Source organism: Malus domestica, chromosome 14, assembly GCF_042453785.1.
Source record: "Malus domestica chromosome 14, GDT2T_hap1".
In the NCBI taxonomy this organism is placed as follows: Eukaryota; Viridiplantae; Streptophyta; class Magnoliopsida; order Rosales; family Rosaceae; genus Malus; species Malus domestica.
The window spans coordinates 30611890-30681405 of record NC_091674.1 but is presented as its reverse complement, the minus strand read 5'-3'; the positions used below and the strand labels follow the sequence as shown (position 1 = coordinate 30681405).

Here is a 69516-nt window from a genome sequence, read left to right as displayed (position 1 = left end):
ACCGGTTTCTGGACTAATCACAAACTTAGATGGACAAGGAATCTCTCCAAGAAAGAAATCAAACAAATCATATCCCCTTAAAACTGACTGAAATTGATATCCCCACTTAACAAAATTATCATCTTGAAGTTTCACAGTCAACATTCCCAACAATGCTTCAATTTTGACACTTGAATCGGCCATTATATCAACTTTAACAACAAATCAAATCTTCGGAAGAACTCGTCAACAACTCCTGGCTATCGGCCTTTTGAAGAACACAACAAGAATTGTACACACACACTTCTGGCTATCGGCCTTTCTGAAGTGACACAAAACTTCGACACACACACTTCTGGCTATCGGCCTTTCTGAAGTGAAACATAAAAGGAAAATGGCTATTGGCCTTTCTATCCCAACAAATACCTCATTGATCTATCCATTCCATGATTCCAAGACTAATGACTATCGGCCTCGAACAATTATGCAACTTGAAGCAGAATTTGTGACTTCGACATTTCATCAAACATATAGAGTGCAAGAAATCAGAAAGAACCTGAAAGGACTGCGTTCTTGAATCTGTACCCAAACCAGAAACGATATGATCGAAGAGCGTCTCCTCCCTGTCGATCCCAAATCAGCGGAAGAAAGGCACCAAGAATCGACTCGGCGATGATACCATGTTAACAGAGTAACAAAGAATGCAGAAAAACTACTAAGAACAGTATGAGTGTTTAGAGAGCAAGAGAGAGACAAAACGATTGTATTATTACTGAATGAATTCTTAACACTTTCAGACTTCAGTTTATATAGAGCCATTCTAACTGTCTTGTATTGTAAGCTGTTTTAACTAACTAACTGATAACAACTCAGCTAACTAATTTCAACCATTTAACTAACTATTGACTGATGAGCTGGCCATAGGTGAGTCATAGGTGTATAGTCAACATTCCCCCTCAATCTAAGCTGGGATTTCCAAGCTTTAGATTGTAACAATGCTTGAGAAATGAAGGACTATATGGGTTAAAACAGGCACCTAGAGCCTGGAATTCAAAGTTTACAAGTTATCTCCTCGCAATGGGATTCACTGCATCAGTTTCAGACACAAGTTTGTTTATGAAAACAGACTTTGCGGACATAATCATCCTACTGTTATATGTGGATGATATTATTTTGACTGGATCAAGCTCAGTTAAAGTTCAAAATGTAGTCCAAGAATTATCAACAGTGTTTGATTTGAAAGATTTGGGCAGGCTCACTTACTTTCTTGGTCTGCAGATTCAATATAAATCAAATGGGGATATTTTTGTTCATCAAGCAAAGTATATAAAGGATCTCATTCATAAATCAGGAATGGATTCGTGTAAACCAGCTGCTACTCCTTGTAAGCCTCATAGTCAGCTTTTGTGTTCCGAAGGTTCTCTCCTTGCAGATCCTAGTACATACAGAAGTGTTGTGGGGTCCCTACAATACTTGACATTTACGAGACCTGACATTGCATTTGCAGTTAATACAGTATGTCAATATATGAATTCCCTTACCGAGATACATTTTGGTGATGTCAAACGAATTCTACGATATTTGCAGGGAACCCTGCATACTGGGATAGTGTATTCTGCAGCATCACATCCTACTCTCACTGCTTTCTCAGATTCTGATTGGGCTGCATATCTCAATACAAGGAGATCAGTTACTGGGTATGTGGTTTATCTTGGGGAAAATCCGATTTCTTGGCAATCAAAGAAACAAACATCGGTGTCCCGAAGTTCTACAGAGGCTGAGTATAAAGCTCTAGCTCATACAGCTGCAGACATAGCTTGGGTTAGACAGATTCTCAGAGATTTGAAATGCTCAGTGCCTCAACCTCCTATAATACATTGTGATAACATGTCTGCGATAGCTTTAAGTTCCAATCCTGTCTTCCATTCCAGAATCAAGCATCTGGATACAGATTATCATTTTGTAAGGGAAAGAGTACAGAGAAGAGATCTTGAGGTTCTCTACATTCCAACAGAAGAACAAACAGCAGACATTCTAACTAAGGGGCTGCATAGTCTTTCATTTCTCAAGCATTGTTACAATCTAAAGCTTGGAAATCCCAGCTTAGATTGAGGGGGAATGTTGACTATACACCTATGACTCACCTATGGCCAGCTCATCAGTCAATAGTTAGTTAAATGGTTGAAATTAGTTAGCTGAGTTGTTATCAGTTAGTTAGTTAAAACAGCTTACAATACAAGACAGTTAGAATGGCTCTATATAAACTGAAGTCTGAAAGTGTTAAGAATTCATTCAGTAATAATACAATCGTTTTGTCTCTCTCTTGCTCTCTAAACACTCATACTGTTCTTAGTAGTTTTTCTGCATTCTTTGTTACTCTGTTAATAGATAATATCATTTGTTCAAAAAAAAAAAATGGAGGTGATACCTAAGCTAGCATTTAAAATGAAATAAAGTGGTCAAAATTCTGAATCTTTAGGAAGTAATGTGTGTAATTGTCTTCCCGCTGACCTTATCATATATGAAATCCTAGTCTCTTGATAAATTAATATGAGCATATGTACAAAAATTTTAAACAGTTAATGAGCCTAATCCCTCTAACCCTGACCCCTCTTGAAAACAAAAGGAAAAATTAGAACAAAAAAAATGGGACCTAGAACCTAACTCCTCTAGAAAAATGCCTAAAATATAGAAACTTACAAACAAGCTTTGAAACATCAAAATACATAATGGTAGAAAAAAATAAAATCACACATCACGAGAGAAAGACTGACCTGTAAGTCAGGATGCACTAATTCCGAATGGAGTGAAGCTAAACTACCGACGGAAGTGAATCATGCCACACCAAGGTTTAGGAAGCCAGGCCAAGCTCATGTTAGCAAAGCTATCCGCAATTAAACACGAAGGCAAAGTTAGTTATGGTTTGTTTCATCATTCACCATCATGGATGGATAAATGATTTTCTTTCTGTGTATATATACTGAGCATGAAAACTTACCCCGATAGGTCAAAGGACTCAAGAGGTCAGGTTTCTTGTGATGATCATGTACATATTGAGAATGTTGTTCCCTTCAGATCCAACCTGATCAGGGCAGAAACATCTATGTAACGTTGTATTATTGGTTATCTCTCGGGGCTTGTGTAGGTTCAAAAATTTAGAACATCTTTAAATGAGGTGTCAAATTCTAAGTAAAATGTCATGTAATCAAATTTAAGGTAGAAGCAAGCTCCAATTGATATGTCAATCCTATATGGATTGACATGACGTACAAGTTTTCATATGTCAAATTTGACATATGAAAAAAGTTGATGTCAAATAATTTTTAATTATTTTAATGTATAGGTCTCATTAATACATCAATTATAGATCTTGAAAATTTATTTTAATTTTTTTTAAATGAGTCCTATAAATATCATTTATAACAAAAAAACATATCAGTTGGAAAAAATAGAAAATATGATATTGGCATGTCAGCCATTAAATTAACATTTGATATTTAGGAAAACTAATGAAAAGGGCTTCAAATTTTTGCATTTTAATGAAAAACCATACACTAACTTTATTTAATGATAAGGACAAAAAAAATAAAATAAATAAACATTAAAAAAAAAAGTCGCGCTGTGCGCGCGCCCTCACCCACCCAACCACCCAATCACCCAATACTCTTATCAAACAACTTCGCTTCTGCAAGTTGCATGTTTACTATACATGGTCTTGTCAAACTTGCATCCGAACCCAAATTTAATTCAAATCGACTTGTTGCACATCAACTACAACCTATGAAACACTGAATGAAATCGACCAACCTATCGCACTTTCGCGCAAGCATAGCCACAATGCTAAATGCTTCAAGTTCAAACTATCTAGGTAATTACAAGTGGAGTTTCAGATGAAGGAACACTGATGCTTTATCTTACATGGCAGACAAATTTTTGTTTGATTTTCGTTTCGGTGCTTCAATTTTTTATGCATTGGACATCGACATGTGAAGAGGAGAAATTTAAATACGTCATCACATTGATGTTTGGCGACAAAAGGTAAATATATGTGTATATTTTTCTAAGAAAATTAATGAAAATTGCTTTTAAATCTTTGTATTTTAATGAGTATCGAAGAAGATTAGAAGAATAAGATGTGTTTGGAAAGTGAGAATGTGCTAAGAATATTCAAGAAGACGAGAGAGAAGAATGTAGTACCATTAAGTTTCATAAACAGTGTCGTAAGTTTTCATAAATAGTGCAGTAAGTTTCATAAATAGTGTCGTAAGTTCCATAAGCAGTGTAGAAGTTCCATAAACAGTGTGAGGACACATGGGTCCGCGCATCAGATTTTTTTTTTTAATATTAAAATTATGTCTTTTTCATTAAAATTTAAGTTCTTTTGTCATTTTTATTAAAATTTAAGGGTTTTTCATTAAAATTTTAGTCTTTTTAATTAAATAAAGTTATAGCATGGTTTTTTTTTAAAATAAACTTAGTCTAAGCCCTTTTCATGAAAGTTCCCTTGATATTTTTCTTTTGACATCTTCGTTGAAGATGCCTTAGATTAACATAAAATAAGGAGATTTAACCGTTGAGATTTGCTCGTTTATGGTCAACTGACGTACGTACCGTGTGGTCGTGAAAAAACCCTAAATAAAACTGTAAAAGTTTACGTCCTGGGGATGGGGGTAAACATCGAACAACTTCCAAAAAAGGACGTGTTAACTTACTTAATTACGGCTTTCAAGTATTTACTACGATCGACAGCAGCAGCTGTGGGAATCCATTGAAAAGTCCAAAACAGGTTATAAACTCCAAGTGCTTTGTATCGCGTGTGACTGAGAGAAATTATGAAATAATTATTTGGCTAAAACGTTGCCTTCTATCTGGACTTCGTTTAACCTTCACAGCCCACCTTCAAGTTAACGAGATAGAAGATAACTTTTTAGCCAAATATATTCATAATATAAATGATGGAAAAAATTTCTGTTTAAATTTTTAAACAATTATATTATTATACTTGTTATATCAAGTTGTGTTTAATCTCTCCAACTAACATACATACGTAGTAAACAATTCTAATCCGTATATCAATAGGACTAAATAACTCTAATACATATATAATTAAAGATTCCTAATCCTAAATGAAACCAAATTACAACCCTACTTTTCTAGTAACATTTGACAACAAATGAATTTCTTAGATAGATGGAAGTTGCTATATACGTTCCTTGTATATCTGGTATATTGTACTACTCGGTCCTATTTAAGTGTCTAAAATAAACCATTGAGAGCAGTGGCGAAGCCACGTGACGACGAGGAGTGGCAGCCGCCATTCCCTTCGCCGGAAAACACAGCTAGAGCGGAGGTTCTGCCCTTCCCCTCACCGGAAAACCCAGCACCTCCATGTCTGTTCTCGCTCCGGTGAACTGGTTCGCATATTGGTTTTTTTTTATTTTATTTTTTTTATTTTTTTATAAATCCATGCCAAAACGACGTCGTTTTGCTCCTGGTAAAAAAAAATTAAAAAATTAAAAGTCAAACGGCGCCGTTTCGATGTTTGAAAATATATATATGTATGTATTGGGGGGACTACATGTCCCCTGTTCCTTTACTCAGGCCCGCGTGTCATGCCTTTACCATTCCAATCCCTCCCTTCACCAACAAAGCCCACACCCTCGATCCTATAAGAATGCAATGAATGAATTCGATCTTCAATTTAAAATATTTACACTAGTGGATAAATCTTATTTTATACTTAATGGAAGTATAACATTAACTCTTAAGTGTTTGTTAAATCTATCAATTTGATATGCATTCTAATAAAACTAGTTTCAACAATCCAACCGTCAAATATGTTCGTATATACTATGAGATAGCATGTGTAAAAAATCGCAAAAAATATAATATTTAAAACATGTGTTTATTTATTTTTAATCAATATAACATTTTAAAATAATAAAATCAGACATGATAAAGTACACCAGATGTTCATGTGTGTTTATGTGCCAGACAATGTGCATTGTGACGCATTGGAAAAAATTGTTTAAATTTCTTTGTATCTTGTTGCTTGCATGTGAGGGAGCATAATCCTTATTACAAAAATGATAGAGCTTTAGATTGTAGTCTGTTGTTATTATTCTCTCAGAAAATTTATGGCTTGTGGGAATTGGGTTTCATTAGACTTTAGGGTCATGAGTGAAAAAAAAAATTTAAATATGTGTTTATTTATTTATTTTTAATCAATATAACATTTTAAAATAATAAAATTTTCATTTATATTGGTTATAACAACCAGAATACTAAAATAATAACCGCCATAAAGTAAAAGAATAAAATAGTCAATTTCTGTCGGTTATAACCGCCACCATTAACTTAAAAACCGCCAGAATATGTAAAAAATATTTTTAAAAAGATTCAAAAATACCACCAGTAAATATCCACCAGTATTTTCTTGATATCCGCCAGGAATTTATGTCGGATATAACCGACATGATTTTTCTAATATCCGCCAGTAATTAAATGATGTGTCGAATATAATTTATCCGACATGATTTTCTAATATCCGCCACCATCATCCGCCACCTAAAGCTAATATTGTAGTAGTGAATGCTCCCAAGAATCTTAAGTATACTTCTTCCGATATTCAAAAAGACCTTGTCTGTGCTTGTGCCATTGAAAGTATAGATGCAATCACTAAAGATATGGAAGGTGATTTTTTCTCTCTTTTGGTTGATGGATCACGTGATTCTTCAACTAAAGAGCAAATGGTGGTGGTATTGCGTTATGTGAACAAAAAAGGAGAAGCAATTGAAAAGTTTTTGGGTGTGCAACATGTCTCTTCTACAACTAGTAGCTCACTTGAAGAGACTATTGAGAGATTGTTTACTACAACAAATTTATGTCCAAGTTACGGGGACAGGGCTATGATGGAGCTAGTAATATGAAAGGTGAGCTAAATGGCCTTAAAACAAAGATTTTGAGCAAGTATCCTCAAGCATTTTATGTTCATTGTTTTGCACAACAACTTCAACTAGCTCTTGTAGCCGTTACAAAGGGAATTAAGGGTGTCGTCATTTTCTTCAACAATGCTAGTATTTTGGTCAATACTATTGGATCATCGTGTAAGCATCGTGATGCATTTAGAGAGAAACAACTAGAACAAATTAAGAAAGCTCTTGATATTGGTGATCTTGAAACGGGTAGAGGGTTAAATCAAGAGAGCAGTCTCATGCGTCCTTGTCATACACATTGGAACTCACATTATGGTACTATAGTTAGTATTATTGTCATGTTTGAAGCTGTGGTGGAGGTGCTTGAATGGATTAAAGATGATACCAACCAAGACAATTTCGGTGAAACAAGTTAGTTATTCCATAACATACAAACTTTTGATTTTGTGTTTCACCTTTTTTATATGAGACTCATATTGAGAGTTACAAATGAGTTATCACAAGCATTACAAAAGAAAGATCAAGATATTGTGAATGCAATGGCGTTAGTGGAAGTATGCAAGCAAAGACTATAATCCTTGAGAGATGATGACTTTGGGGACTTGCTTGATGATGTACAAAAGTTTTGTCAAGAGCATGATATTGTCGTTCCTAACATGGAGGATTTGCATTTCGTACCCGGAAAATCAAGGCGTAAATCTCCAAGACTCACAAACTTCCATTACTATCGTGTGGACCTCTATTTTCAAGTCCTTGATACGCAATTAAAGGAATTGAATGATTGCTTCAATAAGGTAAACACCGAGTTGCTTCTTTGTATGGCATGTTTGAGTCTGGTGAATAATTTTGTATCTTTTGACAAAGCAAAAATTGTTCGTCTAACTCAACTTTATCCTCAAGATTTTGATCGTATGGACCTCATGAATATTCCAATTCAACTTGACAATTACATTCACGATATGAAGATGCATAGTGAGTTTTCATCATTGAGAGGAATTGGTGATCTTGCAAATGAGTTGGTGAAGACCGGGAGGTGTGCAAGCTATATATTAGTGTATAAGCTTCTTACATTGGCTTTGGTGTTACCGGTTGCAACCGCTTCAGTGGAGAAAGCTTTTCTGCTATGAAGATTGTGAAAACACCATTGTATAACAAAATGGGAAATCAATGGTTGAGTGATAGCATGGTTGTTTACATTGAGAGAGATGTATTTGTTTTTATTGATAATGAACCTATTATGCGACGTTTTCATGATATGAAACCTCATCGGCAACAATTGTAATTTGTTTGTATTGATAAATTATGGAAGACATTACTATATAAAATGATTGTTGCTATTCTTTTGAACCTTGCACTCTTTTAACTTCGCCCCTCCCCCTGTCAATTACTGGCTTCGCCACTAATTGAGAGTTTGTTTATTTAAAAAAAAAATTGCATCATTTTATTTCAAGGGAGTTACTAACCGCACACCTCTTTTTATCTTCAGCATATTCCTTATTAATTTATGTCTTTTGATCCTCTTTTATTCTTTCGACCAAAGGCAGAAAATTGAATTGTGTGCACAGAAGACAAAAATGGTGTGGATATGACCACTCTTATTTTAATAGACCATTTAGCACCCTCCAAGGTTTATCAAGATATTTAATCATTATAAGTAAAATTAGAGAGAGATCAACCAAGATAATTAACTAAGAGGGACAAGTAAAATGGGAGCTAATTATAAGGTACTTACTTTTAGAGTTTTGTTGGTATCTTGACAAGAACGCGTGTAGAGAGAGAGAGAGAGAGAGAGAGAGAGAGAGAGAGAGAGAGAGCCGCGGCTAGCTAGCTTTAGAAATTAGAAATTTTTTAACAGGTGCAGTACTCTATAGCAGTAGTAGTACGTAGAATCTCATCGATATGCGTTTGCTTGACAAAGAGAGAAGATGGATGAGATATTTACATGCATATATATATATATATATATGCAAAGGGATCCTCATTTAAAAAAAAAAAAAAAGGATTAGGTGTGGGGCTCACTCCACGAATTTCAACGAATTTCGATTCATATATCATCCTTACAAAAATTCAATTCAATCCGAAATTATTTGCCTATTTAATTATTAATATCAAATTTCATTATTTCTTATATAACAAAGTATTCGTTCATTTCTTTGAACCCAATTAGATGTCTTAAATATTTTCAATTTGACTAATATTTTGCAAGGATGATTTATAAAGTACAACTTGAAAAATACACAATTCGAATAGTCAAAATTCGATGTATTAATCCCCATAATGATTAAAAAAAAATGAAGATCTCTTCCCTTAATATTTGGTTCCTCTTCCTCCTCGGCAATAAGCGTCGTCCTTTTTTATTTTGTTAATTTCTTGCTCGCCATTTAGCTCTCTTTTCACTGTTTTACACCCTGTGTCGGTACTTTTTACGGTCTCTGCGCCTCATCGCTTAACCATTTGCAGACACATGAGATTTCTCACACATATATTTACATGCATTTCAGGTCTCTCTCTTTCGTGCATGCAATGACACCCCTTTTGCAGTTTTCACAGTTTAGTGTTAGCCAAATGCAAATGCAGCTTCACATTGTCTAAAAGTCAGCCAAATTTATTTGCAGTATAGGTCATCCGCCAGTTACAGTAATACTCTCTCATAAATATGTTTCTGTCCAGAGGGGGAGAGAGAGATTCCTATAAGAAACCAATTAATCCACAGTTTTAATATAATAAACTTTGAAATTCAACACAAGTATATGTTATAAAATTTGTAAGTATAGCTACTAATATACAATGGTTGATTCATGATTTGAACTTTGGAGGTTCTAATGTTAATGTCCAAATTTTGTAGATATAAACATAGCGCAAAGCACGCAAACAAATTTCAATTTATTCTTCGATGCATTTCATCAACACTTGGTGAACTTGTTTTCGTCAGCCGAACCATGTCAACAGATATCGAAATTTCTCATAGAAATCTAATGAGTGCTATTAAGAGCATTTGTCGAGTGTTGTCGAAAAAACCTACCGAGTGCTGTTGAGATATGCTTAGATAACTTTATATCAAACACTTGATAGACACAAAATGGACTCATATCCCCAGAGGACCTTCACATGCTTGTTTCTCGGCCTCAAGGTGGTCCTCAAATCACCTGGGTTCCAATGTACATCCACCCTCGTCGAAAAATATATAGTAAATATAGAATACCAACCAACTACTCTTTGATTTAGTGATATATTTATAAAGAAACGTCGAATTATACTCATGCATGACAACGAAGATAATATTTACGATGAACCTGCATGTTACTTGAATATGTAAAACACTACGTGCATGGACCAAACAAGTCCACGATCCATTTACTCAAATTTATCTGCACAGTAGGACAAACGTATACTAACAATCATTCAACGAATATAACTATGACAATGTGTAATATGTGTGTGTGTAGAATACTCTCTGTCATTACATATTTTGCCGACACGTACCAAACTGTTTTACTTAACTCTCCTTTCGGACCTTTCCCTTCACAATAAAATGGCAATTTATCAAATGCATTGGTAGAGCTATCGACATAAAAGATTGTCCTTGATTTGGCAGTATATGCAGGCAAAGCTTTTTGCCCTATCTTGCATGCACAAGCTAAATGGTCCCCCTAGCTATGTATTCACACAGGTGTATGGTATCTCATCATGCATATTAAGTCACAATCATATAGGTACGCTTTTGTGCGTGTGTTAGTAGCCCACTTGAGAGAGTAATATTCAATACACGGTATTAGGTCATCTCGTTCACACACAATACAATCAAATAAATTTTGGAGTATTCTAACACAGAAAGGTTTCAGGTTCTTATAAAAGATGCCCAAAGAACGACGCGATCTGAATATCATTACACAAGTTTTTCTACTGTTTCAAACCAAAAATATGTTGTGGAATATTAGTAGTTGGTTAAACATGATGTGACAACCCCTTCTCCCATCAAAGAATGGAAGATAAAGCTAGCCTCCTGTGGCTGTTATATAAAAATCTACCATATGGAGTTTGAAGGAAAAAGAAAACAGAATTAAAATGTACGTAGGTGGCAGAGAATTGACTGAGGCTGTTAATTACTGGTACGGAATCAGCAAGAAAGCTGGGTAGCCGCAGGAGGAGATATTGACAATACCTAGAGTGCTTAGACAAGATATATACGTGGGAAGGTGGGAGGGACAGTGAGACCACAAGTTTTTGCCTTATTTGGTTAAATTATTTTTCACCATGTTTTCACTATTTCCTTTCTTATATACGACTTATGGGGTCGTCTTCTTCTCTCTACACAGACGACTAGTCTGCTTCTCTCTCCCTCCATCTGACACTCAATATTTGAATATCTTCATGAAAGTTCGACCTCTTTTATTTATTATTTATTATTTATTATTTCTTTCTCCATTGAACTTTGTCGACAATCGGTTTTTTATTGTCACGTCGAATACTTATGATAATGAATTATATACAAAATTACATTTTAGGATACATATAACAAATCCACTTAGAGAAATAACGCTTTGTTGTTATTGTATTTCTTTTCCAATGCTTTGTTGCCAGCCATGGTTACATTCAAGGATTTTGAACCGTGAATCTATCCTATTCATGTCCATCACTCTACGCATCTTCACGGTTAGGCTAATCTCGGTAGCTTCAACCACTTTATCTCTGTTTGGCCAAGAAAAAAAAAATTGAAAAACAATTGTTTCTTTCCTTAAATTCTCCCCGAGTGTCAAATATTTATCTTTACGTGCGAAGAAATTCACAGTTTCGTGTTATTTGTTCTCGAATTTGAGCTTATAGATATTAAATTAATTCGAGAGTGGGAGAAAATTTGAGTCACGCTGTCATGTTAGGTCTACCAACAAGATAATGAAACCGAAGCATATCAAATCATCCATATAATATGAATAGGGGTGTGCTATCCACACATCCTATTTTACTTCTCACACCCTTAATAATTTTTGTCCGTTGATCTTCTTCAATTCATCCAATCCGACGGTCGAAAATTAAAAAGGTATGTGAGAAGTAAAATTGGGTGTGTGGATATCACACCCCTATGAATAATATGACAATAGTGACTTAACATGTCGATATGTTTGTTGATATATAGTGGTCAGACTATAACTAGATGGTCCGTCGATGTTACCCAAAATTTTCTCTCACAATGGAAATGCCACCCTTGATCATCCCTCCAGGCCTGGTATAGCCCAAACCCACAGAGCAACAAAAAAGCTCTGAAAAGTTAAAACACTGAGCCCAGCAAGAATCCACCTAGCCCACCCAACATATCTAGTTCAAGGATTTGGGCCTATTTCTATAAAAATTAAGTTATTTGGTTGTGACTGGGCCCCTGATCACATGTCTCAATCTGAACACGTTCTCGTGGACAAAATGCAAAATTACATCCTCTCATTCATGCGTATATTATTAACAAATAACAACACATAACGTAAAGCAAGCATGCAAAATGTATTGTGCGTTTGATTATGATCTCAAAGTTAACCATGACAAGTGGTACAGTGGAATAGTGCGAACAGTAGTTTCGCGAAAAAACAAAAAAAAGGTCTTGAATTCAATATTTTGTAAGCTATGAATCTGCTTAATCGTGATCACGAGTAAAGTGTAATACCCAACTAACTATCCTGAATCTAAAAGACTCGGAATCGTATAACCGAGTTTCGTCACAAGTTATCTCCTATTTTTCGTGAAAAGATCATGATGTCAAATTTACGCTCCTTGTGTAATATAAAGTAAATATAATCTTTAAAAAATGGAAAAATACAAAAGATTAATTAATCGAATAAAATAATAAGGTAATCAACTTAGATTAGATCTCTACAGACTGCACTATGCAGAGTTCATTATAAGCGACAATAATTCCAACAGAGTCTATTAGGCAAATGACTCGATGAGAGTTTCGAGGTGGTGCACCCTCAGAGGCTTACAGCTTTATATTTTTCATTTTTAATGGTTAGTTCAAATATTTTACATTCATTTTTAGCGGTGAGTTTTTGTAATTGTTATGTGTTAATAAGTTTTTTTTTTTTTAATTTTATTGTTATAAATTTAACATGTGTCAAATAATAATAGAGGCCACAAAAACCCTACGCACAAAATGAATGCAGAATATTTAATGCTTGCAATTGATTTTTTTTCAAATTCCTATTGAGGTAAGAGTTGATAGGGGACAAAGATTTATGTACACGCTCAATTTTGCAAACTTGCAAACTTGAGAGTATGCCAATTGGGGAACGCAACACGAATCATTCATTCAAGTTCGAATCATGTGTTGGTGCTGTCCTAATATCTAAATCTAATCATGCATTGTTATGTGTTAGATAAAATAAGTGTTATTGTCGTAAGACTGAAAGATCGTATTAAAAAGGTGAATTCAACTATGAATAATGGTTTTTGCGTTTTTTGTGTTATGGCTGAATTACCATTTTGTGAAAAGAACAAGAAGAAAAGTCTAACCCGCAGCTTTAAATGGGATACCATTATATGCGAAACATGCAATTTAAATTTAATTTCTATAACACTAATGTTAATTCGATATACGGAGATCACCCTTTGTGATCTATCTATAACTTCGTCTATATGAGATATTCCAAGTGTAGTTGGTGGATTTGGATACTCTCCTGAGCTTAAGAGGCATTATGGGCAAATCACACGTGTAGTTGGATTTTGATCCAACGGCTACAATTATTACAATTTTTAGAGGGACTCCTTGTTGTGATTTGCTTAGGAGGGTCAGCCTCCTAAGCTCAAGAGAGGATCCAAATCTGTAGATAGTCACTAGGAACAGATTTGTATCCTCTCGAGGCAATACCTCGGGATCCTCCTGACCGGACAACACATGTTATTGGATTTTGATCCAATTGCTACAAACAGAAGGTCCCTCTAAAAATTGTAATAATTATAGCCGTTAAATCAAAATTCAACGACTTATATTGTCCGATCAGAAGGATCCCGAGGCATTGCCTCGAAGAGGATCCAAATCCACTGGAAACCATTGTACCAATAGTACCTTCACTTTTGTTTATTATTTCCTAAAGCCTCATGCAGTACCAGTTTGATTCCTCCTAGGCTACTGCCATGTGAATGTGTAAAAGTACCACACTATTTAGGCTTCTTTTTTCTTGGATACTGACAAGTTCTCCCCCACTGACCCTCTGATCTTGAAGTTTGAGCAGTTTGTCAGTCACCACCCACTCACCTCTTGCAATTGCAACCTGCCTTGTAGATATTTTTTTTATATACCTAAAACACGAGATCGATACGTTATATGTAAGCACATCTCCTAATTTATGTTCATTGATCTTTTTTAATTCATCTGATTCGATAGTTAAAAACTAAAAAGATGTGAGAGAAGTAAAAAATGATGTGTGAATAATATCATACCCCTATATGTTATTATATAAATAAAGAGAAAATTATATTTTCATTTGAATTATAACAGCTGGTCTCCTACCTCGTTTCTTAGATACACTGAAAAAAAAAATTCAACATGGCGCTGCATTACCCAGTCCTCTCTCTCCTCTTACTATTTCATTGAACAAGTCTTTTTCAGTCAAAATGATTATTGAGATTGAAATAACTTATTTTGATCTTTAAAGTTTAAAATCAATAGAAGTGGTTTGTGAGATTATCCACCGTCAATCATTTTGATCCCTTAGTAAAAAATCTCTGTTAATTAAAAGTATTTTTGTTAAATCAACCCCTCCATTTGAATTGTAATTTCTTCAATATAATATAAATTTGAAGAATGATCAAAATGATATACGGTAAACAATATTAAAAATCACTACTATTAATTTTAAATTTTAAAAACCAAAATTTGGAATCATGTTAAAAATCATTTTTAAAAAGACTTTTAAATTTCATTACATACAAATTATACGGATCCCTTTAACCAAGTCCATCAAGTTCATTTATTTGGACTAGTGAAATTTAATCCAACAGCTACAAACAGGATGCCTTTTTAAAAATTGTAATAACTTTAGCCGTTTGAACAAATTTCAATAGTCTGGATAGATGAACTTGGTAAACTTGGTAAAAGGGATCTAAAGATGATCCCTTTCCCAAATTGTAGGCGCACATTTCAACCTTCTTCGTTTTTTGCTCATTTAAAAAAAAAGTTACCCACCATTCGCTCTCGAGTAATTAGCAGTTACCCTACCATTCTCATTTTACTTTACTTTTACCCCTTTTCCTTTCTCTATAAAACCCCTCCCCATCTCCATGAATTTACAGAGAAGGCTTTTGCAGAAGCAGAGCAACCCTGTTTTCTTCTCTTATAATCTCTCAAGTCTCAGCCATGGCCGCATTGCTGAAGACTAGCCTCCCCCTCATGCTCCCCACCCTCCTATTTCTCTACATTTTAGGTATGTATACACATATATCTATATATAAGGTTTATGGCTTAGGGAAGTAATTTTCGCACGATCTGATCTCTTTCTGCCCACTCTTGTTTATTACTCGTCTTTGTTTGTTCAAAAGAATCAAACGATAGAACTAAACAGAGATGTGCAGAACGAGAAAATGAGCGTGCGAAAATCATTACTCCATAGTCTGTATTTATCTTTCTCAAACAAAATGTGATTTCGTTTCTTGTGCATTTATTTTTTCATAAACCAAGTTGGTTTTCTAACTTGATGATGTTTTTCGTGTGACCTAAATGCAGTTTCGGTCTCCTCCGCCACAACAATAACAATGTACAACAAGTGCACCCACCCAGTGTGGCCAGGCATCCAGCCGAGCGCCGGCCAGCCTATCCTTGCCCGCGGCGGCTTCACCCTCCCACCCAACAAAGCCCACACCCTCCACCTCCCCGCACTCTGGTCCGGCCGCTTCTGGGGCCGCCACGGCTGCACATTCGATGCCTCCGGCCGCGGCCGCTGCGCCACCGGCGACTGCGGCGGAAACCTCTTCTGCAGCGGCCTAGGTGGCACCCCACCCGCCACCCTAGCGGAAATCACCCTCGGAAACGAACAAGACTTCTACGACGTCAGCCTCGTCGATGGCTACAACCTCGCCATCTCCATCACCCCGTTTAAGGGCTCCGGCAAGTGCAGCTACGCCGGCTGCGTCAGCGACTTGAACATGATGTGCCCTGTCGGCCTCCAAGTCCGCTCCCACGACAACCGCCAGGTGGTGGCGTGCAAGAGCGCTTGCTCTGCTTTCAACTCTCCGAGGTACTGCTGCACCGGCAGCTTCGGCAGCCCTCAGTCGTGCAAGCCGACGGCGTACTCCAAGATCTTCAAGGCGGCGTGCCCCAAGGCTTACTCGTACGCTTACGACGACCCCACCAGCATCGCCACCTGCACTCGCGGGAACTTCTTGGTCACCTTCTGCCCTCACCACCGTTGATCTCATCTCATCCATCTTAATTATTTATTATCCCCTAGTAGTTAATTAAGGTTTAATTAATACCGTATTACTGAGTTAATGCTCTGTTAACCTTCAGTTTATGGTTGTGCTTTAGTTGCAGGGTTTAAGGGTATCTGAATTTCTTCTATATTTTAATGTATGGATGTGATTAGATGGGAAGGTGAGGGGTATTTTGGTAAAATGAGTTTTCTCAGTTCTCTCTGACTCTGGTCTGAGAAGTGTGCCAGTTTTGGTATCCAATAGTCTGCATACTGCTGCTGATTTTTCTCTCTTTTTTGTGGTCCTTGATTTTGTATATTTATATTAGTCATGTGTTATCCACACATTTCATTTTACTTTTCACATTCTTGATAATTTCTGTCCGTTGATATTGTTCAATTAATCCGATCCGACGGTTGAAAATTAAAAAAGTGTAAAAAATAAAATAAAGTGTGTGGATATCACAACTCTTTATGCTACCCACACGACAATAATTTTCTCTATCACCACTAAACCACACACCTTAACCTAAGGACAGATGGGACATATTTTTTCATGGTACTGAAAATTAAAGTAGCACTTCACGTGTATTAATTGCAGTGAAAAAATATAATATTTTTTCGTGTTTTTTTACTCATTTTATGAGACATAGAGTGACATTTTGAAAAATTTCTCTGTATCTAGAATTCTAGTGTAAAAGATTCAAATTCTCTAAGACCAAAACACACTGACATCGTGCAAATTTTTATCAATGTTTTAAAAGTGAGGCATGTCCTCGAGTGCTTTTGGGGGAATGTAGTCAATCTATCGGGTCATGTTATGCGCGTATCAACATATGCGAATAGCTTTTGAGCAACCTTTTTAGGGTTGGTTTGGTATTGCTGTATTTTGAAAAAAAAATTCTATTGTGTTGTGAGAATAAATTCATTTTCGCTACTTCACGTTTTCAGTTTTTTTTTTTCACAAAAAACTGTGAAAATAAGTTGTTTTTAAAATGTTTACCAAACACCTTTTTGAGCTCAATTTTTTTAATACACACTTTTTATAAAAGTATCTCAGTACCAAACCAGTAGTTAAATGAGTATTGTCAAGTTCTAACAATGCGCAAAATGAGGCAAACATTTTATCGATGGACACTCCTTGGTTTCGTACCATACATTGGAATGGTCTCTGAGGACCTTCCCAGGCCTTATTTGGGTTTTCTGTCGATCCTTGCCCCTTGGATCATCCTCGTCTCTTATTAGATCCTCTCCTCAATGATCCGTGGACCATTTTAAACTCAATCTAAATTAACAACAAATACTTCACAGTATTATAATCTAATCTAAATTGCAGATTCAAGATTCGATACTTATTTGAGGTCCCTTATTATCGATTGTATTGACATGTGTTGATCCGATAAAAACTTGAATTTGAATGCAGAGAAGAACCATAAAATTTAAGTTGAGAGGATTTGAATTTGATTGTGCTCTACCTTACTTGTCTACTCAAATCTGCAAATTTCTCCTCCTAATTCCTACGTTAATGCAAGCTTTGCCACACTTCTCATAAATCCTGACAAAAAGGTGGGCAATTTCCTAGGGATCCTTTGATGGTGACCGTTTATTTTTTATCGTGCGGTCAGTTTTCGTTTGGTGATCATTTTCCTTGGGATCCTAAGGATCCTTTGATGGTGACCGTTCATCTTTGATCATGCGGTCAATTTTCGTTTTGTACTATTTATATTTAATTTCAAATTTTAAAATAATTTTTAGTCGCACAGATGTACGATGAACGGTCATGAAATCATCCTCGCCGGATCCTTTCGCTTTGAACTTTGTTGGCATCAATCGATCAATCTTGCTTTTTAGTACTACTGTTCGTCCATGTTTACTCTTTTTCGGCCCTATGTTCCCCGTTCATAATATAGATTGTCAAATTATGGTAACCTTTGCAGAAGGAACTAAGAATAGGGGTGTGCGGCGCACTCTTTTTTTATTTTTTGCACATCTTTTTAATTTTCGATTGTCAAATCAAATGAATTGAAAAAAATCAAATTACATAAATTTATAAAAAGTGTGTGAAAAGTAAAAAGAAGTATAGAGATATCATACCCATTAAGAATATTGGGAGAGAAATTTCCTTATGCATTCTAATGGTATCGTTTAATATTAAATTGTCACAAGTTCAAAAAGTGTATTATTAATTAAGGAGACAATTGATTAGTATTGCATTAGTTATATAAGAGAATCTCTAAGTTAGATGCAATGATGCATGTGTTTCTTTTTTTGATTTCCTTGTGCTTTCTGACATATTTTTGCCATGCATTGTTTTCTTCTAAATTGGGAGCTTATAATTATCAAACAAAACATTATATCCTAATTCCTGCAAAGTTCGAAGAATAATAACTATAAAATACTGACATGATTCGTCCTATAAAAGAAAGGATGATGTTAGAGAGATTTATCTTTTTACACCATATTTTATAGACCACGCGATTTGATAGTTGATAGTTGGATTCATTTTTTTAAATCTTAAAAAATGAATTCAACCACCAATGACCGCATTATGTGATTTACAAAATATAATTTGACAAAATGATTTCCCTAGCATTGTTCTAAAACAAATCAATTCGACTTGATCATCTAGACAATTTACAGTGCTCCAAGCAAGGATGGATTCGGCGACAGAACCGGACACATATCTTATCTTTCTTTTCAAAAATTATAGAGTAGACCTACTCACAATATGAAACAGGTGAACGAAGAATAGGATGTGCGTTCAAAGATTCAAAGCTCCGGAGATCATGAAAGGTGAAGATGATATGACTGTAAAGAGTGAGGGTTTTGGGCATCTCATTGATTCTACGTGTAGAGGACGTTTTAATGAAGTGTTTGACATATTGCGGACGATATGCCACAGGTGAAGAGTTTGACGGGATTTTGCTTATGGACAAGTGATAGATTCGCTTTGCAAGCCGCCAGAATCATGGGGGGTCGAGGATTGCTTATCTCATGAGGAGCAAGGGGTTAATTTGTTCCGAAGCCCACGTCTTCTAATTCCATTTTACATGGACTGAGCAAGGAGTGAGAGGGAGGTTGCATGAGGGATTATCAGTTGCTACAAGAATGAATAAACTTTGGTTACTTTCCATAGTACGCGAACCAAGAGATTTAGACCGTTTAAGAGAAATAGAAAGAGATGTGAGCCGTTCAAATTTTTGCGTTTTTATGAAGTAAGCCAATATAATGGGCGAATAGATGATGTATGGTTGAATTGAGTGTTCCGAATCTCTTGGTTCACTTGCTTCGGACACATAAATTTGAAGATCCCTCTAACACAAAACTATTATTCCGCTCGAAGCATCAATTGTGACAGCATGTCCCTAAAAAGTATGATTTTTATAATTTTATTACGTGAAATTACGGGAATACCCTAGGGGCAAAGTGTAATTTTTCGAGGACGCATGTGATTCTCGTATATTTTGTCATGTTTCTTGACATATTTGGATAGAGCTCGATCTTACGGACGCGTAGGCACAAGTAGAAGTGAAATTGGGGTTACAGTTTGTTGACCCTAGAAACTACAGAGCCTACGTGGCGCGCAGGCCGAGTATTTTCTAAGCTAACTACGTCCTTCAGTGATTGCGGGGCGTGCCAACTCGTCGGCCGAGCTCGGCCGAGGAGTAAATTTGATGATGTTGCGTTGGGTCGCGCTACTGACTTCTGTGTCTTGCGATTGCGGCCGAGAAAGGAACACGTCTCGGCCTCTTGGGTTCTCAAGCCTGAAGACAAGGCTGCTAATTTGCAAAGTTCAATCTCAAATTCGGCTGTCAATGTGCCGAATACAGTAACCTGGTAACACCTCACTTCGCCGAGAAGGCTGATGAGATGACCTCGACCAATAAGGATTCGGAAATCCTTCTCGACCGAGACTTGGATAGGTAACCAGTCGTCCTCGCCGTAGTGCTGTTGATGCCAACGGAAGATGCTGCGAGATCGGCTGATTCTACGGTGACAGAGCTATCTATGCCGACTTAAGATATCACCGGTTGCCTTCACAGTGCTGTTGATGCCAACGGAAAATGTGTCGGCGAAAAAAGAAAATAAAAAATCTCAAGGTGTTGAGAAAGTTTGCGCAGGGCAGTTTTGTGTGTGTGTTGGAGGTCTCTTGAATGATGCACAGCCTCCTCTATTTATAGCACTAGATACCTTTGAAGTCGAGTCAAAACCCTACTCGAACTAGGTCTTCTTCTCCGGATCAAACACCCACTCGACCAGTCCTATGTTTACTAGGATTGTGAGCCTAGTCCTCCATTGAGCCGGATTCACTTCCGGGTTATTACCCTTGCCGAGACTCCTTATCGCGTTAGGACTCGACTAGTAAATGTAATATGACCTAGCCGACCTAGGTTTAGGAGCCCACGTACTAAATGATCCAAGGCTCCCCTGTCGCCAGGCCTCCCGGGCCGAGAGTGGTTCTATACTCGGCCCAACATGTTAATTTGAGCCCAAACACTCTTACTTGAGGATATAATTTGCATCATATCCATCCCGTTTAAGAATATGTCAAGATAATTCAAATTAAAAGATAATTATGATAAAAACCATAATATTATCTTTTAACAAAAATATTTTCACTTTTCCATCCGACGGCTGAGAACTATGTTTACTCTACGGTCTCGATTACACGGGCCGATGATGTAAATTTGGGTCCAAACACAGTTAAAGTTTTGTTGAGTTACAAACCCGAAAGTATTTGGAATGAATCACTATTTTTAATTATCTTACACTATATTTTATTATTATTACTAAATGATTTTTTAAGATATATATATTTTTTGTGGCTGGTGGAAAAAGGGGGGAAGGCTGCCTGATGGCAGCGAATGAGAAGGGAGGAAGATAGCACATGAAGGACTGGGAGAGAGAGTGCCCAAATGGGAAGAGGAGAGAGGAAGGTGAGTGACCAATCAGAAACAGGAGTAAGGAGGGAAAGGAGATAAGAAAATGGGGGGAAAAACGGGTTGGCCCGTGTAACCCAACGGGCACCACCCACGCCATCACGTTCCCAACACGTTTTCATTGGTTTTTCCAGTAATCTAACCCTCACCACCACCTAAAAACTAATTCTTATCTTTCCCTCTTCCATTTCCAACTAAATTTTATTGGGTTTGAGCTTGAATTCCAGTAGAACAAAACCGTGGGTGTTGTGGTGAAATCCGATGATCGTGAAGTTAACTTAGCAAATTATCACCACCACTAGGTTCCCCTCAACTCCAGGAACAAAGCCCATGTGTTATTTGGGACGTTGGAACGGTTGGCCGACCATCACCCGTGGTGGCTGGTGCGGCAGCGCACAGCCAAGGAGCTGACATTGTGTTTTTATGCGAACTTCGTGATTCTAATTATGTTTTTGAGACCTAATTGTTGTGGTTTGAATATTAATATGATTGTAGTATATGTTGGATTAAATGAATATATTCGGATCTGGTTTGACTTTGGAAATGTGAATTACGAATGGCTTGATCCCTGTTTAAGGTACGTATGCAGTCTAACAAGACATTAGATATAGCCATACAATTAGTGAGATTAAATAATCGAGACAAAAGCCTTGTTTGGGGAATTGAGCAATGTGAAGGAAATTAGTGGAATGTGAGATTTAACCTTATGATTTGGTGGTTAAATGTTGGTCATAAATCAATGTGTGATGAATCGAGAAATTGAAGTAAAGAATCGTAAGTATTGATGGCTAATTAAATTAGTGTTTAGTTGGGCTTACCACCAATAATTATTTCAGAAGATAAATAGTGCGGGAGTAGGGTGTTATTGATTGTGCATTTTACGCCGTATTATATATTTGGAAATATTATGAAATGATTGAGTTTTAGATTGCATCATGGCATATTCATATGGATATTACCTGAACATAATTATTGTGAACGCTTTGAAGTGCGAAGAAGAACGCAGGACGCACAGGTAAGTTAAGGTGAGTTTATGGTATAAGTTGAAATGATTGAGTTATGGCATGACTACATATACATTTATGCAACTCCGACACTGTCGTACAAGTTGCAATAATAGGTAACTCCGACATTGTCATACAAGTTGCAATAATAGGCAACTCCAACACTGTCGTATAGGTTGCCTTGAGTCGTACATGCCATATTAGATGCAATTAGAGCTCATGAACCTGCACCCCGGTGTTAGTGCTCTCACCCGTGGTCAGGGCACAATCCATCACATGATGTTCACCTCTTGCATCTTATGCTCACCTTGGATCCAAGGTAGGTGCACAGACTTGTCGTACATACCACTATAGGTGGTTCCGACTCATAGGTGACCCACGATTATTTGCACAATCTTCACGTGATCGTAACACTTGAGCATACTTATTTACACCCAGTCCTGTCGTACATACCACTAAAGATGGTTCCGACTCGTTTGCAGGGATATGAGATGAGCTATGAGTTCAGCCGTACAGGCCATAATAGGTGGATCGGGCTGATATATTACTTTTCATGAATTTATTTCACCTGGTTCACTTATTTAATTATGTTGAGATATTGGGAAATTATACAGGTTTTACAGCGAGGGGTTACTACCTTTGATAATTGAAATGGTTTTGAAAAGCTTTGCTTCGCCCACTCACATTTTCTATTTTGCACCCCTCCAGGTTCTAGTAGTAAAGTTTTTGTATCAACGAGGATTCGTGGCACTTTCCTGTACATGTGGCTACTTATGATGGTATAGTCATTATCTTACCTTACTATATTTTACTTATGCTTTGTATCACGTGTGAAATGGGTCCATACCCGCTCACCAAGCACTAGTGTACTTAGGCACTTTTAGGCTTAAATTTATTCATAGTTTACACCTTATCACACTTATGGCTTCGTTACATTCCAGGTGTCGGCCAGCACAGCTCGATTTGGAGTCTTAGTGGATATTCCGAGTCGGGGTGTGTCATCAATACTATCACTTTAAGAACCGACTTTTACTACTTTTTGTAAATAAGAAAAATTGCTAGTCTTTACTCTCAATGAACATGAACATTGAACAACATACATTTAGGAAACCATTCCGAAGGGAAAGAGATCATTTCCGAATCTTTCCCTTCAAAGCCCAGGGATCAAGTGATCCGGACCTTTAAAATTTAATCCAAAGACCAAAAATTATTGTAAATTTTACTTTTTTTTACTAACTTATCTGTTTTTAACTGTTGGATTAAATTTAAAGGTTCAGATCATTTGATCCCTGAACTTTATAGGAAAAGATCTAAAGATGATCTCTTTCAATTCCGAAGGCCCAAAACGAAAAGGACAACCGTGTTGCTTGCTCTGATGATCCTATTTTCTTTGGACCTGGCTTCTCTGGCCTCCAACTTCCCATACACTCTTATCCCCTCCTATTTATGCGATCACGATTAAGCTACGTCAACATTTTATATTACTATTTCTTTTTATCTTATTATCTCTATAAAAAAAATTCAAATTAAAATGTTGACGTGACTAAATCGTAACGGTATAAAATAAGAGAGAATGAGAATGCATGAAAAATGGAACGGCAGAGAAGTCGGGTCCATTTTCTTTTGCGAATTGCTGAACCGAAACCGCGTTTAAAGTTCCGTGGTGTGATGGCGTCGACCTTCCCATGTGACATGCCACTTGTCACTTCACTTTGCAACTCTCTCTCTCTTTTCTTTTCTTTTTTCTTGTTTTTTTAAGAAGACGTGTAATGTCTTGATTTATTCTTTTTATTCCAATCAAAATGTTTTGTTCTCAATCGCAATTCTAAAATATCTATAGGCTTATTTATTGATTTGCCGATTGAAATTGTCTTTAATTTCACTACATTTTAGAACTGAATTTGCCTCACTGTGCATTCTAAAATGGTCAAAATCAAATTATTTCACCGTCATTATCGTTCATACTTACATAAATTTGACAGTTTTAAAGGTTTAAGACAGTCTAAAAATTTCATACCTCTCTAACCACAATAGCTCATCTTTGCCATCATGGTGTGAAATGTCCAAACTACTCTTTAATTTAACGTACATGAAACTAAATTGATGCAAATAGGGCGAAATAGCTCAACATACATATTGAGTTACCCATGCACTTGACTATGTCATGTTGCTACGCATATTACATTTTACAAAGATTGTTTTGTCTTCATGTAAGAGGTTTTTAATTTAAATTTCATGAAAGACGAGTTTAATATTTACCTAATCAAAACTATAAGGCATACCAACGGTTCAAAAATGAATTTGTATGTCTAGTCGACGTAAGAAATTTGGGAAAAGCAAAAGCCAAACTAGCTGTGCAACTCTCTCTTTTTATTTCTTTTTTAAGAAGACGTGTAATATCTTTATTTATTCTTTTTATTCCAATCAAAATGTTTTGTTCTCAATCGCAATTCTAAAATATCTATAGGCTTAATTATTGATTGCCTATTGAAATTGTCATTAATTTCACTTTACATTTTAGAACTGAATTTGCCTCACTGTGCATTCTAAAATGGTCAAAATCAAATTATTTCACTGTCATTGTCGTCCACTTGCATAAATTTGACATAAATTTGACAGTTTTAAAGGTTTAAGACAGTCTAAAAATTTATTACCTCGCTAACCACAATAGCACATCTCTGCCATCATGATGTGAAATATCCAAACTACTCTTTCATTTAATGTACATGAAACAAAATTGATGCAAATAGGGTGAAATAGCTCGATTTTAAGAATTTTAAAGTGACATAAATCTAGTTTTAAGGTAAAGTGAGTTAAAAGGCAATTTCACTAGGCAATAAAAAAAAGAAGCCGTAAAAACATGTAAAGAACATAATATATATATATATATATATATTTATTGAGTTACACATTCATCTGACTATGTTGTGTTGCTACGGATATTAAATTTTACACAAATTGTTTTGTCTTCATGTAAAAAAATTTTAACTTAAATTTCGTGAAAGACGAGTTTAATATTTACCTCATCAAAATTATAAGGCATACGAATGCTTCGAAAATGAATTTGTATGTCTAGTCGACGTAAGAAATTTGGGAAAAGCTAAACTAGTAGTGTTAGATGTTGACATCCAACCATATATGTCCAGATATACGAATGTATGAGTAGAAGGAAGGTGAGAGTATCGAATCACCATTAATCCCATCCATTCCGAATTCCAATCCCTGCTTCCTCCGAGCTTCGTCTTTCCCAAATTCGAGAGTGGAATAAAAGCTCCCATGCCCCCGTTAGCGCTTTGAAATTTGATCCCACACGCCAACATTTAGAGTGCATTTTTGCTCATCACTATTTATGTGGTGTATGATCATCATCCTATTTATCATCGTTAGATAAGTTTGAATTTTGAGATTTGTGCTTATCTACTACACGAATCTCGAAATTCAAACTCATTAACGATGATAAATAGGGTGATAATCATGCACCACACTAAATAGTGGTGAGCAAAAATGCTCCCCCAACATTTATTCAAAGGAATCATATTCCATTGCCTTATTTGCCTTCGCGTGTATTTAGCACTCCAATTCTGATAGGGAAAGTTTTAACAATGTGACTTTGTTTCAATTTACTCCCCAAACTTTTAATTTGGTTTTGAGCTCTCTAAATTTCAATTCGTGCCAATATCTCCAAACGGTCAATTCCATTTCGCCACGATCTTTTATCAATTTCTTAATGTGCAAAGCACATGATCTACTTTAAGAGCATCTACGTCAACAAAATGTGGTATACAAAAGGAAAACTAATGAAGATTTGGAAGTCTGGTAGCTGAGTTACGAGAAGAAGTTAAGATGAAATGAAACTTAGGTATATTTTGAATTTCAAAAAAAAATAATTAAAAAAGTTTCTGATCATTTTTAAAACAAAATATTAAACGTATTTATACGCACATAAAAAACACTTGAAGTGCTTTATGTTTATGAAATAAACACTCCCCGTGCTTCATTTCGAAATCACTAGCATTTTTACAAAAGCATTTCAAACGAGCTCAAAATCAAACTAAAAGTCGAAAGGACTAAAGTGGAATACGAACTATAATTCAAGGGCCATTAATATCATTTACCATTTTTAAATTCTAATTTTTGTCCTCCTTTCTTTTTCTCTCTGTAATTTTCACCGCTTTCCTTGGCGGCTACAAAATATCCCTTCCCTCCCAAAGTCTCCCGACCACCGTCATATTGTTGCTATATAAACCCATAGACTTCCTCCTCTCTCTCTTGAATTCTGAAAGCTCTGAGAACACACAATTACCAAAAAACCAGAAATTTCCAACAACCATGGCAACCAACGGAGCCCCAACCTCGACCGGCCCCAAACCCGTAGTCACCGACGAGGTCCAGAAGGTCTTCAAAGGCTTCGACGCCAGCGGCGATGGCAAGATCTCCGTCAACGAGCTCGGCAACGACCTCAAGGCCCTCGGCTCCAACGTCTCCGGCGACAAGCTCAAGCGCGTCATGGTCGATCTCGACACCGACAACGATGGCTTCATTTGCCTCGACGAGTTCAACGCCTTCTGGGTCTCCGACTCCAAGGACGGCGGCGCCGCTGAGCTCAAAGACGCCTTCGATCTCTACGACCAGGACCGCAACGGCCTCATCTCCACCAACGAACTCCACCTGGTGCTCAGCCGCCTCAACTTGGCCTGCACGGTCGAGGATTGCAACCGGATGATCAAGTCCGTCGATGCCGACGGCGACGGGAATGTGAATTTCGAGGAGTTCAAGAAGATGATGGGACACAGCGTCTCCACCAACTGAACCACCGCCAACGCCGCCGTCTAGTGCCGCCACACGGTAGTCGTCTCTCTCAATCTAGAAGCTGATTTTAAATCCAAACTCCATCTCTTGGAAGTTGACAAAGTTAGGGCTTAACTTTTGAAATATAGGGAAATAATATACGTGTTTAGATCATCAACTGGATGTGGATATCGAAAAATGGGATCTGATCTCATCCTTCTCTTTAATATGTGTAGCTTTTGTGATTATATTGTGGTTAATTTGCTCGAAATCGCATGACATTTCCCTCTATTTTCTGTTTGTTTCTCGAGAAAATCCTCTCTCGCTTGGACCCTTTTGGTTGAATGAATGTTATTGCGCTATTAGTTTCCCTTTTGATTTGATTTGATTTGATTTGCTTTTTGAGAATATTGATGTGAAAATACGGGAAGAAATAAGTTAGTTTCTGGCGGCCGAAGGTGGTGGGCGGTGGCGGAGCTAGTGTAGTAGTGGGGGTGGTGGGAGAGATGTAGCCGTCAATGGCGCAATGAGAAGGCGCGTTGACGAGTCAACTCTCAGACGGTGATTGGTGGGAGGCAACACCCGATGAACTGAGAGCAATTCCAGCCTTGCATGTAGGCCGGGGGACAGGGGAGAAGAAAGGGCCCGAGGGCCTGTCAATCAGCTCCGGCCATGAAGGGCCCGAGCTCGTGGAGAAGGCCCGAGCAGAAGACCTGTCAATTTGTGACAGCCCGTGAGCCCGAGCTCTTCACCCATTTTTTATTTTTTTCTGTCAGGTGCGTGCACCCCACTCGCGCGTGGGGGCGCGTCGCCCAACACCTTTTTAGAAAAATCAGGCGCCTTTTGCAGTGTCTCAATTACCGTTGGGAAGCCACGTGGCTTTCCACGGTCCATCCCAACGGCTCCTTCATTTGAACCGTTGGATCTCAACGGTAAAAAAAATAAAACAAATCTTATTTAATATCAACCGTTCGATCTGAGATCAACGGTCGATATTAATATGCTTTATAAATAAAGAAAAAATAGTTTTAAAATTAAGAAAAGTTACCGTTGTGAAACGTGGCACAATCTGGAGTGTTGGAATTCAAATTTTTTTAAATTCAACGGCAAAGATTAATTATTTTAAAAAAAAATTAAAAAAAATGGAAAAAATCGGAAAAAATTGTAAAAAATTTGTAAAAAATTGTTTTTACTTTTCTATAAATACTACTTCTTCTCCATCTACCTTACACCACAATTTCATATTTTCTCAACCGCTTTCAATCAAATTCCTATCTTTATCTCAAAGTTTCAATCCAATTTTTTTTCCACAAAATGACTACTGATGCAGGTACGAATTGGTCGTTTATCGAAATCGATATCCAATAATTATCTTTTCGGATAATGACACGTGGCGTAATTTTGAACGAGTTAAAATCTGATCGAAATCTATCGTCAAAGATTCTCAAAAGATAACGACACGTGGCACGATGACATTGGATAAAAATCTTATTGAAATCCATCACTAAATAATTGTTTTTTTATAAAATGACACGTGGCGCATCGAGAACGATTTAAAAAATCTTATCCGAAATTACAAATAATTTTATTTTGTATTATTTAAACAAAAAAAAAACTAATATTTTATTGCCTATTGCCAGGAAGGAGGGCTCCAAGGGTGGAGATGCAAATGACAATTACTGTTTATTAATGGCAGTTACTATTCATTAAAGACAGTTACTGTTAAAAAATGTGGATTCAATAGTGGATTGCCAGGGGGATGGCTCTATGGGTGGAGTTGCTTTGAGTTCAGACGTGGTTGGGCTGCCAAGTTGCCAAAACTTCATGAATTATGACCCTACTCCTATATTCTTTTTTATGGATTGAATTATAGGGTGCACCTGTATTCTTGGCGGTTGATAGTCAGCTTCATTCACAAAAACATAACATATGTTTGTTTTGATCTTATTAAACTTCACACATTCTTCTCGGTATGAAATTTGTCATAATTAAGTCTTCTCGAATCACAAAAAAAAAAAAAAAAAAAAAAAAAAAAAAAAAGCCCCTATGTAATATGATCCAAATCGAAGGGGAATTTTGTACCTCATACTTGACGGATTGACGGATTGAGTAGGTGGTTAAGTGGAGACAATATCAATATTGTTGGAGTGGACCTATAACCTGTCTATCTGAAATTTAAGAGTTTTTAACTTAAATTTCGTGAAAGACGAGTTTAATATTTACTTGATCAAAATTATAAGGCATACGAATGCTTCGAAAATGAATTTGTATGTCTAGTCGACGTAAGAAATTTGGGAAAAGCCAAACTAGTAGTGTTAGATATTGACATCCAACCATATATCCAATCCCTGCTTTCCTCCGAGCTTCGTCTTTCCCAAATTCGAAAGTGGAATAAAAGCTCCCATGCCCCCGTTAGCGCTTTGAAATTTGATCCCACACGCCAACATTTATTCAAAGGAATCAGATTCCATTGCCTTATTTGCCTTCGCGTTTATTTAACACTCCAATTCTGACGGGGAAAATTTTAACAATGTGACTGTTTTAATTTACTCCCCAAACTTTTAATTTGGTTTTGAGCTCTCTAAATTTCAATTCGTGCCAATATCTCCAAACGGTCAATTCCATTTCGCCACAATCTTTTGTCAATTTCTTAATGTGCAGTGCACATGATCAACTTTAAGAGCATCTACGTTAACAAAATGTGGTATACAAAAAGAAAACTAATGAAGATTTGGAAGTCTGGTCGCTGAGTTTCGAGAAGAAGTTAAGATGAAATGAAACTTAGGTATATTCGGAATTTCTATAAAATAATTAAAAGAGTTTCTGATCATGTTTGACACAAAATATTAAACATATTTATAGGCACATAAATTTAGTGTTTTATGTTTATGAAATATACACTTGCCACGTTCTTCTTTTCGAAATCAGTAGCATTTTTACAAAAGCATTTCAAACGAGCTCAAAATTAGACTAAAAGTTGAAAGAACTTAAGAGCAAGTTCACCCCTCCTTTGGAAGCTGACCTAAGTCTCAAAAAATAGGCTGGCACCCCAAAAACCCACTCCACCCCACAAAATAGACCGGCCCAAAGTCCACCCTAGTCTCTAGGCCGGCCCAGAATGGGCTGAGTGAGGAACCGACCTATCTAACATCATGCTGACGTCAGCTACGATTGATTATTTTTTTGCGGCTAGCGTGTGTGATACTTGCACGCGTGGGCTCTCATTCAAAACTTAAAACAAAATGTCAAAATCTCACCGTGGGCCACGTGTCCACTTTTGGGCCGTTGAATTTCAACCTTTTTGAAATCGAACGGTCCAAATTAATTAACTTAATAAAAATTATAAAAAAATGTTTAAAAATATCGACAAAAATTAAACGATATTATATATATATAAATACCTAACCATCTTCTGCAAAAATTGTACTTTCGGAAAATGACACGTGAGGTGATAAGATTGGTTACAAATTCTATCAGAAATTAAAAATAATTTTTATATAAAAAAATTAAGAGTAAATTGTAGCCATAGTCCTTTAACTTTAACTCAATTGGAGCAATGGTCCCTCAACTAAAAATCCATTACCATTGCTCTCTCAACTCATCAAAACGTACAGCTATGGTCCCTCAACTAAAAATTCATTACCATTAGTCCCTCAACTTTAATTCAACTGGAGAAATGATCTCTTAACTTTAACTTAATTGTAGCAATGATCCTTCCAACATAACTCGTTTTGACAAATTTTTTGACGTAGTTGACGAAAATGACCATAATTACACAGTTTGATGAGTTGAGGGACCATAATTATATAAATGGTTATTCCAATATAACTTATTTTGACAAAATTTTGACGAAATTGATGAAAATGACTATAGCTACACATTTTGATAAGTTGAGGGACCAATGGTAATGAATTTTTAGTTGAAGGACCATTGCTCAAATTTGATTAAAGTTGAGGGACCATTGCTACAATTTACTCAAAAATTAATAATATTTTAATACTAATTGACTAGACTTTGGACCAACTCATTTTTTTAAGAATGGAGATGCACTTGGCCAATAACTGTTTAATCAGGTCAATTATTATTCATTTGGATGGATTAAATGAACTTTGCCCAGCTTATTTTTTAGAGTAAATTGTAGCAATTGTCCCTCAACTTTAATCAAATTAGAGTAATAGTCCCTCAACTAAAAATCCATTACCATTGGTCCCTTAACTTATCAAAATGTGTAGTTATAGTCATTTTCATCAATTTCATCAAAATTTTGTCAAAATAAGTTATGTTTGAATAACCATTTATATAATTAGGGTCTCTCAACTCATCAAAGTATGTAATTATGGTCATTTTCGTCAACTACGTCAAAAAATTTGGCAAAACGAGTTATGTTGGAAGGACCATTGCTACAATTGGGTTAAAATTAAGGGATCATTTCTTCAGTGGAATTAAAGTTGAGGGACCAATGGTAATGAATTTTTAGTTGAGGGACCATATCCACACGTTTTGATGAGTTGAGAGACTAATGGTAATGAATTTTTACTTGATAGATCATTACTCCAATTGAGTTAAAATTAAGGGACCATAATTACAATTTACTCTATTTTTTAAGAGTGAACTAGCTCTAAAGTGGAATACGAACTATAATTCAAGGGCCATTAATATAATTTATCATTTTTAAATTCTAATTTTTGTCCCCCTTTCTTTTTCTCTCTATAATTTTCCCCGCTTTTCTTGGCGGCATTTTTATTGGTGGCTACAAAAAAATTCCTTCCCTCCCAACTTCTCCCGACCACCATCATATTTTTGCTATATAAACCTACATACTTCCTCCTTCCTCTCTTGAATTCTGAAAGCTCTGAGAACACACAACTACCAAAAAGCCAGAAATTCCAGCAACCATGGCAACCAACGGAGCCCCAACCTCCACCGGTCCCAAGCCCGTCGTCACCGACGAGGTCCAGAAGGTCTTCAAAAGCTTCGACGCCAACGGCGATGGCAAGATCTCCGTCAACGAGCTCGGCAACGTCCTCAAGGCCCTCGGCTCCAACGTATCCGGCGACGAGCTCAAGCGCGTCATGGTCGATCTCGACACCGACAACGATGGCTTCATTTGCCTCGACGAGTTCAACGCCTTCTGGGTCGCCGGCTCCAAGGACGGCGGCGCCGCTGAGCTCAAGGACGCCTTCGATCTCTACGACCAGGACCGCAACGGCCTCATCTCCACCAACGAACTCCACCTGGTGCTCAGCCGCCTCAACATGGCCTGCACGGTCGAGGATTGCAACCGGATGATCAAGTCCGTCGATACCGACGGCGACGGGAATGTGAATTTCGAGGAGTTTAAGAAGATGATGGGACACAGCGTCTCCACCAACTGAACCACCGCTAACGCCGCCGTCTAGTGCCGCCACAACGTAGTCGTCTCTCTCAATCTAGAAGCTGATTTTAAATCCGAACTCCATCCCTTGAAAGTTGACAAAGTTAGGGCTTAACTTTTGAAATATAGGGAAATAATATACGTGTAGATTAGATCATCAACTGGATGTGGATATCGAAAAATGGGATCTGATCTCATCCTTCTCTTTAATATGTGTAGTTTTTGTGATTATATTGTGGTTAATTTGCTCGAAATCGCATCACATTTCCCTCTATTTTCTGTTTGTTTCTCGAGAAAATCCTCTCTCGCTTGGACCCTTTTGGTTGAATGAATGTTATTGCGCTATTAATTTCCCTTTTGATTTGATTTGATTTGCTTTTTGAGAATATTGATGTGAAAATACGGGAAGAAATAAGTTAGTTTTTGGCGGCCGAAGGTGGTGGGCGGCGGCGGAGCTACCGAGCTAGTGTAGTAGTGGGGGTGGTGAGATGTAGCCGTCAATGGCGCAATGAGAAGGGGCGTTGACGAGTCAACTCTCAGACGGGGATTGGTGGGAGGTGCAACACGCGATGAACAGAGTTCAGACGTGGTTGGGCTGCCAAGTTGCCAAAACTTTAGGAATTATGACCCTACTCCTATATTCTATTGTATGGATTGAATTATGAGAACTTTAACAAAAAATTACAGATACCGTTTATTTTAACAAAAAATTATATTTTTATACTAAAAAATCAATTTTGGTACTATTTACTTTACCCTTTATTTTGTCATTATCGTTAAAACTCAAAGTTTTCAAGCTTTTTTCATTAGTTTTCCTTTGAATTATAAGATGCACCTGAATTCTTGACCGTTAGATTTTTATTCACACATTCAATGCTTTATTGTATTAATGCATGTCACACGCAGAAGTACAATAGAATTTTGGCTAAATATTTTGCTCTATCTTAAGAGAAATTCTTAGGTTTAATCGCTCAAGTCAAGTTGCCAATTCAAATAGAGTAAAAAAATTTGAGTAGAGGCAGTCAACTACGTCATTCATACGAAATATTTCACAAAAACATAATATAAGTTTATTTTGATCTTATTAAACTCTAGACATTCTTCTCGGTATGAAATTTGCCATAATTAAGTCTTCTCGAATCACAGACAAAAGAAATAGCCCCTCTGTACTACGATCCAAATCGAAAGGGAATTTTGTACCCATTCTCAAGCCTCTAATCCGTGAACCAAATTGATCGAAGTGGTTCCACTTCAAAGGATAGGTTTGATTTGCAAGTTGAGGTTGCAGTGCAACGAGAAATTTAAGCCTTACAGCAAAAATTACTGCGCAGGAGGGGGACCATTTTTAATGAATGTGGTCCTCTTTTTCTAAAAAAATATTGTAGTTTTCCTTGAAGCATCAACAATCCATTCTTCGGAGAAGTTACGAAGACATCATAATATTACCAAATTTGTTTTTTGGAACTTACTATTATTGATTGGAGAGAATTCCATATCTATATTCTACACAATTCATCTTATGTTTAATTCTCAATACCGATAAATCACATGATAACCGTCAGAAAGAGACTGAAATGTATCTATAAGTATTTCAAACATCCAAGAAAATGAACCATTGCGACTTGACCATTAGCTGGTCCATTTAAAAAAAAAACGAGAACTTGCCATTATTGATTTGGTATGAATGGAATTGGGGCTAACGTGGCCATCAATTTGGATGTATCTCCGCTTGCTCATCCACAGTAGGACACCAGCCAGGCAACCATTTCTTGATTCAACTAAATCAGTAGTGGAGCCAATGCGGGGGCATTGGGCTCCCTTGATCCCAATAGATTTGCAATTTATCCCTTTCAAAAATAATTTGACCCCTTTATCCCTTTCAATTTTCCAATCCTGCCCTCCCCTTTCTCTCACTATCAGTCTCGCCACTTCTCTCAGAACCCAGTCCACACCAGATCTAAAAGAAGTCATCATTCCCCCCATCAATCTCTCTTCTTCCTTTCCTCTTGCTTTGCCAAAGGAATTAACTTTAGGTGACTACTAGTCTACTGCTACTCTCATTTACTTTTCCCACATTAAAAAAAAACATATAATCTTAACCAATTCAATCATTTCAGCATTTTTTTCAGGATTTCCCAAATCGGACTTTTGTTTTTGGGTGCTTCATTTGTCTCCAATTCAATCTGTCAAAGGTACTTGTTGTTTCCCTTTCGGCCACTCTTTTCTTTGTTTCAGGGGGCTTCATTTGTATCCAATGCTCATTCTTTTATTTCGGCTTAATTCAGGAGAGCCATCCATGACCCTCAAGGTAATGACAAACAAAACATTAAGGCAGTGTTTGAATTCGGAATTGCTTGCTTTGCGTGATTAGTAATGGAAGCACAACTTTTCTGAGTTACAAGTAGCTCCGTTCTTTCTTATGGGAGCAAAGTATGGGCATCTTATAACATTTTGGAGGCTCTGTATGCTTGGTATGCCAAACTTCTAATCAACCAACTCTGTTGTCAAATCAATTGTTAACGCACTCCTTAATATATTCTGAAGCACTTGTTAATACCCTTTTTATTATTGGCACGTAGTTGCAGAGTCCACCTCTAATAAAGAGTTTTGCAGCAACTACGATGATTTTGTGTGACAAAATGATGTTAATTTTGTATGTCCGAATTGTAAATAAATAATCATTTTGGGTGGTTGCTGTCGCGGATGAAAGATTTTCCTTTCAATTCTTGTGGACAAAGGGAAATAAGTAAAACAATTCAGATAGGTTTGTGTCCGTTGTGTCCAATTGAAGCCCAAAAAGGGAATGGGCTTCAAGGCCTCAATCCATCGTTGTACCAAGTAAATGTAAATCTAATCACATGTAACATGTAACATGTCACATGAATATTAGTCTGTTGCCTCTTTTAGGTCTGACGGTTTGGTAGCCAAATTTGGTTAAGAGTATTTTTCTTGTTGAAGGTTGATATATTTTTGCACTGCAAACACCTTCGTTGAATTCTACGTGAAGTTCGTTTTCTTCGGCCGACACCTTTGTGGTCGCTAGTGACCTTTTTTAAGGAAATTGCTTGCTTTTTCGACAAAAAAAATATATAAAGAAAAAAAGACAACATGATGGACTCTCCGCATTAAAATTTAAAGGGAAAGCAATACAATTTTGAGGATTCGTGATGGACTTCTATGTGTTTCTTAATAGCAAATACTTTGAGTTGCGATGACTTCAATATCATTTTATGTTTTTAACTCCCAATTTACGAGAACACTTTCAATAGATTGAGAGCAACAACAAACGACTCTTCACTAAAACTACGACTTTGTATATTAGTTGAACAATTATTTCACTATAATTGAGATTTTTGTATAATTATTTCTCGCTAACAATATCTGTTGTAATTTGCGTAGAAGAAAAACTTGTGGTGAATTAAAGATTAAGTTTGTTTAGCGTGTGCTAATGACACGTACTAACCTCGACAGCCTGCGGAGGCACTCATGATGTCGTTTTCAACGTTTTCACATGTAAAGAGACTCGGCACCCTCCAAAAGCAAATGAACAATCCCAAAAACCTATCTATCTATACATACATACATATATATATATACATACATACATACATATATATATATATATATATATATATATATATATATATTTCAACATAAACGTCTCTTCCTCCAGCTCTCCTTTTGCTTTGCTTCTTTCCAATTTGTTTCGAAGTGTTCTTAACTTGTTCTCAGTTGTGGTTAATTGGATCATCAAGTAATTAATTAGCATAGATGTTGATGGGTGATTCGATCGATGAAGAGTGTGATTACTTGTTTAAGGCAGTTTTGATCGGAGACTCCGGAGTTGGCAAATCAAATTTGCTGTCCAGGTTTTCCAAAGACGAATTCCGGTTGGATTCCAAGCCCACCATCGGCGTCGAATTCGCTTACCGGAATATCAAGGTCGCTGATAAACTTGTCAAGGCTCAAATTTGGGACACTGCCGGCCAAGAAAGGTATGCCTGCCTCGCTTCATCTTCTTAATTTTGATCGTGTTTCATTTGATCATAGTCTTTGGGAGAAACTCTCGTCTTCTGTTGTTGGTTTAGAACATCATGCGTCATTCTGAAGGCGTATGTTAGTCAACTCTCATTTTATTCGCTTCCGTGCGCTTTCATGTTTATGTTTTATATCTGTTTATATCCGTTATATAGATAGAACCACATTCTTCGTCCCGTTTATGTAGAATTATTATTAAGTTTAATATTATTTTCATATGTGATTAGTTTTCCCTAATTTTCATATGTTCTTCTCTTTTGTTTTTTTAATTTTATTATATTTTTTTAGTTTAAAGATGTTTTCAAGTTTGTCCATCTTTTGAAGCAACTGGATTATGGATACGAACACAATTGTCCAACCGTGCCTTCCCTTTCATGATTTGGTCCCATTAACGTCTAAAGTTGTAATTATACTCCTAAGTGGGGCCCTTTTACATACAAAATACAAATTCAAATTTAATTGAGAAGATAAATGATAAAGAGACTCTTTCAAAGTGAGATTCTTATTGGACTCTTTGCCTCAAAGTTTGGAGTTCGTTAATCTGATTCCTTTTATTTGTTTTGTTGGACGTCTTTGTCATTACGTGATTAATCATTGGGTGGCCGTTAATTAGGGTAAAAATGGCCGCCAATTAGGGTATTTTACCCTAGTTTCATTCTTTTTATTTTTTATTTTTAAGGGAACCTGCTAATAGTTTCATGCTTTTCACTTGTTCTAGTTGACTTTTTTAATCTTAGATTCTTGAGGTGGTAGAAAAAGTTTCTTCATCGAACAATTTATACGTAACGTACTTAAATTAAATAAAACAGACCATGCAATTGATATGCATTAATAAAACAAGATATTATGAGTGTGATCTACACCATGCGAATTTTCGAAATTCAGGGTTTGTTTGGGATTGTTTTTTAATAGGGTTAAAAACATTTTTTGATGTAATAGACTTGTAGTTTAAGTGATTAAAAATATTTATCTCTTGCACATAAAATCGTAGATTTGATTCCTCTTCCACTAATATTTGCCTGCAAAATAATATACCCTTTTGACTGCGTTGAAAAACTTGTAAGTGTTTATAGACTATATTAGGTGCTTTTTCAGGATGCATTTACAAGAAGCATTGAAAGCACTTCTTATAAAAGCGCTTATAAGCATAATTATTTCCTACACAAACACACTTTTGCAATAGTTAACGTTTTTGTTATAAGTACTAATTACTAAAGTCAAAAGCAATATGGACTAGTGGCAGTTAATTATACTTTGATTTATCAATGCAGATTTAGAGCAATCACGAGCTCATACTACCGTGGGGCGCTCGGCGCCATTCTAGTGTACGACATTTCCGCGAGACAATCCTTCGAAAACGTGAGAAACTGGCTGCGGGAGCTTCGCGAATTTGGCAACTCCGACATGGTCATCGTCCTCGTCGGAAATAAGTCGGACTTGAGCCAGTCTCGACAGGTCGACGAGGAAGAAGGCAAAAGTTTAGCAGAGGCAGAAGGCTTGTGCTTCATGGAAACTTCTGCGTTAGAGAATGTGAACGTGGAGCAAGTGTTTTTGGATATGGTTTATAAGATTCATGAAATTACTAGGCAAAAGATTTTGGAAGCAAAAGTGGAAGAAACGAGTGCTGCGAGTACAAGTCTTGGTGGTGCGACAGAAACCATCCATATTGGTGATGATCTTGAAGTTACGGCGACTAAAAAATCTAGTTATTGTTGCTCAAATTAGTTCGTGTAACCTAAAAGTATACATGAATTTTCACGATATATGTATTATGTGCTGCCAGCCGTCATCGATAGTGTGCAATGTAAATTCTTACATGAATTTTGGTGGTAGATGCCACGCGTAAGTCATTTCAGTTCGAGGTTCATGTATGTTATGACGCTGGTTGCAAGAGTAACCAATCTCCCTCTAAACTTTTTGAAAAACAAAACAAAAAACTCTCGGATATTCTCATGATATGTGTATGAAGTAATATGAATAATTTTAGTCGGGCTGACTGCCGGCTGAGTAATCCAATCCGATCCTAAGAATCCAAACACCGGAATGCCCACCCCTAATTTGTCTAGTTGGGCTAACCGTTTGATAGACCATAAACCGCAACCAAACAGCCCAAAACCACCAAACGTTCGCTGGTCGGTCGTTGTCCAACACGCGCGTTAAGTCTCCCTCCCGCTTTAATCACATCGCTTTAACCCAGCGGGACCCACAAAACAATCTGTACCGGTCACCCGAAATCTAACGGCCCAAGAACTCACACCGTCACCCGCCCGTCACTCGGGCATTCTCATTTCTCACCCTCCTCCCTTCTCCTCCTTTCATCACATCGTTCGTTCTCCCGTCCCATTTCCCCCGCCTCCTTCCTCCTCCTCCTCCTCCGTCCTCTTCCTTCATCCTCTGCAAATACAAAACGCTGCGTTTCGCCAACAATGCACTTCGATTCTCTCCAGAAACACTAAACGCTGCGTTTTCGCTGAACTAGAACGACCATGGCGAACTGGATCTCCTCCAAGCTCAGAGCCGCCGAAACTCTCCTCCAACAGGTTCAATTCTTCTCCTCCTTCTCCTCCCAATCCAGAAAACTATGGAATTAAACAAAAATTAAATTAAAAAAAGTCCTAATTTTTTTCTAATTCTTCGAAACAAACTAGTCGATCTGCAATTTTTTATTTTAATTGTGTTATTTAATTTTTGAGTTCTATCTGTTTGGATTAGTAATGTAAAATCCGTGTGATTGTGAAACGGACGGTTCAGATTGATCAGCAAGCTGCGGAGTCGCTGCGGAAAAACGAGAAGCAGATCGCCGACGAATTGAGCTTGGAGACTCCGACGAAAGCGGGGGGCAGTGTGCCTTTGAAGGATCAGTTGAAGAAGAAAACCCTAGAAAATCAAATTAGTGATTATCGCGGAAAATTAACCAGCGATCCGTGCTTAAACATTGTTAGTAACAAGATTAACATTAATGATGATGGTAGTAGTGGTAACAGTAATAGGGATAGAGAGATTGTTGGAATTCCGAAACCAAGGAAGAGTCTTACTGATAGTGACTGGACTCAACTCCTTAGTAGTACACCGAATCGGGGAACTACTTCTGCCGCGAGTCGCGGCAGTGGTTTCCCCGGGGTTCGTAGTTTGAGGAAGGATGGTAGGAGGCAGGGGAGTGCCAGTTCCACATCGAGTTTGTCGGTTTTGGAGGTTAAGAGGAGTCAAAAGAGTGGTGGTAATAATATTGTGAAGACCCCGCGGAGGGCAAGTGGTGGGGAAGGAAGTAAGTTGAATGCGAAAGTAAGTGATGGGGAGGAATCTGGCTTTTCTGTTTCAGATACACCGGAGAGGTCTTCTCGTGTTGAGTTGAAGCGTGATGGTAAGATTTTGGAAGGACGACAGTTGGATTTTAGAGATGTGGGTTTAAACACTTTGGAGGAAATAAAAGATAAGGGAAATGAGGAAAATGGTGAGCGTTTTGATATTAAGGAGCTTTCTTCCGAGGGTAATTTACATTCAGTAAAGAAGGACGATTGGGGTTCTAATAAGAAGTTAGAAGGGGCGAATGTGGGTGATCGGTTGAGAAAGAATGAGTCTAATGAAGCGTCTAGAAGTTCTACCTCTGATGATTTAAGGCGAGGTTTTACTTCGGTAACTGATGGGAGCTCCGAGTCGGACACAGACTCAGGTTCAAGTTCTGATTCCGAGAGTGAGCGTGAAAAGGAGGAAAGGAGAAAGAAGAGGGAGAAGATTCTGGCGGAGAAAGCGGCAGCTAAAGCTGTGGAGGCCATCAAAGAGAGGGAAAATATGGTTGCCAGATTGGAGGGCGAGAAGCAGAGCTTGGAAAAAATACTTGAAAAGCAAGTGAAACAACAAGCACAAGAGGTAAGAATAAGATTATTAGGATTTTGTTCTTATCATTCTTCCTAGGTTGGCTGCAGTAATCCTATTTTTTTCATTGTTGTTTTATCTAAGGAAATTGAACTTCTTTATCGTATTGCGCAAAATGTTATTACTTAAATTTACCTTCTGCTTCAGGCTTCAAAGCTGCAAATGACTATGATGGAAACCATGGAAGCTGCTGATTTAGAAAAGCAGAAACATAACAACACTAGAATGGAAGCCTTTGTGCGGTTGGCTAAACTGGAGGTACTACAACCTTTTTCCATCTGTTTCTTGTGTGTATTAGAAAAATATTCTATTTCATTCTGAGTTCATGTTTTTTACCACTACGTCTAGAAGTACGAATTTCCCTTTTTGTTGACCTTTTTAGTCCGTGCTCATATTTAGGATTTTTTTATTACTAAATGTTAAAATTGATTGCAGACTGCAAATGCAGACCTTGCAAAATCCCTAGCCAATGTTCAATGGAATCTTCAATTAGAGGTATGATTGTATCCTGATTTAAATGATTGATGTGGTCCTAATGGACATTTTATAATCTTCTGAATTGAAGTTTTGAGCAATGGAGTTGTCCAGGTGGTTAAATTGTTTTGATGGTTCAAATATGGCGGATGAAATCATACTGTAAAAATCATTCCTTCTTGTCTTTCATTTCAATTTTTGGGAATTTGAAACGCTTCTCGTGTGCTTTGCCTTACTTCAATACTTTTGTTTTTGTATTTTACTCCTGCTGAAATGTTTCCCTTTTTCTTCTTTTATTCTTTTGGGAGTCCAGGCGAATCAGGTAGCAGAACTTCGACAGCAAATTGAGTTAAAAGAAGTGAACCAGGAAGGTAGGTTCTCTAGAATCGCAAACTAATGTATTGGGTGTGGAAACTAGAAAACTTATTTAAATTCATTTATTTTTTTTCATTTTCAAATATAAATTTGATCTCAAGGGCTACCTCTTGCTAAAGGATTTAAGTATAATAAATGTTCTGATCAGTCCCCTGTGAACAATAGTCACAGGATTTGGTTAACTAATCCCCTTTAACGATCTTCATTTGTGTTTTGGTGAAGTGTGCTTGAATTTAAGAGATATTACTTAGTAGATTAAGAATAGACCGACTTCTTTTTTGGCCTCATATTGACTTTATATAGCAAAGCAGTGAATAATTTCATAAAGTACGGAAGATCTCTGACACTCATCAAACTAAATTATCAATGTTGAAATCAATGTTTGTGTTTGGTGTATCATTATGTGGAACTCTTTTTTCTTCTTGTAGAGCTCAGGAGGAAGATCTCCGACACTCATCAAACTAAATTATCAATGTTGAAATCCATGTTTGTGTTTGGTGTATCATTATGTGGAACTCTTTTTTTTTTCTTGTAGAGCTCAGGAGGAAGATCTCCGACACTCATCAAACAAAATTATCTCTAAAGAAAATGGCAGCGTCAAAAGGGATTGAACTTGAACGAGAGATTTTGGAGGCAGAGTATGCCTTTGTTACCGATAAAGTTGTGCGATTGCAAGATAAGGTTAGAGAATTTCACTATAATATTGAAAACTTGTGATGGTTTATTAACTGCTGATCCATTATGTCTTTCCCCCGTTTGCTCTTTGTGTGTTAATATTTACTTGGGATGGGATGCTAACTTGATAGAATAGTGTGAAAAGATAGAGCTTGAACTATAATAAGCTTATGGTTTAAAGCCTTTGACAACATTGATTAAATGCCGTTTCCTGATAGAACTGTTTGATGATTCATGTATTGCCCTCATGTTGTAAAATTCCGTAATCATTTACATGATAAATTACGTGTTACGTTTCAGGCACAGAAGCTGGAAGCAAACATTGAATTCACAAGGAAAGAGATAGATGATCCAACAGAAGTAGAAATTGAGCTCAAGCGAAGGCTTGCTCAGATGACTGACCATTTGATTCATAAACAAGCCCAGGTTTGTCATTCGAACCCCATTCTTAATTCCCTCGGTCGTTTAAGTGAGAGGTTTTATCTGGTTACCTAAACCCTAAACCCTAATCAGGTTGAGGCTCTCTCCTCAGAGAAGGCAACTCTTATGTTCAGAATTGAGGTATGTTGATTATACCGATAACTCTTTTGTCGTGAAACTTTATTCCGCAAGATGATGTATCCGAGGGACAGTACTAAATTTATGCATTATGCAGGCTGTCTCAAGGTTGCTAGATGAAAGCAAGTCATTGACCGAATTTTCCGCTACCTCATCAAGGGACATAGAATCAGGCAGACCTTTATTCGAAGACAGAATCCGGTCAGGCAGGAAGCACCTGGGTTCAGCACTTCAGCAGTTGGAGTCCATATTCTTGGCCGGAGTAGTGTTTTTGAGGAGGAATCCGACTGCGAAAATATGGTCCGGGATTTACTTCTTGTGCCTTCACTTGTGGGTTATTTACATTCTAATGTCCCATTCCCAAGCTTCAAATGAGATCAAATCTGGGTCTGTCATATCCTTGGAAAACATTAACAACACTGCTGGTGTATAGTATAGTATAATGTGTTTGTATTTTTTTTTTTTTTGTGGTTCAATCGATCCCGGTCGTTTTCCGTGAATATAGGGGCAGTCAAGTTTGGCTAGGGCAGCGAGCCCACCTCTGTATCCAAGTTTGAATTCCTACGTCCGTAGTGTAGATAAGGGTAGAAGAGAAAGAAGTCCATATTCCATTCAACTGTAGTATTATACTTCATCGAAGTACGAATAAATGCATACAATCGTTACAATTCAAAGTATTACAAAAGTATCGTAAGCTAGCCACTCTTCAATCCGTCGCTTCTTCGTTCTACCGGGCTTGTTCTACACCTTGCACAGACGGCAAACGTCTTACAAGTTAAAACAAACAGTTTGGCACATGAAAACATAATGCTAGCAAAAACGATAACGCACTAGTAAAAAGATCACTCGTTTTCCAAACGGAACAAACTGTTTCAAACCCTGATTTTCCAAAAGGTTTCTTCCAATCGATACTTTAGACTGTCGATTTCCGACTGGTTTGGTATTGCTGTGTTTTGAAAAAAAATTATTTCTGCTGTGCTGTGAGAATAAGCGTGAAATAAAGCAACAGAGTGTTTGGTAAACTTTTTTGTAAAAGTGCTTTTGAAAAAATAAAAAATAGCAATATTATAGTGTTTGATAAACTTTTATGTAAAACATATGTGAAAAAAAGTTGGTTTTTCAAAGATGGGTTTTGCAGCTTTGTGTTTTTGGTTTTTTTTCACCCAAAACCGTGAAAAAAAGCTGAAGCTGAATGTTTACCAAACATAAAAAAACCACTTTTTGATAGCCACTCAGAATCACCTCAGTACCAAACCAGGGCTAAATTGCTTCTTGTTTAAGTGTTTTCCATGTGTGGAAGACTTGTGTTACGATTGTAGAAAGCAAATATATGAACTCAACACTAGCACAAGATAAGTTTAGGGTTATGTCTTCGGGCGGAAACTATATAACTTCGAACAGATTGTAGCCTCACCAGTTTGGCTCTTCCCGAGGAAGATTACGACTGTAGAGAGGAAACTCAAAGAGAAAAGTCGATTTGAACCACAATGGCAAGTTCTTGTATATAGCCGGAGGTAGCGGAATCAGAGGGCTGAAACAAAATATGTTGGTCTTCAGTTATTACAGTTCATACTCGAAAAACAAATACCAAAAGAACAGCTGAAGTTTACCTAGTCGATCTTTTATACAGCCTGTATTCGTCCACGTTTCCAAACTTCTTGTCTGCAGAGTCCTGTTATTGTTCAACCCGACGTTGTAAGTTACAACTCTTCAAGTGCTATGAATTTGCAATGAGCTCAGAAGAAAGGGGAAGAAGCAAACCTCAAGCATCGGTATGCCACTGATGAAAAGAAGCAACAACGTGAGAAAGATCGGTCCAAAAATCACCAGCCACTCTGCACCTTTCAATACAGGCGTGGAAGCAATAAACACTCCCCACCAAAGGAATATCTGAGCAACAACATTTATCAAGGTTTCATTTAACTTTGACAGAATGAATGCAAAGCTACTAACATGTCGAAGTTTGTTGGATGAATGATGTTTCGATGCAATTGTGACTCTTGTTACGGGATGATTTGTAAATATGTGAAGCAGACAATGCAAGCATATGATGGAAGACGCAAACAATCAAATTAAAAACGTTTGTGGAGAACTTTTCGATACTTACCTCACCAAAATAGTTTGGATGGCGAGTGTATTTCCATAGTCCGACATTGCACCACTTTCCTCTATTTTGTGGTGAACCTTTGAATGTCAGTTTTTGCTGATCCGCTGCAGCTTCAACTGAAAAACCGACAAACCATATAACCCATCCAATTATGTCCGCGGCTTGGAGTGATGGTTTTCTGTTGCTTGCATTAGCAACTGTTACAGGTAAACTCACAGTCCATACCCACACAGCCTGCAGAAAAAACAGGTTGCTTTAAGAATCAAATCAACTTTGTCCTTCCGAGAACAAGCACAACGCAATGATGCACAATAAAAGCCGGAAGCAGGGAAAGCAAGAGAACCTGAAATATCCAGAAAACTGCTAACTTCCCTATATTACCACGCATTTCATCAAAACGCCGATCCTCTACCCATTGCAAAATCCTGATCAGGAAACGTTTTGTGTATTAAAATTGCGATTGGATTTCGATATAGGTAATGTTATACTCCATACTCATGTGGTAATGCCTCAAGTACGCCGAATTCACACAAAAAGCATCACAAAATACCTCATCAGTAGGAACAACCCGAGGCGAAGACCCCATATTATCACAAGCAAACTCAACACTACCTGAAAACAAGAACATCAAGATTTTCTTTATCCAGTATCAACGCGAACTACGAGCAAATTAAACACTTTTGAGAAGAAATTAATAATACAATACCTGTCTAAAATGCCATGACCCCTTCACAACCAAAGTCAGAATAGCAAGTATAACAAAATTGGTACTTCCTGTGAAAGGTGAAAAGAAGAACAAATATAATTACACACACAAAATAATCAGAAATGTATCAAAATCCAGTCACAGCGTTTCTTGGCGACCAAACAATCCAATCAGTTTCTAATTAGTATTGATAAGCAGGAAATTAAGTTAATAAACTATCAAATTGTCTGGAAATAAATTCAGAGGGAAGAATTACCAGCAAAGTCAGTGACTTTGTCGAACTTGAGAAGAGCAGTGATTATGAAGAACAACAACTGATACCCCACCTTCATCAACCAAAAAAAAACACCATATTTCAGAGATTCTAGAGAGAGAAAATGAACCTAATAGGAAAACAAGCATGCAGAACAAAAAAGAAGAAAGCTTTAGAGAGAGAGAGACAGAGAGACAGAGAGACAGAGAGAGATAATTACAGTGACAATAGCAGTGAGAGCTAAGAAATTGGAATCCAAGACTTTTCCCATGGAAATTGTTCTGGGTTTTTGCTTCTGAACAAAAAGCTCTATGCTTTGCTTGCTCTGCTTTGCTTGCTGCTGCTGAGATATCAAATGTGGAAAGGAAGCTCTCTGAAAATTCAATACAACAGGAAAATATTTGTGGCTGCAGTTTTAACACCATTACTCCCTCTCTCTCTCTCTCTCTCTTCCTCTCGCTTTCTCTCTCTAAGATGCTAAAAAGGAAATATTCTGTTTTAAAGTTTAAAATGTCATCAATTTCCTATCCAATTTTTTTGATAGGAAATTAATGGATGACATATTTTACTCGAAATTGGTTGAAACCGGAATTTTCCAATCCGAGAAATTTTTTTAATATGTGATTACGTATGTCAAGTGTCATAACATAAGTGGTTGAATTTTTTTTTTCAAATATACAATCACTTGTATTATAACACTTAATGTACTAAATTGTGTTCCGGACATACGCAATCCAAGTTGAATCGTATACGTAACCAATTCATAGACAACACAAAATCAACAAAAATAAGAACCCAAATTATTTATTACACATTTTTTCCTTTTAGCAATATCAAAAATATACAATTAACACACAAAAGAATGAATGATCCTCCTCATGCAGATGCAATTGAGACTCTATCAACCTCAATAATATACTCTAGGGTTGCAGAAGGAGGAATTTGCAGACCACGACCCAAATCTGCACCATTTTCTCCAAACCCCAAGCTTGGAGGAACCACCACTCTCCTTTTGCTACCTGCCTTCATGGATCTCATCATATACTCTATCCCTTCACATACTCCTTTGCTGTATGGCTGCCTGGACCCCACCACCAGAGCCAATGGCTTCTTCTCCCGCTCAAATGTGTCCACAAAAACTAGTTCGCTGCCTTCTACTTTGCCCTTCAGGTCGATCACCACCAAGTCCCCCGGCCTCGGAGTAGCTCCGCCGCTCACTCTTATCTCGTAGTATCTACATTGAAAAATGCATGTGTTTAACCAGGGTCGTTTGAAATTGCTTATATAACATACATTTATGCTCAAAAGTTCTTCTAACAACGTGTATAGGAAACACTTGCTGTTAATCCAAGTGCTTCTTGTAAAGTGATTCCTGTGAAAGAAAGCTTTTTAATTTTTAATTTTGCTAAATATTATCGTAATCGTTTTTAGATCTTCTAGAAGGGAAGATAACCGTACTTCGTTAGTAATGTTCTTACCTCGACACGCTTAACTTCGGAGTTCTGATGTGATTACGTGCATGATAGCTACATTATGTATGAAAGAGAAATGTACCTTATGCCATTAGGTAACACCACCTCTTCTTCTTTCTCAGCATTCCTGCAAAAACACATAATGTCACATGATATGAAATTATATAATTTTGGATTTGTGTGTGTATATATATATTTATAAACCTTGTGTTTGATTCTTGTTGGGAGACTTCAAAGCGGGTTTTAATTTGCTCAGAGACAACACCAACCGTGAGAAAGGCAGCCCAGGCAAGGCCAGCACCAATCCCAAACCTTCTGGTCAACGTGGAAGCTATCCAGTCTGGGGAGTCTGCCTTGGTTTTGGTCTTGGATGGCTTTAGCTGCTCTTCTTTTACCGGCGTCGGCGGCTGCTCGGATGAACTTGTGCTGAGCTGCTGAATTGGTGTCGGAGAATGAGGCGGTTGTGGTGGAAGATTTTGTGGCGGAGGCAGCGGCGTTTGTGATGAGGAAGGAGAGAAGTGGTTTGGTCTTGTTAGAGAGTGGGAGATAAATGGGGAAGTACTACCGAAGGAGGCCATCTCTAAGAAGATAAAAATGTTGATGAAGCTGCCTAGTGAAAAATGGGGAACCAAAAAACTCTTCCATTAAGTAGGTGCTGGTCCCTACCTTATCCATGTATTTGATGGAAAATTTAAATGGTGCGTTGCCCTCTCTCTGTTGGACTTGGATTGTCTGCCCTCCTATTTGTGGTGTCCTTCCATGCCCTCCTATTTTGTGCGGTCACGGTTAAGCCACGTCAATATTTTATATTTTTATTATTTTTTGTCTTATTATTTTATTAAAAAATTAATATAAAATATTGACGTGGCTTAACCGTGACCGCACAAAATAGGAGGGCATGGAAGGACACCATAACTAAGAGGGCAGACAATCCAAGTCCCTCTCTGTTTGCCTACAAGCCTCTTTTTCAATTACATTGCTGATTGCCTCTCTGATACATACGAATTCTGCGAACATGATTACAGCTTAATTCTATTAAATAGGTGGTAAGCAACGCTGTCACTAAATGAAGTACATATAATGTTATTAATCTGGCCACCTCTCTAATATAAGCAAAGCGACTGCCAAATGTTGTACAAATGATATTTTATATATCCGATTCGATGTCAATTTGCCAGTAGTTTTAGGATTCATACAGCTGACCCCACTTAGTAAGAAAAGACTTTGTTATTGTTTGGATTCGATATGTCATTTGTCAGTAGTTCTCCATTTGCATTAAGCACGCTATTGATTTTTCACCTTAAGATTCAGGCAACAAGAAACTCTTCCGATCAACGGACACCGGAAATCAAAACATTGATTACAACAATTGCCAATGAATTCTTTACAAACAAATGCACAACCTCGCGAATGGCCGCCCTGTTGGGAATACAGAAAAGAGGAGGAAACCGTAAAAGCAAAAAGAAGACGAAAGCGAAAATTGGAGTATAGGTTAGGTCATGATCTTCAATCTTTCTCAAAAGCTGTTCCGATCAAATGTACAACTTGCCTTCATCCATATTTTGGCTGTCAAACGAGCCGATATTCACTGTTTCAGCCAGCCAGCTAGGGATTCTCCGACGCAGGATGGCTGGACCTTCTTGTAGCCACTGCCTACTTGTGCACTAGGTCTGTCCACTTCTACTTATCGGCTTCTGCAATGGTTTCAGAATTGCCATGATCTCAGCAAACGACGGTCTCAATTTTGGATCTCTGCAATGTTAATGAGGTTCAATGTAAGGTTTGTTCATCTGCCTAAATACACATTTGAACTGATTTACAAATGACAGACTACAATTATCAAAATCAAACAAGAAAAAAAAGATTCCGAAAGTATACTCACGTTTGCCAGCATTTTCGAATGAGATCTGCAATTGCAGGATCTATATTATCTGGAATATCAAGACGGCGATGTTGAAATCCAACTGCACCAACAACTTGCATTGGGTTCATTCCTCCCCATGGCTGTTGCATCGTAGAGAGCTCCCATAAAATGACCCCGTAGCTATAAACATCGCATCTGCACAGTACACCAAATTTATATATATCAGTAAAACTCCAGCTACGGTAACAAAAGTTAAATATATATAATACAACATTTGGCGGGGAGATATGGCATACTTTTCATCCGAAGGTTCATTTCTTAGCACTTCCGGAGCCATCCATTCAGCCTGAGGATATAAATTTCAAGATTTAAAATATCAAACATATGCAACATTTGAGAACGAGTAAGTTGAGTAGGGCTTTACCGTCCCTGCAGTCGACCTCGAGGAGAGAAATGTGCTGTTCTTCATTCGTGATAATCCAAAATCACAGACCTAATAACAAACAGAAAACTTCACATACAACCAAACTGATCTCTAAATATACATTAAAGGTGTTCAGGAATTTCGCCAAAGAGATAAGAAACACACCTTCACTACCCAGTTCCTATCGACAAGAAGATTTGGAGACTTCAAATCACGGTGTACAATTACTGGAGTGCAGTTATGCAAGTAATTCATTCCGCGAGCCTGAAGATTTAATCATTGAAAAGAAAAGTTAAGCTAGATGAAGTTATCAATCACAATACATGATTGTTGGCCCATACTCGAATAAACCGCAAGAACAAGAGAATATTACAGCATCAAGAGCCATCCTCAAGCGCCTCCGCTCATCTAATTGATTGTTAGGCCGGTGTAATAACCTGTATAAACTACCTCTGCAAAATATGACTTCTATTAATAACGCGTGAATATAATTAATTAACCAAATCAACACAATGCAGTTCTTAAACTTCTTCTATACATAAATATATAGACCAAGATTAAAACAACAGAATTCTGTAAGACAAAAAACACAAAATCAGTGCTGCGTTTTGTTTCAGGCAGACTATGATTCCAAATAAGTATTAATATTACCTATTTCAAAGAAACTGAGGGTAATAGTTAAAAAGAAAATACAATAAAATCCAATCCTCGTGAAGGTACTTGCGTTTTGAAGGGAAAAAATGGTTGCATTCTTAAGGCAAAGAAGCTCCTTGTACTCGTACAGTATTAAGAATCAAGAACTATTAGTTACGTCAATATGAGTTGAATCCATAAAAGATGTTGAAAGTAACATTTTCATAAAAAGTGAAAATGAAAGTTCTGGTATACCTTGGAAGAAATTCTGTAACAATGGAAAGATTTGGAGCGCGAGTTATCGCACCCATGAAGAGAACAACATTAGGATGCCTGAGTCTTTTCATCATCCGAACCTTCAAATTTTACAAATAAAGGATTAACCTCAATATTTGAAGGAAAGATTCTGGAAAGCACATTAAACATGGAAAATATTTCTACTTTACCCTCTAACTTCCTAAACATCGATTCCATTCCAATGCAATTGTGATTCCATAACATTCTAATGTTTATTCCAGCAACCAACTGCTGCCTAAGTACATAGAATCATACAATGTTACACCAGGGAGAGAGAGAACTCCTTACTTCATTCACTATAACTACACGAACCTAGAACACCTAAAGCGATAACCGAACCATGGTGGTCCCTACAAAGTTTTAACTACATTTATATAAAATGTACAAATAATTCTTAGGTTAAGTAGCGTACTGCTCCCTCTCAAACAAGCTTTTTCCTTCAGTGCCACCTTCTTAGCAAGGAAATAGCATGAATTGATGCCATAAAATGATCAAACACAAAAAAATTCTTGAAATGGACAAAGGGCGAAGCTTTTACCTCACTTCTGAATTCATCAAGTGATTCGCCCAATAAGTCTTGGTCTAGAAACTTCTTCACAGCAACCTCCTGTAAGACCAAATAACGAAAATAAGCTCAAAACTCCCACAGCAGACAATACCACAATGGCTCAACTTTTAGGAAGAGCATCTGAAATCTTACAGTGCCATGCCAGTCTCCATGATAGACCTCCCCATACGATCCTGCAATATCCAGGGTGCATGAACATATGAAATTAGAATTAGAGTATGGGACAGAACACCATTTAGACTATTTTTGTTTAGATATGAGAAGTACAATATTTATAGCATAATGCAGAGGTCAGTACCAAGTCCAATACGTTCACCCAAGGTGATGTCCTCCCATGGAATCTCGCAGTCTGCAACATCATCAATTGTGACATCAGATTTAGTGCTTTCATTACCTGCTGATCGATCTGATATTCGCTCGCCTTCTGAATTAACTCCCGAAGCATCATGCTCACGGCCACCACTGCCCCTTGGTTCAAAACCACCACTTTCTGAATCTCCATCACTTCTCATGCCCGGCTCATATTGCTTACTGACAGCTACGGTTGTTGCAACCACAGCTGCAGCAGTAGCAGTGGCAGCAGCTGCCACAGGAAGTTCGAGACTTGTGTCAGTACTTGTTTTTGCTGCAGCGACTACCATAGATGATGCAACAACAGCTGCTGCGGCCGCCGCCGCTGCAGCAACAGGGACATTATTTGTATATTTAACTGGAGATGCTTCGGACTGTGATGAGATATTCTGGCCAGTTACGTCCCTCGTATCAAGTGTAAGGTTGACGCCTAAACCTTCCACAGGCTTAAGAATCTCCGGTTGACCGGAAGTACTAGCTTTAAGATTCACCCTTTGCTGAGGCAAAGGAGGCAGAAAGTGAGCTGGCCTTTTATCATCTTGACTTTTAAATTTTTGTGTTCCAAACCTTTCTTTATTTTCGTTCTTATCTTCTGCCCGGCGTTTGGTCTCGACTGTTGACACATCTAACTCCTCTGGATATATTTCCCTAAACAAGTTCGGGGGAGCAACAACACCACTCTCACGTAAAACATCATGAAGCTTTTGAGCTAGATTTGGATTCTCCTTGGCAGCAACAATCATGTATTTAGAAACATCCTTAACCTGCTTTTTATTAACGGCTGGAGATCTAACACCTTCAGTCCATGAAGGGGATCTCGTATGCGCAAAAGGATAATTTGGCTTTTCTGGAAGTTCCTGCACCAGCATCTTTTCTACGTCAGAGGCATATCTAAATTCATCTGAAGGCATCTTGGGTTGTTCCTCGAATTCAGTTGGTCTGGGTAGATCACGAGAAGCTGGTTCTTCTCTCTCTTCGGAATCCCTTGTGGAAGAAGCAAAATTCCTTAACCTGGATTTCTTCTCTAATGTACCAAAGTCTGAATGTTCTTCAAACGAACTCCCAACTCCACTACTGGAAGAAGCAACATGAGAGGAATCAATGTCTCTAGACAAAGGACTGGCAGAAAAGTAAGATTCATCATATTCTATATGTGATCCAGCTGCATCAGATGGAATAAGTGTGCCAGGGTCTGCCATCAGATCAACAATATACTCCCTGAAATTCACATTGTACATACCTTAAAAACAGATTAAGATTGTGGAACTTCAAATGAGAAAAACATAAAGAAACACACTTTAATGGCGAGAACATTTTCGGCAATATTTGACAATTAACACATCCAAAATAGCTTATATGTGCTTGTAGAATCATTTCTTAAGGCATGGAAAAAAAAAAGGCAAAAACACCATGTAATCAAGGACTTGTCTTCATTAAAGGTGACAAACTTGTAAGAAAAGTTACCTATCATCAACTTTTACAAAGTTCATTGCCACATCACTGGACCCGGTGTATTGTTGTCCTTTCACCAACCGGCATGGGATGCTCACACTATCAGCCAAAACCTAGTTACCAACATAACAGGTGAGTGATAAGCAACCAGTAATGAAAAAAATATGATGGAACAAAGCATACATGCCACTGTTGAGAGCAAGTACCTTGAACAACAATGCACGATGTCGAGCTAATCCAATCGTCAGAGAACCAAGTGGCAAAACCATGCTACCAATGGTTCCTTTCAAACTGTAACTAAGATTTTGCCATTCTCTCAACATGTTTTCAGGATTCGCAACTGGTCCACCCATATGGTCAGCAACTAAAAGAGCAAGTTTTCGCACCAGATTGCTGTTTAGAAAAGCCAGAGGATCTGAACTTGACTTTACAGCCATTTCTAGGGCCACCAGTTCAAGTTTCAACAACTTCGCATCGGCAGCTCTATTGACCAAAACTGCTTCCCAGGTGACACTATCTGACAAAGGTGTTCCTTGCAGATCAACAAGGGAAGGCATTCTTTCGGAGGTTGACTCCGTCAATATTCCATACAGATCATAGAAACCATCCATGACCTTGTCATCATAGCTAAGAGCATTGTAATTCTGTGAAGAATGGATAAATCTACGATATGAGACGGAATTAAACATTACAAAACTGAAGAGACAATTAAATTCAAGAACCACTACATGTTGCCAGCGAAAACATAACATAGAAGTAGAACACAGATGTGAGCTTCTAGGTTGAAGGGTTAAATTTTCAGTATAGCCATGTTGATGAGCAGACAGGGCAGGAATACTCCAGTTTTTGGCAGTTGTTCCTGACACTAGGAATCTATTTATTCCTTCCCAAAATGTAGAAGTCCAACCCACCCTTCACCCACTTCCTTTCCCAATTTTTGTACAGGTATAGATTGTGTATATTGACTACTCGTGCTTTGGCACAAGTAGATGTAGATGTGACACAGCACCGTTGATGATGACTTACAACTACATTGTTCAAACTGCTAGAAGGTTATCAATAAAAGGTCTCCGGTGTCTCATTCATCACAGGTAATGAAGAGGCAAGGATCACAGGAGCAATGATGTTGACACCAATACCTTTCGGTACAAACTTTTTTCCACACTTTTGGCGACAAAGGTAACTAAAGCCTAGTACTTAGAATACTATCATCTACGGACAGATGACAACTGAAATTCGTTTCTCTGTATATAGTTTCCGGCATATTATAAGCAGAAATTTGACTAACCAAACAAATTCCAAGTTTAAATTTAATGAAGGAATGTTGATCACCGTTCGGTCTAGTTTGAATGTATTCGCAGGTAATGAACAGTAAGTCAACCGAAATTCATTCAGAGTAGTACATGAAAAGAAACGTACCCAATAGCGGTATGCTATAACTTCAGCTGGAGTATTATCAGGAGCACAAGACCCCAAGCTAATCTGCTTAACAGCCTCAATCTGAACTGCCTCTGGATCCTCCCTAGCACTCAATTCCAAAGCCAATTGAATCTGATACTCTTCTGCTATATCAGCATCCCTCGAGGTACTAGACCCCGAATCGCGCCTACCTGTATCCGAAACAACATCTAAACCACTCCCACTAACAGCTGCATCAGGTGGCTGCTCCACTCTCGCTGCCCTGTTGACATTCGAAGATGATGGGGGACTAGGGCCATGCTTATTGGCAACTGAATTCAACCAACCCGAAATCCCCGAGAAGGGTTTATGCTCAGAACCCTGATGGGACCTCGAGTGCAAAAGCCTTTCGGTTTCGGGGGATGACTTGCTAATAGACTTTCGGCCCCTTGATGAAGCTGCAGACCCTTCCGAATCTTCTGATTGGTTGGACATGATATGCAGTTTCTTAAGAAGGTTCTTCATATCGTTTTCATAAGTCACAACAAAATCGAAGGCCAAAGAAATAAAAATCTGGCCATAAACATCTCCATTGTCTTGGACCAAGCATGAAATCCTAAGCACTATATCACCACAAAGCAAGCAAACTGAAAAGCAATCCAAAAAGCCCTTTTTGCAGAAGCACTTCACAGAGCCCTTCACAGGGTCAAAAACCCCCACTCATATCCAAAAGCCAGAAATCACCATTCCAAGCAATACCCCAGTAAAGTTTCAACCTTTACCAATACCAAGAAAACTCCAGATGCTTAGATTGAAAGTACTTTTCCACAAAGCAATACAAATTCAACCCAGAAACAAATACCCACAACAGGATTGTATCAATCAAATATCAAAACTTTGATCCATGTTACCTCCTCCAAGAAGCAAACTTTTTCCGAAAACAGAGAGAGAAATGGATCTTCTTCTTTCTTTGTATTCAAAAACAGAAAGAAAAAAAAAAGCATAGAGAAAAGAGAGAAGGGTATTGGTATTAGTATGAACTTTGAAAAAAAAGAAAGAAAAAAAAAAGAGAAAAAAAGGGGGGCAGGTAGCAGAGGCAGAAGACAGCAAAGACCAGCAAGTGGGAGCGTAGGACCTCGAAGAGAATGACCCACCTTGAGTTGAGGTGAGGAGAGAGAAAGTAAGAGAGAGAGAGAGGAACAAGCTTTTCAAGGATAATTCAGTCCCATAGAAAGGTTAAATTGGTGGGGGTGGGAAACACAAGCACATCCAGCCGCTCTCTCTCTCTCCTCTCTCTCTCTCTCTACATACACACATATTTGTGTATAAAACTGGTTCTCTAATTCAGTCATTCCGTTGGGGAACTGGAAGTACCAAAAATTTAGGGGGTGGTGGTGGGAATTGGCATGAGTTGGGAAGATGTGTGGTAAAAGTTAAACTGTAAGAGAAAATGGAATATGGGAATTAGCAGAACAGATTGGGCAAAGTATTTGCTATTTCGAGCAAAATAAAGGTCTTGTCCGTTTTGATTTAAACGTCACTTTTGGATCTAAAGGACAAAACTCACTTGAACTGCCGGTGAAAAAATTCACACCCAACTCCTAACTGCAGAATATGGTATCAACACCATTAAATGACATGTTTATATAATTTAATTAATTAGGAGATTTAATTCACCAAATTCTCTTTGAACTTGTATACTAAATTATCTTGAACAACAAATTTTTCAGTATGCCGGAAAAACGATTGAATTTTCAAGTGTCATAATACAATTAGTTGAAAATTAAAAAAAAACAAAAATTACAACCAAGTATTATGACAATTGGTGTATAATATCGTGTTTCCGTCACACTGAAAATTTTATCGTCTCGAATAAATGGAAGGCCACGTTGGATAGAATGGATGTACTCTCTCCATGCACATGAGTTCTTACCTCTCTTCATGCATATTAAAAAGTATAGTATTGATTTTATCAAAATTATTTGGAATGATATGATATAAGTTGTTTACTCATTCACCTGAATTAAAATAAGAACCAATTTGATTACCAAAATGGCAATGTTCTCAATAATTTATTGTATATGCTTTAGTTTAAATTTGATAAATAATGGTCATGGCATAATGAGCAAAAATAATGAAGTGATTTCTTCACATCATTTTTATCCCCATGCATGTTTATTTTGAATGGTTTTTTTAGCTAAAATGATCATTGAGATTTGTATAATTCTTCACTTTGGTCCCTAAGATTTGACATCAATAGATATAGTCCCTGAGTTTGTCCATCATCAATCATTTTGATAATTCCATGAAAAATCTCCATTAAATAAGGCTAAAATGATAAAAATACCCTCAATTTTTGTCGAATCATTTGGCCAATTGTTTATTAAATTGAGGGCATTTTTGTTATTTTGGTCCTTATTTAATATAATTTTTCATTGAATGACCAAAATGAGTGATAGTGGATAAACTCAGGGACCACTTCTATTGATTTCAAATCTCAAAAATCAAAATAATAAGTTATGCAAACCTCAATAACTATTTTGGCTAAAAAGCCATTTTGAATTGCATAAGTCAGAGAAGAATTGAGGGACAACAACGAAGAAAACGTGCGAGAGGAGAAAACATGCGTGCAAAATTAATTTCCTAAAAAGTAATGAACTCTAACTCTATATTCTAATACCACCTCTCCTAAAGAGTCCAATTCTTTCAAAACCAAGAGTCAAATGATTCAACTTGCACCGTGAGTCTCCATTCCTCAATATTGCTTGTATAAACAAACAAAAATTAAATTAAATTTCGTATTTTGTAATGGCCTCACTTGTCTATTTATGGTTAATAAACACGTAAATAAGCGGAGTATAACTTCTTAATTCTAATTCTAAGTACAAATTAGGAAATATGTCGAATTTTCTTCATGTCGTATTTACAGTTTCACATACGTTCAATAAAAACAAAAAACATATAAATTTCCTATAACGGGCTCTAATTAAATATTTTGTTTTGTTGGTGGGGAAATTCCATTTTGCTACTTGTTCAACTGTACTTTTCCAATGTTTGAAAACATTTCGTGTATCTTTTTTCTCCAATAAAGTATTTAAATTTTCTCTCAATACTAATAAATTCAGCTTGCAACCTCATCTTTATTTATTTTTTATTTTTTTTATCATCTCTTTTATTCGCAATAATTCTTCAGCAACCTCATATTTTTTGGAGAGATATTGTATTTGCGGGCCATGTGACAATAAAGCATGTTATATTTTAGGGAGGAATTTTTTATTTGTGTTGTACACAACACAATGACCACAATCTTGCGCAAGGAATGGGTCCTAGCAGGTTGAACACATAGATTTTTTTTTTTAATTTTTTTTTTTTTGTGTGCTTGAATGACAATGTTCATGTGACGAAGCTAAACAAGTGACGAAGCTAGCACATCACGATTCAGATGCACACGTGGACATTTCGGTTGGGGTGTGTCATTGAAGATAAACTGAATTGTTATATTTATTAGCTTGTCTATATATATATTGATAGATACATAATCCAATATATAATTCAAGCCAACAAATATAAAAGTATATATTATGTACAACAGATACATATACATACATGCACACGCACGCATATACGCATGCCCTCTACAATGGAAAATACAAATAAATCAAATTTAGTTGAACAATCCACTTTTATATTCAGGTTTGTGAGTCCTACATCAAAGAACACAAGGATAGCTAGGATACGTACTGAAAATGTCACAGTATTTGGAAAAGAACAAAGTTATGTATGATTTTTTTTCTCAATATAAATTAAGAATAGATCTTCAAAGGTAAATAACAAAGTACAAAGTTTTTATTATTAATCTCTTGAAAATGTAGTTAACCAGTTAAATTCAAAGCTCATAGCTCGAAGATAAACAAACCCAAGTGATTTAGAGATTTTTCAGTGTGTTAGAATAAGAGACGGAACATTGCATGTCATTATAAGATTAGAGTAAATAAATTTTTTTAAGTGTCACTCTAATTATATATAATAATAGCATTTGGTGTTTTGTCCCGTATTCCAACAATATTGAAAAATCTCGCCTAAGTGATTTGTTACCTCGTCTATTAAAAATAGGGAACTTTAACAAAAAATTCTAGGTATTGTTCACTTTAACGAAAAATCACATTTTTACACAAAAAGGTCAATCATGGTACTTATTTTACCTTTTATTTTGTCATTATCGTTAAAACTCAAAATTTTCAAATCTTTTTCATTAATTTTCTTTTAAAAATAATAAGCTTGATGCATGTGGCCTCGAGATGGAAGAGTACATGGTATGCACTATTGCACTCAGAATATAATAATATGGACCAAATTTTACGACAACGGCCGTACAAATTAGAAGTATTCAATTGTTCAAGGCACGCGGGAGGAGAAAAATGGATTACAGCTATGTAATGTAGGGGTTTTTTTCCACGCATAAACCCAAAATATTAGTGAAGTTTGATTGTTGACCAATAAATATTACTGGTTTTGGAGTCAGCTTTTGGGGTGTGTTTTTTATTAGTTCGTATATGTTATAATACGTATTAGTAATTATATCTGTTTATTTATATATAAGATCATCATCCACTGTCGATCATTCTTTTCCTTCTCTGACTCTAGCCACCAATGAGAGGAGGCAGAGCTAGCGCTTATACTTCCTCCCTTCCCCTCCTAATTTTATTTTATTTTTTTCCACTCATTTATGTCTTTCTTCTAGTGAATAATATCCTCTTGTGGTTATTTGATCTGAGCATAGCTCACCATCTGAGTTCCCCATTGAGGACTTTCTTCTCATGTCAAGTTCACTAAACCTCGATGCATCATAGATTTGAAGGACTTTGTTGAGGTATACTCTGTAGAAACATACAAGTGATGCATGCCAAATTTTCTTTTTCTAAAATATGATTCTGTTTTACTTATTCATATGTCATAGTACGAGTGAATCAAGACTATTGGTCGTTTTTATGTGCAACTAAATTTTTTAAGACCAAATTTGAGTCTGCATATCCCTCCATTGTTCTTCAGGTTCTTTTATGGCAATATGCAAAAAAATATATGGTGGCGCTGCTTAGGTTTAGGGTTGTGGGTTAAAGTAGGGTTTTTATATTGTGGGTTGTATTGTATGGGTTTGGTTTTGGGTATTGCTTAAATGTTTTGATGTGAGTTTTATTTTATTTTATTTTATTTCATAGTGTTTTTTGATCCCTTTAGCCGTCTTGTATGGTTAATTTTTTCTTAAATGTCATTATTCACTTGTATTATAACATATGAATCAATAAAACGTAATTACAAATTTATGAAAAAGAAAATTAGACATGCATGACATATCGGTTTCTTGATATATGTACATCAACTTTACTAAATAATTAAAAAAGCATCTAAGTTTTGTTTTTCTCTTTTTTTTTTTTATTGATCAAAATGACAATGACTTCACATATTGTACCTTTTCAAAGGTTCTTCGGGTTCATCAGAAAATGATTAGCTGGAGGCTGGAGTATATTTCTCTCAAGCTGGAGGCTTTGCATCTGCACAGCCAATTTGTCTTAAGCTTTATGTTCTCCTTATTCTTTTTATCCACATTAGGATGACGAAAAGAAGAGCTGTTGATCAGGCAGCATAACTGAAGTCTTCAGATATAGATAAAGAGTAAACCTTTTTGCTTTTGTCCTATTCCAAATGCCCTAATTACCTGGGATCATACGGGAGCTTCTGGACCTCTAAAAATTGATGAAAAGTATATACTTAATAGTTGTGTTTTTACATCACATAATTTAATTAAATCCCATTTTTCTCTCACAAATTAAACATGACTTTTCGTGGTTTTATTGCGTGCAAATGTCAAATCATATCATATAAAGTTTGCAGGAGATGTATTGGACCATATGGTCCATGCATGCACGTACGCACACACGCAAAGTTTCAGCAATTAATTTCTTCTTATTAATTTTACTTTTATATTTTATTTAAGTTATTTTGCGTGACAGGTTATAGAACCAATTTTTTTCCTTTAAATTTGGAAATAATTGGAAGTGAGAATGTTGGTTTGATTCCCAATTTTCGCATGCATGAGAATATACCAAAATTTTTTTGTTATGTTAAAAAATGGATTAACTCCAATGTCTTGCATGCATGGGAATATACCAAAAACGGATTAGCAGCTAATTTCTCTCTCTCTTAAATATACATATACATTCATATAAGAAATTAAGGAGAAAAAAGAAGATGGTGAGTTACATGCAGGGGTGTTTCATGTGTTAGACGAAATGCTGCAACTTGACTCGGCAGCAGCTGCGCAGCGCCTAATGCCCAGACGACATTTTTTGTTCTGCTTATACAGTTAAGTTTTAGCCCAGCCGGCCGTGAACTGGAGCTAAAATTGCAGAGACCATGAAAACTTAAGCAAAACGTTGGAGCTATGATATTTGGTTTGAAACATGCATTTTAGAAGGAGTCTACTCACAAATAACATCGGGATTGGGACGTGTCAAATGTTGTCTTGTCATCATCATATTCTCATTTGATATCAACGGACTGCAACATTTTTATTAATATCTTATAATTATATATGTAAAGCATTGGTAGCAAATATAAAAGTTCTGTAGTTATCACAAAAATTAATTGTGGTCTATATTCTATAAGATGGAAATATTTTTTCTATTATAAGTTGGGTTTGTAATTGATCTTTAGATAATAACAATTCTATTCGTAAATAATTTTTAGCTGTAATAAAAATAAAAACTGAAAACGATACTTATCAAATGATTTATAAACTAAACCAAATAAAAAGTGACATAAATAAGGGTACATTTATCATCTATTTGTACCATGTCTCTAATAGAGGTAGGATCATTATCTTTAAAGAGCTATCCACGAATAAGTAAGTCTCAATCTTTCATGTTCTTCTACGAGTGGCTCTTATTCCTTCTCAGAGGTCATTCAACAGCTTCAGTGACTTCAATGGTTAGGCTTTGTATTGCAGGTTATAATCATGAGATGGATTCTTATGGGCCAGTCCCAAGAGAGATAGCTTCGCTTCTGGGCTCTAGGGATGACTTCATCTCGGTTAAGGTTTACCAATACATGTGGGTTCTATTTAAAAAAAAAAGTACAAATGAGGTACAAATATGTGATAAAAATAACGTTTTTGGGTGAATAATGAATATGATGGCTTAGTAAAATAAAAAGCTCGTTTTCGTCGTAGCTTATTGCCTGAAAGTTCGAGAGTGATGACACCAATGAGCAAATGAAGACAGAAATATAAACCCTATAAATACATTTTGTTTTGTTTTAAACATTTGGCATAGAATGGTGTGATGATTTCCTCTCAAATTCTTTAGATTTACATGTCAAAACAATTCAATTGTCAGGATTATTGAAATGGTGTTGAAAATTCAACAATGAAAAGGCCACCTAACATCACATGCACATCATTATATATGATTAACCAAAGGTTCTATCTAGGACAATATTTAGACGGTTAATTGTAGTTTAATATGCCGACAGAGAAGAATATATAGAATATAGATAGCTATTTTTATTTTAAGTAATGAATTACTCTGATGGTTCGGGTATCGAGCATTCCCTTTTGAATGAGAATCTTTTGCTCATTTTTTTTTTTACTAAATTTAAATTTTTTTAGCGGAAATTAATAAATAATATTGTATGCGTTGTTAATGAAATTACTTTTGTTGAAAAAAAAAATGGAGGGAAAATCAAGACTGGTTTATGAGAGGAAAACTTGTGTTGAACTTTGTTTGTCGTTAAATTTTGCTAAGTGCCACTATAATCTATTCAAAATTTTGTCGTATGATAAGCCTTAAGTATAATTTTTTATCCTTTTTTTTCATATTTAAGCTCTCATAATTATTTTTCCAACTAACTAATATGCACCGTGAGATTAACATAATGATTTATTTTTTCCTCTGATCTCCTCCTCTTTCCCCTTTTTCTTCCCAATTTTCTCTGACGTCTTATTCCCCTCTTTGTGTCTTTCCTTTCTTCATTGGAATAATGTAAAAAAAGAATAATGTGAAAAAATGAAGCCATCTTCTGCAGTCTGCTTCCTCACTCCGTGTTTTCTTATTTGATAAGAATATGGTGAAAAAACAATTAAGACATCTTCTCCCACCATCATGAAATGAAAAAGAAAAAAAAAATTCAACACGTACTTCATTTCTTAAAAGGAGATTTGTTCATTTTTTCGATTTATGTACTTAACTTGTACTGCTTTCGTGTCAACTTAATTTCAGTAAGACGAAATTTTTTATAAAAGTAACATCATAATACATGATAAATCAATAATACTTAACCTACGATTAGTCATAAAAAAATTAATATCAATAATACACTAATACCTACAATTAGTCATACAAATGAAAACAGTTTTCATTCATATTATGCTAGCTGACTATTGTCATCGTGTTCCAGTTGTGTTAGTTGGATGTTAACATAGAAACACATAACGTGTTATGTTTTTTATTCTTAAGATTTGAAATCGATAATAGCGGTCTCTAAACTTGTTCACCATCAATTATTTTGGTCATTTCGTGAAAAATTTCTGTCAAATAAGGTCCAACATGATAAAGTTACTCTCAATTTAATAAACAATGAGCCAAAATGATTTGACAAAACAATAAGTTTTTTTTTTTTTGTCATTTTATCCTTATTTAACGGAAACTTTTCAAGGAATAACCAAAATTATTGATGGTGGACAAACTTAGAGAACATTTATATCGATTTTAAACCTCATGAGTCAAAGTAAGAAGTTATGATAATCTTAGTGACTATTCTGGATAAAAAGCCAAAAATAAAATAAAAAGGGGCATGTGGATTTTCTCACACACTTCTTGTTAATTTATATTCTTTGATTTTTTTTAATTCAATCGATTTGATGATTGTAAATAAAGAAGATGTGTATAAAGTAAAAATGAGTGTGAATATCATAACCAAATAAAAAATTCACTGTGGACTTTGGAAGGCGCGTGAAAATTTGGGTTTGCGTGTGATGCGTTGTCCAATTCTTACGGGGCCAGAAGTGGAGTTCCCAATTTTTCATGACTGGGATTGGACCGTGGGCAGCGCGTAGCATAGCATTTGCTCATATCGGTGGAAGGTGGAGGCGGAGGAGGGGGTGGTGGAGGACCGGTGGGTCTCTTTTGCCAGTCCATTATGTGTAGAATTCCCTAAATATTGAAATATTATCGACCATTAATTTTATAAAGGGATATTACTTCGTCTATTCTGATCCTCGTTTCCATTGACATTAATTCACTGTACAAACGTGTTGAGAAATATCAATCCCGCAATGGGAAAAAGAGATTTTACATGTGCTTATAAGTAGCTTACTATTCTCTTTTTTATATTGCAAATTGATTTTACGTGAAATTCCAAGTTTCTTCATGATATTAGAGCAGACTACCCTTGTGTCAAGCTCAACCGCCAGACGTACTCCATATCACCCAATTTGTGTTGTCTACATGCTAAGCTTGAAAATTTGCCACATCTGCTCCACAACATCTAATTTGTATTGTCAAAGTGTTAGACTTAAAACTTAAAAATTCGCCACGCGTGAGGGCCTTGTTAAGAGATCATCAATCTGACATCGGAAAAATGAAGAGCTTGCATGTGCTTATAAGTAATTGAGCACTCTCCATATTGCCAAAAAAACGTCACAATCAAAATTGTTCTCACTATCATTTCTTACAAGTCATTTCAAGAAAAGTTCGATTGAATTAGAGAGTTATGCATATATATTCAACAAATTAATGATTATAGTAACAATTAAAATCTTTATGATGAAGCGTCAATTTCTATGATTTACATAGATAACTAAACGATCTTCAAATCAAATTAATTTTTCCAGATGATCTTTAGACAAAGATAAAGAGGATAAATATAATTCTTATTAGTTTCTAGAGGGATGGGTTGTCCAAAAATAGAACCTCGAGTACAAAACACTCGCTGAGGTACAAGAACAATTAAGTAATAAGTTGGATTACATAATTATTATTACGATTATATACACAAACCAAAGCATCCCAAAGTCCAGGTCAAGCTCTAGTCTAGTGAAGTCAATGATCAAGCCAAATCCATGCCAGCCTATATTAAAGTTTGCAGTACCACGCCTGCAACAGATCCCATGATGACGATGACCATGGCGGTGGCGGTGGCGAGTGTATTTTGAAACTGCCAGACGTTGCATTCTAACCCTAGCTAGGCAAATCACCGGGGATATATTCCCACATTTGTATCTATCTCTCTCATCACGTTCCTTACAACCAGCTTAGAACTTCTCCAACTCATCTAAACTCAAATTTCCCCATCTCTCCAAAAGTAACACCAAACCAGTTCGCATCATCACTCACCGCAATTACGCTTACATCAAACATTTCCAAAAACAATGAAACTTCTGCGCCCTTGCCGAAATAAAACAAAGGGCAGACCAATAGTCTCCAGGGGAACAGCTCCATCTTTTGTCTCTCTTATTTGACAGCCTTCTTTTGGTGCAAACCTCACCCCCCCCCCTCTCTCTCTCTCTCTCTCTCTCTCTCTCACTCTCATACTAAGTCAACTTAGAGCTCACTGCATATAAGATGCGTCTCTCTCTCATAAGTCAATTTATAGCTCACCGAAAACAAGATGTCTCTCTCACTCACATAAGTCAACTTATATAGCTCACCAAATACCAGATCTCTCTCTGTCTCTCTCTCTCTCTTGCGTGCCGCGCACAGACACATCCAAGTAAACTTATATCTCACTACATGCAAGATTAGTGTGTGCTGCAATTCTACTTGTATATGAATAAACTGCATCGTGTTACTCTTAGATATAATTCAAAACTAAAACTACTCCGAGGTTGTGTAATTATACCTCTGTGAACCATGCAGACAGTCCACACTGCCATAACTTGGATTCATGTAAACGAGTAAATCAAAGATATGACCAAATACTTCTCAAATTGAATTGAAATCACAAAGTCGAAAGAACACAAAACGAGTCATGGGTCATTCTAAAATTGCACAACAACAACAAACTTAACTTAATGGACAAGGTCATCATCTCTACCAATAAAGACAGTTACGCTAACCTCCTATTCGCTTTACAGACCCTTAATTTACCGCTTATGTACCCTTCATTTTCTCTAACAGGTACATCAGCAAGGCTTTCTCAACTTTGGAGCATTGGTGGCTGCTGAGCTTCAATATCTAATGGGGTGTTAATGTCCATGGTTGCAAGCCCTTCTAATTCTTGGATTGCTGCAATGGCATTGCCTGCGCTTTCAGGGGTTAAGTAAGGTTTTAGCGCACCAACAGCCTGACCCACTTTGAATTGCTGCAAATAACATAGAAATATAATAAAGACCATTTCAAAGCCAAAAAGGGAAAATGCAGCCATATTTGATGAAAAAAAGGGGGAAATTATTCAACTTACAAAGTACTCAAGTTTCCTCTTAAATTCTCCATTGGCAACCGATTTTGGATCCGGCGCTTCAGTTATTTCAGCTAATGCATTCTTTTTCCAAAAATAGAACAGAAAATTGAAATAATTCCAAGTAAGTAGGGCAGCAGGAGGAAAACAATATTACCACATATTAGAAATAAACTAAGAAAAAGGAACTTTCCTTTTCCCAAAATCACAACAAATAAATGTTTACTTTTGGACAACAAAACAATACAAATACAGGTTTGATTAATGAAAATTTCACTAAAGTACTTAAGGTTGAACTCTTATATAAGCATTGATAATATTTGATTCGTTGAAATGAATATGGTACTGTCCATTGCCTAGGGACAGTCTTTCTTAACAATTTTGAAATTCTATTTTACCCATAACTCCGTAATCCCCACAATTCTAAAAACCTCCGCTAGGTCCGTCTTGGCGCTAGCGGTTGGCTACTGCCCCGGTTAATCCTTAGGCGTTTGAAAATTAAGAAAGGGCACCTAGAATTGCCTAGACCCCCACCTAACCCACCTATTTTGCAACTCTCACTTAGACAAAAGATAAATAACTTTCATTTTGCGTTTTATTTTTTAAATAAATTATAAGAGGCTTGTTGAATACTTGGATGAACACTCATCATATGGGGCCTATTCCGCATGTTTTCAAAATGTTCTAATACTTTATAATCTATATGTCATTCTATTTTGTAGTTTATGTATCCCAATACAATTACGTATTTTTTTAAGTATAAGTAGACATGTACTTGTATGTTACATAATAAATTTAAATAAAATTAAGAAAAACCGCCTAGGAGCTATGCCGCCGACTAGCACCTTTTAGAACCTTGCTAATCCCTATGCATTTCATTAATATTTTTATTTTCAAACCAATTCCTATGTTCATTTTTCGATAACCAAATACTGCTCTTATCATAGCTACTTAGATAACTCTACATCCTTTTCTCTGTAGAAATCACTAGCCAGTACATAACCCCTATAACTACATACAAAAAATAAACGAAGAAAAGTTGCATAATTTTGCAATCCCCAACACACAATACAAAATAAATATTTATTTTTGGACTGGAAATAATACAGAATTGACCAATGGAAATTTCAGTAAAACAATTAATGTCAAACTCAGATTAAAATTTTACATAAGCATCGATTGTTCGCTGAAATGAACCTTGTACCGCTCCTTCCATTGTTTAGCCGATGATAAAAAAAACTAAGGGAACGAGAGCGTGCCTTATAGACTTATAGTACTAATTTTCAAATTTTTATTCTTTCTATTTTATCCTTTTAACCCTCTATGCATTTCATTATGTTAATTTTTTTTATTTTCAATCTAATTCCTATGTGCATTTCGGTAGCTAAAATACTGCCTTAATATCTTTGAACTTAAATAATTCTGCAATCTTTCTACTTACCAAATTACAAAGTAGAAATCCACTAGCCAGTGTACCTTAACCCCTACAATACCAATTCGTTCTACGACTATCCATTCGGTGTTAAAATACATTTACTTAGTTCTAAGGCAATCTGAATCTAGTTAGTTTCTCAAAAGAAAATTTTCAGTATCAACCACACTGACCAACATTAACATTTAATAGTAATCTACCACAATCAAAGCACCAATACACAAGGTTGTATACTAGGGAATGCAGAGAACAAGAGCATTACCTTCCTCGGCCTGCCAACGGGCCTTCCACTTTTTCTCGAGGGCCGCTCTATTCCAGGCAGCCCAGGTGGCCGGCCACGCTTACCGGGCACCAAACCACCAACACGCACAGTAGCAGCAGAAGCAGCTTCTTCCTTCTTCTTGGAGGGCCGGCCTCTGCGCTTCGCCCCCAGCTGCGGTTGCTGTGGCGCCACCACATTGGGCACATTGTTCTGCTCAAACGCACCAATGATAGGCACATTGGTGGCGTACGGAAAGTACACGCTCTTTGGCTCAGCTTTTGAGGGCCTCCCGCGGCCCCTCTTCGCAAGTCCGTTAAGGCCTCCAACAGCAGACACGGACTTTGGCTTGGGAGGACGCCCAGCCTTCTTCTTTGGCAACCTGGTGCCAGGCGGACGACCCCGGCCCCTCTTGCCAGACACTGGGCTGCCCACAGCTTGTCCGACTCCAGCACCCACAACCACCTTACGCGGCCTACCTGGGCGCCTCTTCTCCGACCCTGGCTCGTCGGCGAGTCCGAGAGCGACTAGCATGGGCTGGGAATTGGGCTCAGCTGGGATGGGATTGGAATTGAGCTGCTGGGGGATGGGAATGGGTTGTTGGTGGTAGGAATTGGTCTGCTGGGGAATCGGAAAGGGTTGCTGTGAAGTGGGCAGCTGGAGAATTGGAATAGGTTGCTGCTGCTGCTGCGGGGGAAAGGGAATGAATTGCTGGGAAATGGGTTGTTGGGAATTAGGCTGGTCAGAAATGGGCTTGTTTTTGGGAGGGCGGCCGCGGCCTCTTGCGAGCCCGGGAGAGGGAATCGCCGCCGTGCCGGCAGCATCAGCAGCTGAAGTAGGAGGAGGGGGAACGGAACCCTCAGATCCAGGAAGCTTGTACGACTTTTTGACCATAAGGAGGTGACCATTGTTCTTCAAGCGCTTGAGGTGGTGAGTCAACAAGGCCGAGTGAGTCGCCGGAAGCCCCGAGTAGACTCGCTCTATGTACTTCGCTATCGCCCTCTTGCTCGACCCGTCCTTCTCCTTTAACGCCGTTATCGCTCCGTATATCATCTGCACCCAAAACAAAAAACCAGATCAGAAAAAAGCTCGGAGCTTTAGCCAGAGTGGGAGGTGGGGACGGGGTGTGGTTAGTAATTTACCTCGGCGTAAGGAGGGTGATTGGGAGTAGGGTTCGGAGCAGGGGTGGGGTTGGCAGCCACATGGGTAGTGGTGATAATGTTATAATTGTGAGCTTCGACGGTGGCGGGGGTGATGGTTGCGGCGGCGGAGAGGGCGGTGACGGCCGCTGGATAAAGATGCGGACTTGAATATGGAGGGGGCGGTGGGTCCATAGATTTAGGGGTACGTTGGACTTGGGACTTGGGTCTTCGGAAGGAGAGAGAGAGGGAGGGATAGATAAGTGAAATTTTGGACAGAGAGAGAGAGAGAGAGAGAGACTGAGTGAGTAGGAAGAAGATGATGAGTGGCTGATTGGATCGGGAGCGTGGGGGAGGGACAAAGATGATGGTTGATCGGACGGCTGAGGATTGATTGTGTATTCTTTGCTTAGGTTTATGACGCGGACTTTTCTGTCTTTTTCCTTTATTTCTTTTATTTTCTTCTTTAATCATAAAATATCTATAGATAAGTTAGGTTTTGCAGTTGAGTCCTTATCTTTCAAACTTATTTCTCTACAAGGACTCCACTCTTGTGATCTTATCCTACCCTCTTACCTTACCATGTGTTTTGCAAGTATACGTTTCAACCTTTACCTGCATCTGCATCCGGCAAATCCGTTGTCACTTTCATCGTATTTCAAATCAATCGCACAATATTATGCGTTTTAACTTTTTATATGATTTTTCATAAGTTGTTTTGTATTTAATTTTGATATACTGATATAACATGCATTTTAACGTTTTTATATAGTTTATCACACGTTGCGTTTTTTTATTTGATATACCGAAAATGGCATCTTCTTTGTAATATAGTTATTTCCATGTTTACACATAATCTATCTTTCTTTTCCCCCTTTTGCTTATAGTTATAGGATTTTCTCTTTAAAAGGAGACCCATTTGCCTTTTTGTGTTTCCTATAGCAAGTAAAAGGCATTTGAATTCTATAAAGTTGACAAAAAAGACTAGCATAATTTCATAAGCTTTCATGAAGTCAATGTGTTAATACAAGTTTTTTCATTTTTTTCCAAAAATTAACACAAGTTTGAATAACCTAATTCCATTTGGGTCATAATTGGAGAATTAAGTTAAAATGTTAATTGTCAAAGAGATCTTTTTACTGTTTTTTGTGCAAAAAATTATAGAGAGATTAACACTATGTTTGAATGAAGAAATTTAAGATTACTAAGGAATGTTAAAATGACGGAAATTGAAATGAAGGGATTTTATTTTCTAAAATTTGTGAATTTTGTTGTTTGGTTAACTTAAAAAAAAAAAAGGAATTG

The 69516-nt window shown here is 37.1% G+C and overlaps 11 protein-coding genes and 1 long non-coding RNA gene across 14 annotated transcripts; 8 read left to right on the top strand and 4 right to left on the bottom strand.

The window, feature by feature from the left end:
* Positions 1–1056: 1056 nt before the first annotated feature.
* On the top strand, positions 1057–2091 carry LOC114820955 (uncharacterized mitochondrial protein AtMg00810-like). Its single transcript, XM_029092322.1, has one exon. It carries the CDS (start codon positions 1057–1059, stop codon positions 2089–2091), a length of 1035 nt encoding a protein of 344 aa, XP_028948155.1.
* Positions 2092–7570: 5479 nt separating this feature from the next.
* On the top strand, positions 7571–8041 carry LOC139191282 (uncharacterized). The gene has a single exon (XM_070811862.1). It carries the CDS (start codon positions 7571–7573, stop codon positions 8039–8041), a length of 471 nt encoding a protein of 156 aa, XP_070667963.1.
* A 7120-nt stretch (positions 8042–15161) lies between these two features.
* Positions 15162–16663, top strand: LOC103455625 (thaumatin-like protein). Its single transcript, XM_008395200.4, has 2 exons — positions 15162–15322; positions 15622–16663. The coding sequence occupies exons 1-2, from the start codon at positions 15256–15258 to the stop codon at positions 16305–16307; spliced, it is 753 nt and encodes a 250-aa protein (XP_008393422.1). The 5' UTR covers positions 15162–15255; the 3' UTR covers positions 16308–16663.
* Positions 16664–26259: 9596 nt separating this feature from the next.
* Positions 26260–27329, top strand: LOC103455623 (probable calcium-binding protein CML27). Its single transcript, XM_008395199.4, has one exon. It carries the CDS (start codon positions 26580–26582, stop codon positions 27057–27059), a length of 480 nt encoding a protein of 159 aa, XP_008393421.2. The 5' UTR covers positions 26260–26579; the 3' UTR covers positions 27060–27329.
* Positions 27330–31723: 4394 nt separating this feature from the next.
* Positions 31724–32757, top strand: LOC103415366 (probable calcium-binding protein CML27). The gene has a single exon (XM_008353705.4). The coding sequence runs from the start codon at positions 31934–31936 to the stop codon at positions 32411–32413; it is 480 nt and encodes a 159-aa protein (XP_008351927.1). The 5' UTR covers positions 31724–31933; the 3' UTR covers positions 32414–32757.
* A 1556-nt stretch (positions 32758–34313) lies between these two features.
* Positions 34314–34728, top strand: LOC103455621 (uncharacterized). The gene is made up of 3 exons (XR_011575522.1): positions 34314–34445; positions 34530–34604; positions 34698–34728. It is a non-coding gene; the product is annotated as an uncharacterized lncRNA (long non-coding RNA).
* A 1039-nt stretch (positions 34729–35767) lies between these two features.
* LOC103455620 (ras-related protein RABA6a-like) lies at positions 35768–38271 on the top strand. The gene is made up of 2 exons (XM_008395197.4): positions 35768–36407; positions 37722–38271. The coding sequence occupies exons 1-2, from the start codon at positions 36184–36186 to the stop codon at positions 38173–38175; spliced, it is 678 nt and encodes a 225-aa protein (XP_008393419.1). The 5' UTR covers positions 35768–36183; the 3' UTR covers positions 38176–38271.
* A 416-nt stretch (positions 38272–38687) lies between these two features.
* Positions 38688–43079, top strand: LOC103455618 (golgin candidate 2). Its single transcript, XM_008395194.4, has 9 exons — positions 38688–38990; positions 39202–40317; positions 40471–40581; positions 40759–40818; positions 41111–41168; positions 41708–41853; positions 42148–42273; positions 42361–42408; positions 42503–43079. Exons 1-9 carry the CDS (start codon positions 38937–38939, stop codon positions 42836–42838), a joined length of 2055 nt encoding a protein of 684 aa, XP_008393416.2. The 5' UTR covers positions 38688–38936; the 3' UTR covers positions 42839–43079.
* Positions 42991–46265, bottom strand: LOC103455619 (uncharacterized). 2 transcript variants are annotated; one of them, XM_008395195.4, is made up of 10 exons: positions 45692–46265; positions 45475–45544; positions 45219–45286; positions 45063–45124; positions 44856–44937; positions 44513–44746; positions 44167–44295; positions 44016–44077; positions 43820–43936; positions 42991–43152 (listed from the first exon to the last, which is right to left on the bottom strand). In XM_008395195.4, the coding sequence occupies exons 1-10, from the start codon at positions 45740–45742 to the stop codon at positions 43101–43103; spliced, it is 927 nt and encodes a 308-aa protein (XP_008393417.1). In that variant the 5' UTR covers positions 45743–46265; the 3' UTR covers positions 42991–43100. The 2 variants fall into 2 exon arrangements, with proteins under 2 accessions (XP_008393417.1, XP_008393418.1); XM_008395196.4 differs by having other exon boundaries at positions 42991–43146.
* Positions 46250–47647, bottom strand: LOC103455616 (peptidyl-prolyl cis-trans isomerase FKBP17-2, chloroplastic-like). Its single transcript, XM_008395193.4, has 3 exons — positions 47148–47647; positions 47026–47070; positions 46250–46705 (listed from the first exon to the last, which is right to left on the bottom strand). The coding sequence occupies exons 1-3, from the start codon at positions 47519–47521 to the stop codon at positions 46348–46350; spliced, it is 777 nt and encodes a 258-aa protein (XP_008393415.1). The 5' UTR covers positions 47522–47647; the 3' UTR covers positions 46250–46347.
* A 565-nt stretch (positions 47648–48212) lies between these two features.
* Positions 48213–55405, bottom strand: LOC103455615 (probable serine/threonine-protein kinase SIS8). 2 transcript variants are annotated; one of them, XM_008395192.4, is made up of 13 exons: positions 53952–55405; positions 52739–53176; positions 52545–52645; positions 51028–52298; positions 50862–50902; positions 50700–50768; positions 50120–50220; positions 49605–49683; positions 49397–49495; positions 49232–49300; positions 49104–49153; positions 48826–49002; positions 48213–48695 (listed from the first exon to the last, which is right to left on the bottom strand). In XM_008395192.4, the coding sequence occupies exons 1-13, from the start codon at positions 54453–54455 to the stop codon at positions 48608–48610; spliced, it is 3087 nt and encodes a 1028-aa protein (XP_008393414.3). In that variant the 5' UTR covers positions 54456–55405; the 3' UTR covers positions 48213–48607. The 2 variants fall into 2 exon arrangements, with proteins under 2 accessions (XP_008393414.3, XP_017177955.2); XM_017322466.3 differs by having other exon boundaries at positions 52739–53195; positions 53952–54089.
* Positions 55406–64892: 9487 nt separating this feature from the next.
* LOC103416393 (uncharacterized) lies at positions 64893–68548 on the bottom strand. The gene is made up of 4 exons (XM_008354645.4): positions 68215–68548; positions 67076–68125; positions 65385–65465; positions 64893–65285 (listed from the first exon to the last, which is right to left on the bottom strand). The coding sequence occupies exons 1-4, from the start codon at positions 68404–68406 to the stop codon at positions 65121–65123; spliced, it is 1488 nt and encodes a 495-aa protein (XP_008352867.2). The 5' UTR covers positions 68407–68548; the 3' UTR covers positions 64893–65120.
* Positions 68549–69516: the final 968 nt, after the last annotated feature.

Bases quoted from the DNA above. Each gene is read 5' to 3' on its own strand.
- LOC114820955 (XM_029092322.1), top strand. From the start codon at position 1,057: ATGGGATTCACTGCATCAGTTTCAGACACAAGTTTGTTTATGAAAACA.
- LOC139191282 (XM_070811862.1), top strand. From the start codon at position 7,571: ATGGAGGATTTGCATTTCGTACCCGGAAAATCAAGGCGTAAATCTCCA.
- LOC103455625 (XM_008395200.4), top strand. From the start codon at position 15,256: ATGGCCGCATTGCTGAAGACTAGCCTCCCCCTCATGCTCCCCACCCTC. The intron at 15,323-15,621 runs GTATGTATACAC...ACCTAAATGCAG, and splicing joins CCTATTTCTCTACATTTTAG to TTTCGGTCTCCTCCGCCACA.
- LOC103455623 (XM_008395199.4), top strand. From the start codon at position 26,580: ATGGCAACCAACGGAGCCCCAACCTCGACCGGCCCCAAACCCGTAGTC.
- LOC103415366 (XM_008353705.4), top strand. From the start codon at position 31,934: ATGGCAACCAACGGAGCCCCAACCTCCACCGGTCCCAAGCCCGTCGTC.
- LOC103455620 (XM_008395197.4), top strand. From the start codon at position 36,184: ATGTTGATGGGTGATTCGATCGATGAAGAGTGTGATTACTTGTTTAAG. The intron at 36,408-37,721 runs GTATGCCTGCCT...TTATCAATGCAG, and splicing joins GACACTGCCGGCCAAGAAAG to ATTTAGAGCAATCACGAGCT.
- LOC103455618 (XM_008395194.4), top strand. From the start codon at position 38,937: ATGGCGAACTGGATCTCCTCCAAGCTCAGAGCCGCCGAAACTCTCCTC. The intron at 38,991-39,201 runs GTTCAATTCTTC...CGGACGGTTCAG, and splicing joins CCGAAACTCTCCTCCAACAG to ATTGATCAGCAAGCTGCGGA. The intron at 40,819-41,110 runs GTATGATTGTAT...TTGGGAGTCCAG, and splicing joins AATGGAATCTTCAATTAGAG to GCGAATCAGGTAGCAGAACT.
- LOC103455619 (XM_008395195.4), bottom strand. From the start codon at position 45,742: ATGGGAAAAGTCTTGGATTCCAATTTCTTAGCTCTCACTGCTATTGTC. The intron at 44,747-44,855 runs GTTCTCTTGCTT...TTTTTTCTGCAG, and splicing joins CAGTTTTCTGGATATTTCAG to GCTGTGTGGGTATGGACTGT. The intron at 44,078-44,166 runs GTTTGCTTCTTC...GAACAATAACAG, and splicing joins GTGGCATACCGATGCTTGAG to GACTCTGCAGACAAGAAGTT.
- LOC103455616 (XM_008395193.4), bottom strand. From the start codon at position 47,521: ATGGCCTCCTTCGGTAGTACTTCCCCATTTATCTCCCACTCTCTAACA. The intron at 47,071-47,147 runs GTTTATAAATAT...GTGTTTTTGCAG, and splicing joins CAACAAGAATCAAACACAAG to GAATGCTGAGAAAGAAGAAG. The intron at 46,706-47,025 runs GTACATTTCTCT...TTTTCAATGTAG, and splicing joins GTGTTACCTAATGGCATAAG to ATACTACGAGATAAGAGTGA.
- LOC103455615 (XM_008395192.4), bottom strand. From the start codon at position 54,455: ATGAAGAACCTTCTTAAGAAACTGCATATCATGTCCAACCAATCAGAA. The intron at 49,301-49,396 runs GTGTGTTTCTTA...GTTTGTTATTAG, and splicing joins ATAGGAACTGGGTAGTGAAG to GTCTGTGATTTTGGATTATC. The intron at 49,154-49,231 runs GTAAAGCCCTAC...TTATATCCTCAG, and splicing joins CGAGGTCGACTGCAGGGACG to GCTGAATGGATGGCTCCGGA.
- LOC103416393 (XM_008354645.4), bottom strand. From the start codon at position 68,406: ATGGACCCACCGCCCCCTCCATATTCAAGTCCGCATCTTTATCCAGCG. The intron at 65,466-67,075 runs GTAATGCTCTTG...TTTTGGAAAAAG, and splicing joins CCGTTGGCAGGCCGAGGAAG to AATGCATTAGCTGAAATAAC. The intron at 65,286-65,384 runs GTAAGTTGAATA...TGTTATTTGCAG, and splicing joins AGAGGAAACTTGAGTACTTT to CAATTCAAAGTGGGTCAGGC.